The 60,981-nt window shown below is 44.0% G+C and overlaps 3 protein-coding genes across 5 annotated transcripts; 1 reads left to right on the forward strand and 2 right to left on the reverse strand.

Annotated features, from left to right (window-relative positions):
• Positions 1-7,831: 7,831 nt before the first annotated feature.
• On the forward strand, positions 7,832-30,766 carry rrbp1a (ribosome binding protein 1a). 3 transcript variants are annotated; one of them, XM_029251448.1, is made up of 29 exons: positions 7,832-8,008; positions 11,758-12,747; positions 16,721-16,872; positions 18,648-18,770; positions 19,289-19,441; positions 19,861-19,979; positions 20,607-20,760; positions 21,789-21,927; positions 22,274-22,455; positions 23,275-23,309; positions 23,399-23,489; positions 24,613-24,650; positions 24,752-24,842; positions 25,098-25,138; positions 25,267-25,357; positions 25,572-25,612; positions 25,737-25,827; positions 26,125-26,214; positions 26,595-26,684; positions 26,802-26,891; positions 27,022-27,114; positions 27,212-27,283; positions 27,392-27,487; positions 27,613-27,696; positions 27,884-27,970; positions 28,691-28,774; positions 29,191-29,289; positions 29,627-29,770; positions 30,297-30,766. In XM_029251448.1, the coding sequence occupies exons 2-29, from the start codon at positions 11,787-11,789 to the stop codon at positions 30,333-30,335; spliced, it is 3,570 nt and encodes a 1,189-aa protein (XP_029107281.1). In that variant the 5' UTR covers positions 7,832-8,008; positions 11,758-11,786; the 3' UTR covers positions 30,336-30,766. The 3 variants fall into 3 exon arrangements, with proteins under 3 accessions (XP_029107281.1, XP_029107282.1, XP_029107283.1); XM_029251449.1 differs by having other exon boundaries at positions 25,101-25,138; XM_029251450.1 differs by having other exon boundaries at positions 22,274-22,437.
• A 531-nt stretch (positions 30,767-31,297) lies between these two features.
• Positions 31,298-46,143, reverse strand: LOC108927097 (calpain-2 catalytic subunit-like). Its single transcript, XM_018740140.2, has 21 exons — positions 45,787-46,143; positions 43,371-43,440; positions 40,287-40,405; positions 39,944-40,077; positions 39,187-39,355; positions 38,865-38,948; positions 38,473-38,558; positions 38,310-38,384; positions 37,810-37,970; positions 37,119-37,288; positions 37,024-37,035; positions 36,402-36,613; positions 36,131-36,167; positions 35,781-35,846; positions 35,625-35,682; positions 35,446-35,510; positions 34,746-34,814; positions 34,586-34,664; positions 33,068-33,184; positions 32,909-32,967; positions 31,298-32,777 (listed from the first exon to the last, which is right to left on the reverse strand). The coding sequence occupies exons 1-21, from the start codon at positions 46,021-46,023 to the stop codon at positions 32,754-32,756; spliced, it is 2,103 nt and encodes a 700-aa protein (XP_018595656.2). The 5' UTR covers positions 46,024-46,143; the 3' UTR covers positions 31,298-32,753.
• Positions 46,144-48,149: 2,006 nt separating this feature from the next.
• On the reverse strand, positions 48,150-55,783 carry LOC108927098 (calpain-2 catalytic subunit-like). Its single transcript, XM_018740141.2, has 21 exons — positions 55,502-55,783; positions 54,474-54,543; positions 54,083-54,201; positions 53,756-53,889; positions 53,463-53,631; positions 53,175-53,258; positions 52,759-52,844; positions 52,596-52,670; positions 52,147-52,307; positions 51,813-51,982; positions 51,713-51,724; positions 51,067-51,278; positions 50,806-50,842; positions 50,526-50,591; positions 50,375-50,432; positions 50,226-50,290; positions 50,015-50,083; positions 49,852-49,930; positions 49,034-49,150; positions 48,758-48,816; positions 48,150-48,656 (listed from the first exon to the last, which is right to left on the reverse strand). Exons 1-21 carry the CDS (start codon positions 55,736-55,738, stop codon positions 48,633-48,635), a joined length of 2,103 nt encoding a protein of 700 aa, XP_018595657.2. The 5' UTR covers positions 55,739-55,783; the 3' UTR covers positions 48,150-48,632.
• Positions 55,784-60,981: the final 5,198 nt, after the last annotated feature.

The raw sequence follows: 60,981 nt of genomic DNA on the forward strand, positions 1-60,981 counted from the left end.
CGCTGAATTATTAACGCAGATAGAAGTAAAACGCAGGTCATTGTCAGTGTTCATTGCACCTTTGAACAGACTGATTTTCCATTTAAACGTATTGGCACCCTCCAACTTTTAATTGTACTGACATCCCGCGTGCTAATGTTCAATAGAAATTTGCGGTGGTGCAGCATGCTTGTCCGGGTCCCGCTCTCTGGCAGGTCTGGGGTTCGAGTCCCGCTTGGGGTGCCTTGCAATGGACTGGCATCCTGTCCTGGGTGTGACCCTCTAGCTTTGCGCCCTGTGTTGCCAGGCTAGGCTCCAGTTCGACGTGACCCCGCTTAGGACAAGCGGTTTCAGACGGACAGGGTAAGTACCTTGAGGAAGGGAACTACAGCAGGAGGTGGGAATGTCCTCGGATCTCTACCCAAGTCTGACGGCAGCACCTCTAACCGCTACGCCACCTGCTGCTTGGGGCAACCTTTTGATCAAATGTCCAGATCTTTAACCGCTACACTTTGGCTTCCCCAGCACCCTGTTTTGTTGCGCAGAAAGCGCTTTCCAAGCTGGGTTTTAGAAGACTCCTCCAGCTCCTGGGCCCTGTGTGGAGCCACCACTGCTGGCGTCTCGGGGGGAAAGCGGGCCAATGTCTTGCGCTTCAAAGAGGAGATCCGTCAGAGCATGTCTTCTGTCGCGGAGGGGGGGTGGGGCGCTCCAGATCGTGGGTGAGCTCCCCCTCCGGTGAATATGCGACTTCAAACGCTCGCTGGCGGAGGCACCTACCCGCGCTGTCGGGCTGCAGATAAACATACAGAATGACACACGGATTTATTGTTCTGCCGTCAATAAACACACACACAGAGTAAATCACTTTAAAACACTTAAAAAAAAGCTGAAATAATCATTTAACTGGATTATAATATATTTTTAATATTTTCTCATTATTTTAGAGTGTCGTATCATCTGTTATTTTTAGTTGCACTGATTTGTATTTGTCTGTATGATTGTTACTGTGGAATTTTTTAACTTGCCTACATAGTGATGACAGATAATAATTGTGGACTCCTTTAGGTTAGGGGTGTCCAAGGGCGACAGTCGTTACTATGAACTGGTCCAAGAGCCACATGCGTATAAAAAAAAAAATCATAATAAAGGGTGTACTGATTCTTAAATGTATAAAAAAAAAAAAATTATTGTATATTATTTAGGTTCAGCATGTATTCATCTGTCTGGGTCTATGTATTGTCATGCAAATTTCTACAATATTTGGTAGGTGTGGGGTATATTAATAATTTTACCCCTGTTCTTGGGGACTGTATTGTGTGAAACAGTGTGCCGCATGTTGGACACCTCGACTGAGAGTCTCACAGCCCCCTTTACACATAAATTAATTTCACACGACTGATTTCAGTCACTCGTTTTGAGGGTTTGTGTGTTCTGCTGGTTTATATTCCGTCAGACACGATTGCTGGTTTTCACGTCTCAAATTATGCCTATGCAGTGCGGTTTAGATTTTTGTTTATTTATTTTTTTCCCCCTTTGAAGCCTGTGATCTGTATCTGTCATTTTAATAAGCGCACGAGAATAGCATGTCTTTGATGTGTTTATGATTTGTTTTTCCAGTTTGTCCTATTGTTCGTCTCATTGTGTTTGGCATCAAGTTGCGATCTGAATAAATTTAGTGAAGTTTGGGGAAGAAAAGGGAGGCAGATGATAGTGTAGTGGTTAGAGCTGCTGCCTTTGGACGCAAAGCTTGCAGGTTTGAATCCCGTCTCTGTGAGTAGAGTATTTATCCTGAATGGTTCCATTCAAAATTACCCAGCTGCATAAATGAGTAAATAACTGTATGTTGCTTTGGAGAAAAGTGTTAAGACTAAATGAGTAAATACAAACTGTGGAATGATAACCTCATTCAATTCATAGACCCTAATTGACAGTGATGTGGAAATGCAGCATGTTGGGAGACACACCCCTTTCTCTAAGGGGACTCCAGGTGAAGAGATTTGGAAAGAAAAGTGTGCAGAGACAACAACTGTAGCGATGATGTGAGAAAGGCAGTTGACCGGTTCTCCTGGAGATCAGCCGAAGGGTGACGATCTGATGGATCAAGCTCCGTCACGCGTGTAGGTGCCAACCCAGACTAGCAAGCCCTGTCCTCAGGGAGTGATCCTCCACCCCTCTGGATCTGACCTATTGTTACGTATTCCAGGACTTTCTGAAATTCTCTGCGACAATGTGCTGCTGTGCGTCACAGAGCAAAGAAATGGGGCTGCAACAAGTGGAGCAGGACAGGACTCCTACAGTTTGGAACTCGTACAACTTCTGAAATGTTCTCACTTATCAAGTGAGATACAGAGTCAAATGGAACAAGCGCCCTCGAACTTTGCGCACGCCCTCCTGCCTGATCTAGATGGCCCGATTTCCGCATGCGGATGCCTTGCGTTTCTCGGTGCGTCCCGGCTTTTCTCCCATCATTCCAGTGGCCCTGCTGTTCCTGTGATTCACGCCGACTCCCAGGGGAGGTACTAATGATTTGATTGAGCCAAGAGCTTCCCGGATCAGGGCTTCCTCTTGCCAAGTCCTGTTTGCACAGGGATGGGGAGCGAATGTCAAGGATGCGACCGGAGTAGGCGCTCAGAGCACCGAGAGGGGCAAGGAACTTTGGCCCGGAGCCACATCAAACACAGCGGGGCCTTCCTCTCTCTGCTGGCAACACTTGTCAAGTCCGACACAGTAGCACGGGTACCAGCCGTCCCAGAGGGCCTTCCCGCAGCTTTTTAAATGTTAGCATTAGCATGCTCTGTTCTTCATTTAGGGGCCACATTTCACGTGTTGTCATTCTAGCCTCGAGTTACCCAGAGCTCCTCGTTTATTTCAGTTATGTCATTTTTTTCTTTCGATAAAAATTCAAACATTGAAATATTCCTTCTGAGAATCCTGTTTGGGTTGCACTTTCCTCTGGCTTCTTATTTTTTCTGATAGAAATGATTGTGCTCTTGATCTTATTTGCATGAACATCCTGGCTACTCATTTTCTTCACCTTTCCATTGGCTAAAATTTCACGCAAAGCAACCCGCATTTCCATGCTCAGCCTTTAGTTGGCAGCAAAATGCACTGAAACAGAACAGGAGCGAGGAACCGCCTGAGTTCAACTCCCTCCCACTGTGTTTTCAGCTCGCGTCTGGTGTTACTGAGTGTTGATGAACAGCAAGATGACAAATGTTGTACATGTTTGATGGAGGAACTGGTCAACAGACTGCACTGAATAGGAGCTTGTGGAGAGAAGTTATTTTTATTTTCAGTCATTTTAGTTTTAACAAAGCTCAAAGGAAATACACACACACACACACACACACACACACACACACACACATCATCTGAAACTGCTTGTCCCATACAGGGTTGCGGGAAGCCAGAGCCTAACCTGGCAACATAGGATGTAAGGCTGGAGGGGACGCACCCAGGACGGGACGCCAGTCCATCACAAGGCACCCCAAGCGGGACTCGAATCCCAGACCCACTGGAGAGCAGGACCCGGTCCAACCCACTGCACCACCATGCCCCCCCGCAAAGGAAATACCATTCTTAAAATGAAAAGTCATATAAAGTATTTTATGTTAGCTATAGCCGTGACTTTTAACAGAATCTTAATTGTAAATAATTTCAGGGACGTCTGAATTGTATTATGTTTTTGCTAATTCTAAAGAAAATGACAAGAAGCTGAGGAACACTGAACAACTTTGTGTGATGAACTCGTCACCAGTTAGAAGGTTGAGACAATCTGCTTCTATTTTCAGTCATTTTAAATGGGTTTTAATTACAATCTAATGTAAATTTAGTGTTGCACTGTGACAGACTGGCATGCCGTGCAGGGTTCTCCTGTCTCATGCCCTACAATTCCAGCTCCAGACCATCACAGCCCTGGTTTGGGCAAACGTTTATTAATAACTGATGAAGGGATGGATGGAAATCTTAGAAAATATTTAAAGATATATATATTACAACTTCATCTGAGGTTTTTACAGTCTAACCCGTGGATAAAAGGAGGCATGTTGGTATGTCACTTTTACTCATTTTGACTTGGTGATATGAGTGACATTGGAGTTACAAACAAATCGAGTTACACACTTCCAGTCCCACTTGTGTCTGTGAGTTGAGGAGCTTATAACCTCCATTCTCAACAGACCTCATACTCATACGTACTTCAGACACACCAGCCACCAAACACTTCTTTATCACTTAATCTGTCTTTATTTGTAAAGATAATGCATGCATATATGTATTTGTGTATTTGCTGTAGCCTAAATTCTCTGTAATGCACAAGACACCCCTTGACAAACGTTTTTCCACTGAGATGTACTGCGTTAGATGCTGATCACAGCATTTTAAGAGCGCTTTATTTCTCAAAGCTGGAGTATCTGCATTTGAGAGGCTTTTGCTGCAGGTCATGGCTGCTTCCTGTCATATGAACCGAGGACCCAGGGTGCACATGGTCTGGGTTTCACACGTAGTGTCTTCACGGAGTTCTCAGTGCAGTCGCCACCGCCGTGCTGACAACACCTACCCGCCAACCCCATCGAGGAGCCATCGGCGAGGCCCTACACACTGTGTGCTCTGACAAGCACGCAGCGGTTTGCCCCACCAAAATCTTACATTTCTGTTCTCTTTCAGCTTCCTGGGTCACATTCGCCGACCTGTAATCTGACACCTGCTCACTTTATCCATCGCAAAGGCTATTGTGTGGCGTTCCTGGACCATTGTTCGGAAGTGAAACGCACATCCTCAACCAGCCCAGATACTGCACTTTCCAACACACTTCTAAGTGGCGCTTAGTCACTTTACCGTGTTCCCTGAGAGAGTATGAGTGACTGTCATACATTAAAATATGCAGCACTGACCTACAAAATAAGATTGTGTGGATGTGCGCGTGTGTGCGTTTGCGTGTCTGTGCTGATGATGTTATCATGTCCTGTAGTTTCACTTTACTATCAAACTTCAGAGGAAGGTCTTTCAGTGATGTTTTTATGCAAGGATTGGCGTGTGATTGACTGTTTAAGGTCCTAGTGGGGCGTTTTACTGTGTTTCAGCAATCAAGATGCACTAAGGCCCCTCAGACACATATGGTAAGAGCTCCCGTCTCCAACTCCTGTCCCCAACCCATGGTAAAACTCCACTCCAGCCCGTCCTCTGTTAGCTGTAAGCGCTGTTTGATGGTACTGTCAATACTGTTTCACTCAAACCTCTCCCACCAATGTGCTGCGAATCCCACCATCTGTGACAGAATCCCACAGAGGTGCGACCTCTGCGCGCGGTTCCTGGATAATTATTAAGTAATTAAGCGCTTGGCTTAATTATACCCCTGGGAAATATTTTATAAGGCCTGTCAGGGTGTTTAATTAATGACCAATTTTTTTAATCAAATTGAATTTATAAACCACAGAGCACAACTCAGAATCAATTAGAAATAAATTAATTATCAGCACGGCTTCCTACAGATACTTATGCTCTTTATATAGAAACGTTTTGCCTCTTGCTTACTAGATAATTTTAAAAGACAGACAGTATAAATATTGTCCGAAGGCTTGTTTGAATTTCGGACCTGATAACGTAGCTGGAGCACACTAGACGAGTGCACTACCTACATACTACACACGCTGTTTTCTCTGAACTGACCAGAGATTGTAGAATTAAGAAGGCTTATATATGTAAAAATGTATACTGAATTATTGCTAATAACAGTGAAAGAAATTGTACTTTATTTTATGTATTATATGCTGAATTCCTTGGAATTATGATCCAAATTATGCTAAAACCTAAAATATAGAGTACACTTTTTTATTAATGGAATGTTACAAATATTTATAAGATGTATTCTTCTCTGCATTAAATTTAGTTTTACTTTTTTGTCATTGTAAATATGTTATGATGATGATCATGACAATGACAATTATAATTGTCAGCTACACTCTGCTGACTCCTTCGAAGAGCATTACCATGCTAAACATTAAACAATTATTTCCCTATTAATAGAGCAGAATATTTATTTATTTATAAATTTTTACTATTATTTTTTTAAATTGAGGTTGTCGTTTTCAAAAACTAAAATCTTAATGAATGAATTAAAAACTGCGCGCTTTCAGATTAACAGTTAGGCAAACAACTGCGTCTGCAACGTTAATGTCCAAATATGTTTTAATCCATCGTTAACCGATAAGCCAAGCGTACAGCCAGATGTGGCAATGAAGAGAGAGGTGTGGTACCATTTTCTCTTTTTTCCACACATTTTCTTCTTACCATCAGGGGTGCCTTGTGGCCCTGGCACGAGTCTAAGGATTGTTATGAGGGGGGAAATCAGGCAGCCAGACAGGAAGGTGTCACCGATGGAGGCCAGACAGCAGCAGAGGCCACGCGGACCACCCACACCTAGTGCTCCGGAGCTGTCGGTCACCGAGCTGCCATGTGCTCATTGGCCCAGGGCTACTGAATCATGCCAGAAGAGGCGGGGATCTGCCCTTTCGTTTAGTAAAACATGATTGCATGGGGAGCAAGACAACTTTTCTAAGGTCCAGCTACTAAATGGCCTTAATGAATGGACGCTGCTCGGCTGGCTCGGCTGGCTCGGCTTCCCGGGGCCCCCGACAAAGTGGCGCACAAAACAAATTCTTTTGACTTCGGGTGTTTTGGGAGCTTGCCTGGCACAAGAAAAAGGGAATAGCCGAAAACACCCCTCCTCCCTTGACAGGTCCTTTGTTAGCGGGGCTTCCTCTAAAAGACTAAGGGGGGGTGTTTACATTAGCCTTAATCCACTCTTGATTGAATTCCCAGGCTCTGACCAAGCAGATAAAATGCTGTCCTGTCGCAGACACAGACCAAACAACTGGCACGCTCTTTCGCTGCTGCTCCGTCCCCCCTGGGGCAAGGCGGGCAACCTGCACTCTCTCCAGCCACTGTCCCCCTGTTCCTGCCTCTTTTAATAAGCTGGTGCTCTGGACTTGTCCACAGACAGTGATGTTGCTGCACTGGTGGCAGAGATTCATACGGAACAGTCCTCTTTGGCTATAGGCTTTCAGTCCGATTCCTTACAAATAAGCCAAGCATGTAAATAAACTGTTTGCCCCGTATGGACAAATACTCCGTAATAATAATAATAATAATAATAATAGAACTTGAAAAGATCTTATGCTTTGAAACTTTTTGTATTTGACATTCTGCGATAGTTATATTTCATCAGTTTCCCAAATAGTTTTAGTTCCTTGCGGTTAAAAATCTGCACCCTAAACTTCAGGTTAAACCATTGCACTAACTGCCACTCCTGGTTTACAAAAGGGAAGCATTATTTAATGTTGTCTGTTGCAAAAGTAGAAGATGACACGTTTCAGTGGAAAAAAAGCCATATTTCTACAAAAAAACATGTTCTCATTTTTACAACAATCTGCCTAATCCAAACTAAAAATTAAAATGAAGGACAAAATGAACTGTGTCACTGCCTGTCACCCTGGAAGTACATCCATCTGGTGCAAATACTGTGTTCGGTGTGGATCCTGTAGAAATAACTGATTTGCATCACTTTAAATGTGAGATACAGTACTTCAAGGCTTTAAAAACACTCTCTTATCTGAAAAAAGTATTGTCCAAATACATCTGTAGTTTTTTCGGCACACAATATCAATAGTAGAACTACAAATACCAGGTGCAGAAAAATCGGCTCTCTCTGCTGTTTCCGCGTCATACAGAATTCTCACAATCTGGTTGGTTGTTTAGTGCTGATTGATCACGATTACAGCCAATCAAACATGTCGTATACGATTGGTACCTGAGCCGTGGACCGGCTTTCTGCCAGCTCACTGAAAGTGCCACGACTCCACAGACTCCTGCTACTCCGAGACACTGAGAACGAAGCCTGAGGAAAGAAGACTGTTTTTTTTTTTCCCGTCTGTGAAAAGAAAGAAGGAAAATAATTACGAAGGTTTAAAAAGACTTCTTGCAGTATTTGTAACCTACTTTTCGAAGCGTAAAAACCTCTCTCCAGACAGTAGTAAGGTGAGGTCCAGCGAGCAGATTTTCATGGTATTGTTCAGTAGATCATCAATATGTGACCCCTTCGGTTAGCTAACTGAGAAATCTGCGCTTTGAATGTCTAACTTATCAAATTATCCATTTGTCCGCTTGTTTTGCACCAAAATACATACGTGGGATGCTAGTAGGGTCATATTTAATTTATGCCTGGTTGGTGGTCCGATTTTGGCAGCTGTACGGTGAGTTCGAATCATATAGACTCAGATGTGTTTGTGTGGGTATTACATTTTTTAAAAAAAAAAATTGTATGGGTGGAAACGTGACTTTATGCCGGATGAACACAATACCGAATACGTGGAATGTGTGGAAATGTATCTCATTGGTTGAAATGTTGTCGATTCAGACTCCTAAAATTACTCCAAAGATTGAAAGAAAGACTTATTTTTTACCATTTCCGAACCTGTTTAGTCAGGTTAACACGCAGAGAGAAGGTAGAGTTACGAGCTGGTTAAGTTCACAGTGGTCACTTTGGCCAGTAGTGGTTTGACTTCATCTTTCACTTAGTTGTCTTCTGGTTAACTCTGCGGTCACTGCAGAGCCAGAGTAATTCACTTTTTTTTTTTTTAATTTTTTTTTTTTAATACCAGGACTAGGAGTCAGCAGCTAACTGCTCATTTGTAGACTTGGTTCTGGTCAAAAGTGTTCACTTTGTTCATTAGGTATCTTCATGTACAGTGGTCACTTTTTTTGTCTTAATGATCCCTGTTAACTGGCTTGATGTCTTCATCTAGATCGGCTCGACACTTCTTCGTCAGTGAGTAGTTCAGTTCATGTTCCCTTGTTCACTCGGTTTCTTCATCCTGGTTAGCGATGTGTTCACGTTGCGTTAGAGTGTAGTTGTCTTCACGCTGGTTTAATATGAAATATTAAGTACGAAATGTCCCCTGAGCCCGTGTTACCAGTCACTTCCCACCACAGACGGTCAGTTGAGCCTCTCCACGAATCGTCCCTGTTGGACTGCAAGAAGATCTGACTAACTTCGAGTTTTCCGGAAATTATCGATAAAACCGGTAAACTCGAGGCATTTACGTACTTTTTGTAACTCTACAGATAATTAGTTTCCAGCGTTATGTTGTTATGGTGTTTTATGTGACAGTAAGATGCACGGGGCCTCAGTCAGTGGGACAGCACAGCCCTCACAGCTCCGTCTACGTGTGCAAAATACGACTTCGGCACCGCGCTCTCGCTCGCTGTCTGTTAGCGCCTGTCTTACGTGTCCTTCGCCCACCCCCTCGTGTCTTTATTCAGTCGAGTGTGTTTTGAATGTGTGTTTCGCCTTTTTTTTTTTTCTTTTTTTTCTCTTCTCCGTCCTCTGCCTCGCTTCCCCGCACACCAGTTGTTGCCGAAGTGCTGCGCTCTTTCCCCGAAGGTCACGGTGTGACTGTGGCGGCGCGTGGCTTTGGATGCCTGTCCTGCGCCTCGCGCCAGTGGATGGATTCCCGGTTTCCTCTCCCCGCGCGAGCGGAATTGAGCGGCGCGTGGCGGCGCTCTGCGGGCCGGCGCGTCACATCGTCGCGCGCCGTTACGTTCACTGGCGCCCTTTGTAATATCTTTGCCCGCTGTCCTGCCGTTCGTGGTGTTTTACGCTCACTACACACCTCTCGTCAGCCTGCAGTTCTGGAACTCGGAGACTAAACCATTCAGGCTTGATTTTTGTTGATAGTGGTGACTTCTAATTTTCATGAAACTGGTCCTTTGCGGTTTACTGAAATTCGTTAGATTCACACACAGAAAAGATCTTAAATCCTGTTTTTTCCTGTTGCCGTCATCAGCGTTGTCATAAGCTCCAAAAAAAAACAAGCCTAGTTCATTTATCTTCATGTTTATACATCGTTAGAATTTCTAACTAATTGCTATATGGGTCAACAGGTAGCATAGTATAGTATTCGGCCCTATTGCCTTGCAGTATGAAGGCTCTTGGTTTGAATCCCACCTCCTCCTGCAGTGCCCTGGTCAAGAAAGGTGCTTATCCGGAAATGATAAAGTAAAAATACCCTGCTGTAGAAGTGGGTAAATAGGAACGTTGCTTATCTAAGCTTGGACAAAGATGTTGGTTACATAAAGGTTAATAAGGCTTGAAAGATTTAAGTGGTAATTTTTTCAGATGTTTTAACTTTTCAGCTCCAGCTCGGACGAAACCAAGGCAGAGCAACAGCCCGTGAGTAGGAGGAAAGCTCTCGGAGTCGGCTCTTGGTCAAGAACGATTCCTGAAAGCATCATTTTGGTTTGTGAAGAATATTTTGAGAATGACTAGCCGGCATTCTCTTTGCTCTCTGTCAAAAGCAGACATTTTTCCCCTTTCTTCAGCATGATATCAGATTCCGGCGCAAAAGGCTTTTAAAGTCGCGATGTGCGCAGATTGATGGTGTCAATGAGCAGAGGAAATGTGAACTCCTTTCTTTTGCAGGTAGACCTCCCCAGTTATTAGGTGGCTGTGTTATTCGTGGCATTTTGCTCATCTGTACAGCTGGAGGTGTAAGAATCCATTCAGGCGAAATACCTGTCCCCCTGAGGGAATGCAACCCACCAGTTCCTTAAACACTTCTCTCCTGTGTGTGGGGTGGCCCTTGACCTGCTCATAGAAAAGAAATACATGCATGACATGCAAAGATAAGTTCATTTGTATATGTGCTGTACAGAAATAGAGGGGAGTTGGAGGCAGACTGTGTATTATTAGTATTATTTAATTAACTTTTGTCTGAGGCAGCTTACTGTAGTGGAAAGATTTCTTTTTACTGCAAGCTGATAGCTTGAACCACTATGCCATCTGCTGTATGCATATGTATGCATTTATTGGAGGTGCAAGAATATTACAAATGTTTTTTCATTATGCAAAAAAAGACAGTGTTGTATTTAATGGATGAAAGGAACTTCATGAGGAGGCAGAGAGGTACGAGTCATCTGCATTTTCCTCAGATATGCGTTTTAATGTTGTCGGTTGAGGCTACGCTCATCTCAGAGTACTGAGGGTACTCCTACAACCTGAATGTAGTTACCATTCATTGTAAACCAACTGTACTGTTTGCGCATGTTGGACTGTTTTAAGCATGAGTTAGTGCAACAAATATAAAATGTCTTGCTGATATTTGCATACCTTGTTGCAGAAGGAAGCCATGTGGAATAGGGTGGGTAGAAGATTTCAAGTGCTTTATTGCACTTTGTACCAGACACAGTAGCTCTGTTGATAAGATGGCAGTTACAACAGACTTGTGTGTTTCCAGCACAGCAGTCTAGTCTTTCTTCAGGAAAATCAAAACCTTAATTCTCTTATCTCTAAGGATGGAGTGCATTGTTTTCTGAAGGAAGTTGTATTTTGTGGCTGTATGGTATGCCCAGTCTGGAGGTGGTGTGCAGAAATTACTCTTGTGATTTTTTTTTTTTTTTTTTTTTTTTTTTTTTTTTCTCCCTCCCCCTCCTTTTTTTTGGGGGGGGCTGTTTGAAATTCCTAGAAATTGGTGCTGGAACAACAATGTTTAAAATGGTAGCTAAACTCTTAAAGTTGAGTTGTGGCTGTTCCAACCAAAATTCTTGGAATGTTAGGGAATTGAACTTGTTGCAAATTACTGTATTTGCTGATCTTCATCTGGATGAACTTAAGGTTTGAGGAAATGATGCATATCCAGATAAGCTCAGTAGATTCTTCCTTGGTGCTGAGCGGTTATTGAACTGTGTTCCTGCCTCTAATTTGGTCCATGCTTTTGTCCCTACAGGCTTGACAGAAAGGTCATCGAGCAGCTATGGACATCTACGACCCTCAGACTCTTGGCATCGTGGTCTTTAGTGGCTTCATGGTGATTTCGGCCATTGGGATCGCTCTGGTGTCCACCTTCTCCATGAAGGAAACTTCCTATGAAGAGGCACTGGCCAAACAGCGCAAGGAGCTTAGCAGGGCCCAGCTGCAGCGCTCTGAGAAGAAGAAGAAGGACAAGCCATCAGAAAAGAGGAGCCGTGCCAAAAAGAAGGAAGAGAAGGCCAACGGCAAGCTGCCCGAGCAGGAGCGGATTCCGGATGCTGGAGAGATGGGTACAGACTTGGAGCCTGACCCCACTCTCAATTCTGCTGCTGCGGTTACCCCCGTCAATGAACCTTCGGTTGTTGCTGCTGTCCCTGCCTCTGTCATTGCTGCTCCTACTCCTGCTCCCACCCCTGCTCTTGTCCCCACTCAAGCCCCTCAACTTGTTGCTGTGGAGGCACCACCTGCTCCTTCACCAAAGGACAGGAAAAAAAAGGAAAAGAAAGTGGCCAAGGGGGAGGCTGCCTCCATTCAGTCCTCCACTGCCCCTACCCAGTCTTCTGCTGTTGCTGTTGCCCCCACTCAGCCTGCAGCGCCACCTTCCAAGCCTGCAGCGCCACCTTCCAAGCCTGCAGCGCCACCTTCCAAGCCTGCAGCGCCACCCTCAAAGCCACCCTCAAAGCCTGCAGCGCCACCTTCAAAGCCTGCAAAAGCCTCTTCCAAGCCTGCCACTGCTCCTTCCAAGCCTGTCACCCCAACTGTGCCAGAAGTAGTCACCAAGGAGCTGCCTGTCATGGCTGTGCCCCCAGTGGGACCCCGGGCCAGTGCCGTAGCTACTCCTGCTCCTGCTCCTACTCCTGCTCCTGCTCCTGCTCCTGCCCCTGCCAAGGTGGAAGAGTCAAAGACTGAGAAGGCTGAGGGCCCGTCCAAGAAGAAGGGAGGCTCCAAGAAGAAGGTTGAACCAGGTGAGACCCTTTGGATTGATGATTCTAGACACTTCAGATGCATGTAACTGGAAAGAAGTAATGACAACAGATGGAAAAATATGGTATTTACCATAAAGAAGCAAAACATTTATGGCTGCTTATAACCAAGGGAAAGTAGTGGAAATATTAGTAAGATCAGATTTCATAAAATAACTAGTAACCCTTTTGTCTTGAAGGGTAAGGTTACCTGGGTTATTCATTCATTTTTTTTGGTTTATGTTATGTTATATGTCAAATTAGGAGCAGTGGGTCATGCTCAGTCAAGGGAGCTTAGTGATAGAGAAATTTCTTCTCCCACGGGAGAACCTGTTCAGCTGTTCTCAGAGTGTAATAAACTGAGTAAGACCAATTCCAGCATTTTTCCAGTAAGCTCTGACCTCTAGTTAAATTTCACATGCATAGATGTTGTTGTCACTACTATACACACCAGCACTCCGACACACACACACACACACACACACACACACCTTTTCTTTGATCTGTGAGTTGCAGCAAGAGCTCAAAAGTCACCGTGGCATGTAATTGGTTTATAAGCACAGATTTTGGTGCGCAGTGGAGTGCATAGGGATGCAGTGTCTGGTGTAGATTTGCTGTCACTCTTCAGCAGGCATGGATGGAGTGGCCTGCAATTAGGCTCAAATCTTCAATCCCAGCAGTTTGCGTCGTTAAATCCTACTGGGCAGAAATAGCCAGGTACCTTAGAGCAGTACACGATTCCTGTGTTCACTCTAGGTAATTCCATGTTAATCTACATGCAGATATTTTCCTGAGGCTCTGGTCTTTGATTAGCTTCCAGAAATGGCACAAACGCAATATATAATGGCATGCAAAGGAACTGAAAAGCTTTCCAGTGCTTTTGTCAAACCCTTGCCCGCAGACTGGCACACAAGGGTGGTAGATGTAGTGCCTTTTACCACATTCCCATGGAAAACATGCAAGTTTTTCCTCCTCCTCATCACTAGTTGTGTGTATGGGTGGAATGTAGAGGAACTCTGAAACTGAAGCTTGCTTTTTATTTAGCATAGAGAGACTACCTATTTTGGCTTGGCGTTGGTCCCCTCTGGATGCCTCCACCCTCATGGCTCTGGACCTAGGCAACATGCTTCTCGCCATGTAGCCTACTTTCTGCGTTTATGTATGTGTGGTCTTAACCAGAAACCAAGTATAGATTGCTTAATGACAGGGTGGGCTTGTCTGATAGAAAAGGTGGCTGCATTATTGGTGGTCAGATCAGCAGAAAAGATGACGATATAGGTAGACAAGGGAGTAAATGACAATACTGTGCAGCTACTGCTGTTTCCTCATAATCTAGGAGGAGTCAGTGGCAGGGGGTTAGGGCTAATTCTTTACCTGACCAGGGCAGGTCTCTTTCGAGTAAACTTATCTGTTTCTTTTTTAATTAAATGAGTTTCACAGGCGGTTTGCCCGAATTCAAAACAAGGCACAAGATAACTCTTCTGCCTTGAGTTTTACACACCTTTGAGTATGGCAAACATACCAGCGCTGTAATTGTTTTTTTGTGCATTTATTCTGTGGGGTCTGGAATGTGTATGACTTACTTCTGCATAACTGAGTATGTCATTGTGCTTCCCTGGGCATGAGGATTGTGTGTAAGCATCACTGCATCTACAGTCTTCTCCAGCAGTGCCAGTATGGGACTTCGCGGTCAGAGAACAGTCAGTCCTTTACACCTCAGTGTTTGGTCAAAAGCTTCACGATTTTTTTTACTTACTATTAGGGTCCTGGTTGCATGTATCCCTGTTCATCATGGTTAGACTTAGCCAGCAATCAGTTCATTAATTGAAATTGTTTAGGTTAATAATTCTGTCATCTAGCTTTTGCAGGTATGAATAGCTTGACAGGGCCACTTTCCATTCAACCTCTTAATTTTGCAGGCATGAACCAGTTAATGTTCTTTGTCCAAAGGATGATCTAATTGTTTGGCTGGGTGCTGAAAAACTTGGTGTTTGTCTGACCCTTGTGAAGCACGGTTCCCACCCTCACATTGGCTTATGTCAGAAATCAAAATGCCCTATTTTTTTTTTTTTAAGATCAGCAGGGGGCCCTGTCAGAAGATGTCTTTAAAGAAATTACCAAGTACAAGTTAAGGCTGTAAGTGGTTGGACATTCCATCAAGCTGATTTGATCTTCCACCAGTGGGTAGAACATCTGGTGGCCTTCTAAAGCTGTGAAGGGTAAAACTTTTGTGAGATTTTTTTCCCCCATACTCTTCCACAAGCTTTCCTTGTGCTACTGTAGTCTCCTTGGGGAAGGTGAATAATTTTTCCATGAAAAAGATGTTAAAAATCCCAAAATGGCTGAGTTTCCCAAAAATGGAACCATGGAATGCATTGTACAAGCAATGGTTCAAGTCTGGCTGTTACTATAATTAAATTAAAAGCATAATTTTAAGGATTGCTTTTTTAAAAAACCAAAACCGCTTCCAGCAATAGCCAGGCAATAAGACGACATCTTATACCGCTTCTGGTGTTGTGCTGACATGCTGGATAATTCACTTAAAGAAACTGGTATTTTGGCTGCATTCTGAGCTTTGCTTTCCTTTTAGACTTTTATGTTTAAGCACCTCTTAAGTGGGAAAATGGCATTTATAACTATTTTAGCAATTTTTTGAAGGGAAGGTTGCATACTAGCTGACAGTTGGCTTGGCGGTGTCTGCATAGTCAAGGATGTGGCACCCTACCCAGATGTCTGAAAGCTCTTGCAAGAGACGACATGCAGCCAGGGGTGTCGGTGCTCCTCCCGATCAAAAGGTGCCTTTGGGCAGTCCCCTGCAGCTTGTTCCCTGGCCCTATCCACCACCCCATGGAGCTGGGCCCATCCAGCTGCAGCCGCATTCGAGCATCGTGAGGTGTTATGTCAGGGCAGTCTGCCGAAGAGAGAGAGAGAGACACTTGCATGGTCTTCCCTCATTGCCACACTGACAGAAAGCCAAGCATACTGCTAACACCCTGTGGTATAGGTATGTCCTTCTACCAATTTTGTCACCTCGAGTTTTCTTGGGATGTTTGACACCAGAGTACAGTAGATAGGCTGTCAGAAAGGATTATAGGGGTGTGTGTGTGTGTCCCCTTCCACATCCTGTTTGCCTCCACGCTTGAGCACGTACTGCAACTGAAAATCTTGCGGTCCGGGGTGGTAGGTAACATAGTGGTTCCAGCTTTGCAGTAGTAAAAGCTGGGTTTGTGTTCTCCTCACAGTTCAGTTCTCGTGATCAGTGTGCTTGCCCTGAATTGATACTGAAAATTTCTTGCCTGTATAAATGAGTGAATTATTGTAAGTAGCATATATAAATCTTACATTGTAAGTTGCCTTGGGAAAAGCCAGTTAAAATGAATTCATAATGTTCATTTACAGTAATAGTGCTATAAAACCTCATTTCTATCAGTAGTAATTAGTACATCACATTATTTTAAATTTCCCCCTGAACTGAGCTCTTTGTTTGTGGAGTGTTTCATCGTTTGGGTCTGTTGGATACTGAAAGCACTGTACTCCTTGAAAACAGCGAGCAGAGTGGAAGCTGGAGTTGCACACCAGGCCATGTTCTCCTACCCTGCAGGCAACAAATGGTGCCACCCAATTCAAACAACCTGCTTGCAGCAGGGGACAGTGGCATCTCAGTGCATGATGCTGGGGCCAGCTGGGGCCATTCTGCCCTAGCCCCAGTCTCAAGGACCATGGCACGGGGAAGCTGGGGGCTTGTTGGATGGATGTGTTTGTGTGCATCTGGTTAGAGGGATAGGGACTTTAATGCAGCTGATTATCAGCTTTCTGATCTTTTGTTTATGATCCTTAGATTTTAACATTTGGGATTATAGTTTGCTCCTTGCCTGTATAATCAAATTGTATTGCAATCTTGTACAGAGCTCTGTGTCACTCTGAGTGGAGTGCTTTATTAAAAAAAATAAAATAAATTGAACTTTTGCTTGTGCAGTCCCAGCTGACCCTGCAGAGGCCCCTCTCCAGCTGCCCTACAAGACCTTGGTGTCTACGCTCCGCTGCATGACATTCAGTGAAAATGAGGCACAGCGGCTCATCGAGATCCTCTCTGACAAGGCAGGCATCGTGCACGGCACCTGGCACACGGTAAAACCCTCCCCTCCACCATCTTCTTCAGCCTCACTGTACTGTTCATCCTGACATATATCTGTGGAAGGACCAGATGTACAAAAGATTTCTTTTTAAAATTATGGCCTTTGACAGATACGCAGACATGGGTTATGTGATTTTTCTCAGGCTAATGCCAGTTCACTTCGCTGGTCATTTTCGCTCTTGATCGTATAAACAAAGTTCCTCCAGAATAATCTCTCTGGCGCTTGTCTTTAAGGCTGCATGGGGATATGCATTGTCACTGTGACTGAGTCCATTCACCTGGTTGCTTGCTGGCCTCTTCTCCCCCACCCCAAATTTTCCAAGGATTAGTCTTTTTCCAGAGAATCTAATCTGTACATGATGTGTCCAAAGTATGGTAACCTCAGTCTCCTCATTGGTACTTTCAGTGAGACGAGTTTTCATTTGACTTAACATGCCTCATCTCTTCAAGCACCATAATTTAAAGAAGCTGATAACAATAGGTCTTCCTGTTGTGTTTTCTTTTTAAGTTAAACTTTCACATCTCTGTGGTGTTATGAAAAATCCCATTGCTGATTTGGTGATACATCCACTTCTGACTTATAAACTTGAGATAATAAACTCTCCTATCAGCACATTCTGTTCAGAACTGCACACTGGTATATGGAAAGTTTATTAGATATACTGTTAAATGAGAGAATACTGTTTTTATAGTGTTGTCACAAGGCCTCAGTAACTCTCTACCTCTGCAGCCTTCTTTCATTAGTGAACTCTGGATAACACATGACAATATTGGATGACTGTGTGATGTGAGATCATCGGTGTATCTTGACCACAGAAACATTTGTTTGCTGAACTTGCCTTCACTGTGGCTCAGTGAAATATGAGCAACGTCCATCTTTTTAACATGTCCCTCAGTCACCTCTTTATGCCATTTTGTTGATTGGCTGCAAATTGAACTTGTAAACAGAGCATTAACCTTTGTTCTTTCATGACAACAAGTTCAGTATGTTGCTGTAAACAGTGCCCAGTTGATTGGGGTATTCACCTAATCTTGTTGACATTTTCTTTACATTTATGTTCTGATTATTTTAACAGATAATAAAATCTTAAATGATGTCAGAGACTGCATCAATGCAGGAAATGTTTAATTGCCCTGTAGTTGAACAGCCTATAGAAAGGAGTATAATTTCTGCTTAAGGTCATGTTTGATAAATACTCCTTTGTGCCTTGGGTTGGTAATTGCCTACTAATTTTCAGTGTGAATGTCATTGTGGTTTGTGGGTCAATTAAATTAACCCCCTTTTTAATAAAGAAATGCCCCGGAAATGTTGAAACGTATCCAGAGAATTAACGCTAATATCTTTGTGATGTCTCCCTAACAACCATAGGAAGTGTCCCTAGCATGGTCAGCTTAGTGTCTTCCCAACCTTGAGCAAGAAGCGGCTTTGGTGAAGAAATATATTGCAGTTTCTGTTTATGAAGGTTTTCTTGGATTGCAGACATGATTAAAGAATTGTGGGAAATATCTGCTCTCTATTGCACATGTCCAATATTTGAAGTTTGTGGTGTAATTCATCATTAGGCATTTGCTTCCCAAAAGTAATGTTATGTAAGTGGATGTGTCCAAGAGTGTTCCCCACCCAAGTCAGGCTCTGAGACTTTGGGTACTGGCTTAGAGTTGGTCTAGCTTTCTTGCGGAAGGTATCACAAGGTCTCATTAGTCTTTGCTGGAAGTATTGTTGGTCTGGAATGGCAGTTTTTGACTGTTATGATCTGTGTACATCCAGGCGACCCAGAAGGGAGACCCTGTGGCAGCACTGAAGAAGCAGTTGGAGGAGAAGGAGAAGCAGTTGTCCGCTGAGCAGGAGGATGTCACTGCTGCTAAGAACCGCATGCGGGAGCTCTCAAAGGTAAGCTCACAACCCCACATCAGCCCTCTCAGCTTTGCTGGCTATTCAAGGGACCAAACCAAGTAGAGTGTGGGTTTCTAGGTAGAACTATGGTACCCTTCATTGAGGTGCCTCCTTTCAGCTGGCCACATGGAGATCTTTCTGGACTGTGCTGTTGTAGTACACACAGACAGTTTGGAGGCAGGCGCTTCTGCCAGCCCAATGATTAATTCCAATGAATCATGTGTTACCTAGCACACTGTGAGGCACCTGCTCGTGTGATAGTGCTAGACACACACTCTTAAAGTACTCTTCTGTTAGTTTGTTATATGTGACAGAAATGTGGGATTGTTCATATCAGGAGATGGTCTCTGAGGTACAGTATTATGTCCTGAATATTACATTCTGTAATATGGGTGTCCAGCCCTGGCATTGCTTAGCTAGGACTAAAGCCATTTTTGTGAGGTTGTTCTGAATGGTCTCAGTGAGGCTCTCTCCCTCTCCTTTGTCAAATGTCCACCCTCTTGCTCTACTTGTAGGAGCTGTCGGCAGAGAAATCAAAACTGGCAAACGTGGAGACACGGCTGAGCTCCCAGTTGAGTTCCCGGGAGCAGGAGATAAAGGCTTTCCAAGCCCGCATGCAGGCCAGCTACCAGGATCACGTGGCTGAGACCCAGAAGCTCAATGCTAAGGTGTGCAGTCGTGATGGTGGGGATTGGGTGGTGTTGGAGTATGGCACCAGGACAGAGGCAAGTGAGTTGGTTGAAGGATAGGTTGGTTTAAGCCAATTGATACTTCACGGTGGAGTTCTCTCTGGATGAAAGGCTGCACAAGAGACTTGAGTTACACTTGAACCAATGACTGAATACCTCTGTTTCACTGGGTTTTCACCAAATCACAACATCAGTGATTAAGTATCTCAGTGAAAAGGTACATTTTGATTTAAAATGATGCTATTGTTACTCAGTGAATCCCTTTTCTGCTGTCAGAAGTCATTCCAGATGTCCTGGTAGTTCATGTTAAAGTGGATTGCTCAAGGCATGCAAGGTCCAAGTATCAGAAGACATCAAATATAAATGCCTCAACCCAACCCAATGCTCTGCCCCCACAGATCCAGAGCCTGCAGGATCAGCTGGAGAAGGGCCCCAATGCACAGCTGGCCCGTCTGCAACAGGAGAACTCCATTCTACGAGATGCCCTCAACCAGGCTACCAGCCAGACAGAGAGCAAGTGAGTGTCTGCTGATGCTGGGCTGGGGGGGGTGTACTGTCTGCAGATCTGAGAGCAGCTCTCCTGAAGAGTTTTCCTCCAGATATCCCCAAGGAAGCCTCCCCCTCATGGTGCTGCTATTTATGGAAGCGCTGTTCCATGCTCTAGTCAGTAATTCCGTTCCGTTCCTCCTCTGATTCATTCGTCGTTCTCCTTTCTATGTTTGATCCTCAGGGATTTGCATTCTTCTTCAGCAGCTCACTTCCAAAGCAAAGTCTGAAAGCTCTTCAGCATTGCAATACACTGCTTACCTCCTTGTTCCTTGGTTGCTTTCTATGCCTAACAAGGAGGTTTGTTGTCCTAGGCATTTCAAGTGTGTATTACAACCACTTCCCTGTCACAAGTTTGCGTTATGATCTGTCATCACCAAGCTGCCAGTTCCTTACTTTTAAAGGAGCTGTAGCTCACGCACATGGGCACCGTGATGGTGTGTGTCTTTACTCAAAGGGCTTTGTCATTTGTGTAAAATAGCCAATGGTTGAAGTCAGGAAGCCGCCTCTTTTGGAAGAGATCAAAGCCAGGTTCCCCCCCTGCCATTTAACTTTATCACCTTCATCTTTCTCCTTCTTTCCCTCTCTGCATTTGCAGACAGAATGCAGAGCTTGCCAAGCTAAGACAGGAATGTGCCAAGCTGAGCAAAGAGCTGGGGGACAAGAGCGATGCCCAGCTGGCGGATGAGCAGCAGCGCAAGGCCCTGGAGGCCAAGGTGGCAACTGTTGAGAAGCAGTTGGCCCAGGTGCAGGTGAGTTTGAGGAAGAGCTCAATCTAGTCCACAAAACAGACTTGGGGAAGGATTAGAGAGAGGTTTCTAGTTTCCCTCATTGAGTCCCAACCCGATGCCAACTCTGGTCGGGAATTCACTCTAGGAGTCTTCCAAGTCGCCCGCCACCTTGGCTGCAGTTTACGTTAGAGATTTGAGTCAAAATTTTTGTAAATGAGCTAAACCCGTTTCAAAGTCTACAGGACTGGAACAAGCAAGTTGCCCCCTCCCTACTGCCCCAGTTGTTCTCCTGTACAACAGGCACTTTCACACTGTGTGGGAACATTCAGTACGGCTAATTATTGTTGTGTAATTATATGACTCTGAACATGATGGCATGTCATGCCGTTGGGCTCCAACAGTGCAAGCGCACAGGTCCTCTAGCCGACTTACCATGCGTGCACATTGGAATGCGGAGCTTGAATGTGTAAATGCATACCAGCCAACTGCCTTGCGTGACACGATTTATTTTAGTTGTAGGTCTGAATGGATGGTATTTTCTGCAGTCAAGAGTTCAATCGTTAACTAGGTGTTTGGCAGTGTTACATCATTTTCTAATTCTTTTCTGCTACAATCTGCGATTATTAAATCTGTATTTTTAAGAGGCTTTTATGCAGCAACATGTTAAAGCATGCTAACTGGAGGTCGTTAAGTTCTTCAAAGGTGGGCTGACTTTTCCATGGCTCCTGAAGAAGACATTGTTGTATAGCAGATAAAATGGCAGGAAAAGGGCTGAAAGACAATGATTTCTGGTAGCTGTTTGGCAGCTGGGAGGAGGGTTTAGTGTTGTGGCTGGAATCTCCCAGCCTTCAAGGGCTGTAAGGTGTGCTCCTTTTCAGCTAATCTGTTCTTTTCATGTCTAAAATTAGAATTTTAATTTCTTTGCATTACATGATGTATTGATCTAAACTGGTGTCTAGTTCAGATGTGGCTCTAAGGAGTGAGGCTTTCATTGGCTGTGGCTGTTATGGTGCAAGAGAGCAATTGTCCTTTGTGGATGTCCCTTACAGGCCACCCAGGCAGAAGGTGAGCGTGCTTTGCAGCGAAGGCTGGAGGAGGTGAGTGAGGAGCTCAGGAGGAGTCAGAGCAGCACCAGTAGCCTGCAGGTGGAGCTGGAGAAGGCTCGCAAGGAGGCAGTTGCCCTGGCTGGTCAGTGTCTCACCTGCCCCTGCACCATGACATCTTCATGCTGTGCTCCTTGGTCTTATAGCTTTGTTTGCTGACCTCATTGTTGGTTGTCTGGTTGTGCTTGGAATGTAGTCGGAGGTTTTTGCTGTTTTGTTTGGACCCTCTCCGGAACGCTTCTCTATTGATGCTCTACTTCGTTTTGGGATGGAGATGCTTGGCCCTGGACCATTACAATTTAACCAGGGAGTCACAAACTGACAAGTGCTTTGGTCCACTGAAGAGCTCCTCTGCATTGACCTGCTCAAGCATCCATTCATTCAACTTGACTTGGCACAGATTTACCTACTCCCACTCACCTGTCTCTCAGAGGTGCAGGCACGTTCAGCCAGAACGCAGGCAGAGCTGGAGGAGAAGAAGGGGGAAGCAGAGAGCCTGCGGGCACGGCTGGCTCAGGAAGAGGTGGAGCAGACCCGACTGCGGGAGCGAATCTCCTCCATTGAGGCCCTGCTGGAGGCAGGGCGAAGTCAGCAGGTACAGGAAGACAAGGTGGTGAGTGTTGTGTGGGAACAAAGTGTTCCAGTTCACCCAGCAGAGTTAGAAGTGTGCTTCCTACTGGGTCTTGTGGGGCTCAATCAGTAAACCTTCAACAAACACCTTCAATGTGATGTATGTACAGCTGTATGGGTGTATGTGTGTTTGTTTTAATACAGAAGCGGAATGTTCTGCAAAAACAACGTTTTGTATAGGAAAGGTATTTATTGAAGAAGGTGCCATTTTAGCCGGGACGGTGGCACAGCTGGTAGCACTGGTGCTTTGTAGCACTTGGGCTGCGGGTTCGAATCTGAATCTGTCTTTAATGGGTTTCCTTCACGTGCTCTGGTTTCCTGTCACAGTTCAGACATGTTTCAGGTGATGTGGGACCTCTAAATTAGCATTACTATCTATATTGTGAGTGAATGAACATGTGAATGTCCTGTGATCCAGGTTGTAACCTGCCTTGCACTCTGTGCTTCCAGGCTAGGCTCCGGACCACCATGACTGAATTAGACAATTTATTCTTCATCAGAAACTAATTAAAAACAGCCTTTGAACTCTAAAGGAAGAATAAAAAAATTAATGCTGTACTTAAAGGTTTTTAAAAAGATCCTGAACTCCTCAATGACTTCCCACCATACTTAGTTTTTGCTAACTCAAGTTTAATCTCAGTTGTAGGAAGCACGTTCACATCTAGCCTCAGGTTGTTGCATCTCATCCCACTTCACTGCTGTCCTTTGCTGACAGGTGTTTCTGAACTTTCGCAGAATCCCAAATCACTTAGCTGTATAAAACCCGAAGTTCCATTTACATTTCTTTATTTATTTTTGTCAGATCACTGCAGCCAAGATGGAGGAAGTACAGAAGAGGTATGAATTGTAATCTGTTCTGTTTGATTCCCTTGAGTCGTGTGCTTTTTTTCCCCTTTTAAAAAAGAAAAAAAAAAACCTTGTTTCAGCTTGAAGGAGAAAGAACACCAGGTGGCTTCACTCCAGGACGATCTGGAGCGGCTGAAGGGGGAGTTGGTAGAGGCGAGAAATGTGACTTTGGTGAGTCTGAACTCAAGCTCTCTGCATGTTGTTTCACTTCCTAACATCGGTTTCAGTGCGGACTCTGAAGTATGGTCAGTGCAAGGAGATTTTCTTGGGTTTATTCAACTGGCACAAAATTTCTAATCTTTTGAGCCTTGTTAGGATCTTAAAGCTTTTCTTAATATAATAGCTCCTCGCTTCAAGTGCATATAGTGCCAAAATTCTAACTCTATACGTAAACCCAAATAAAAGATTATTAGAGATGGTTATTTACTGGTTAAGTTCTGTAAAGATCACTATAACAGAATGCGTTGTAAAACTTTTTAACTTCAAAACATTAAAATTCAGACTAAATTACTGAAATTCATCATCGCCACAACTCCCGGTTCAAATCTGATTACTCAAATAAGCATGTCCAATGTTTGTCATCTTAGTCACACACACATTGTCTGAAGCCGCTTGTCCTCAACCGGGGTCACAGTGAACCAGACCCTAACCCGGCAACACGGGGTGCAAGGCTGGAAGGGGAGGGGACACACCCAGGATGGGCCGCCAGTCCATCGAAAGGCACCCCAAGCAGGCTTCGAACCCCAGACCCACTAGAGAGCAGGCACCGGCCAAACTCGCTGTGCCACTGCGCCCCCCTCGTCTTGTTCAACCTTCTTTAAACAATCAATAAAAACGTACAAAAAACTGAAATAATATGGATGCACCTTGAATTTTTAGATTAGATTCTTGAAAATACTGGCTGTAGGTTTTTTAGACACTCTAAGATTAAGGTACTTTTAAATGAGTAAAATTAGATATTCACCTCCACCCACTCCTTTTTAATGCTGATTGTTGACCTTTTCTCCCCATAAACATGGTTTTATTCCTAATCTTGTCAGTGATCACCATCGCTCAGGAACACCAAACACCAGTTCTGAATACTGGAATAACTGGCTGTCAATGTAAATATGAGTCGCTTTCACTCTACAGCAAATAGAAATTAAAAAATTGATAAAATGCAACTAAAATTAGTGTATGAAAATTTGTCACTCGAATGCTGGTAAAATTAGGAGCAGGTATACTACTGGCTTGGTTCTGATCAGAGACCTTGGTGTTTTTATTTATTTTTTCTTTCTTCCCCCCCAAAACACAGCCAGACAACACAGCAGAGTTGGAGCTGCTAAATAAGTGGTATGTTTGGAGTCTTTCTGTGTAATAAAACTGGACTTCTTTGTGTGTTCAGAATTTATTTATTTATTTTTTTTTGCTTAAATGATCGCTGGTCTTTTCAGCCTAAAGGAGAAGGAAAACAAAGTTGCTACGCTAGAACAGGAGGTACTGCAGCTGCAGAAGGAGCTGGACCAAGTTAGAAACACAAATGCTGTAAGATTTTACTTACTCCTCATTGAAAGGCTGTTTGCTCACCTGGACGTGTTGTGTGACACTATTAAATCTGTGCCTGCACATTCAGTCCTCGCTCATGATCCAGCCATTTGTTTTGCTGCCTTCACTGATGATGGAGATGCTTAGTAATTACATTTGGTGTACACACTCCAAAGGTCACACTATGTTATGCATATGGTCTTTTTTTCTTTAAACCCATACAAATACCTTCCTAACAGACTGGTTTTCTTTTAGCAGCTTGAAAACACAACCAAAATGGAATGTCTACAGAACAGGTACTTTATTTTCCCCCCCCTTTTCTCTCTCTACAGGATTCTGTAAGTGTCAAGATGGATGTCAGATTCTACATTTTTTTGCAAATATCTCCTTGAAATTCCTTTTTGTGAATGTCCACTATTTCTAGCCTGAAAGAGAGAGATGGACAGGTGATCTTGCTGGAAAGAGAGCTGCAGCAGCTTCGAGAGGAAGTGGTACAAATGAAGACCACCAATGCTGTGAGTCTGTTGTCCTTTTGTGTTTCCATTTAGAGAGCATAGGTATAAGGGCTATGATGTTGACAACCCATTTGCAGCCTGACCAAGTGAAAATTGCTGGTAATTCATCAAGGAGTCAGAGGTGGCACTTCATAGGGACCAGTTGTTACAGCTGATCACATTTGTGTACTCATGTAGCTAACCTGCTTTATGATGGTTCCGTTTTTCATGTTAGCAAGATGACGACAGAGCCCAGATGGAGCAGTTACAGAGCAGGTATTTTAGAAGCTCTCATTTTCCATTTGTCTGATCATGAGTGCATTCACTCACAGATATGAAAATGGGATTATTTAAATGATGTTGAAGCATTACTACATTCTGTTCCTGACTATGTTTCCAGCTTAATGGATAAAGAGGCTGAGGTCACATCACTTGATGCAGAACTTCAGCAGCTCAAGAAAGAAATGGAGCAAGTGAGGAATAGGAGTAAAGTAAGTCCTGCCCCTCTTCCACAACTAATGCTCACCATTGGTCACTCCTGCACCTTATTCTCCAATGAGAACTTGATGTCATGAGTGGGGTTGATGTGCGACTGGAAAAACCACAGTGATTATTCGAGGGTGTAGACCTTTTATGACACTCTTCTCTACAGTCTTTCTGATCTTTGACTGAATAACCCTTTTTATATGCTGAAGTAGTAGTCTTGAAGTAGTCTTGGGAGTTTTCATAGAGTGTAATCTGTGTGTAAAGTGTGCCCTCTTGTGACTGACAGTGGTGTCTGTCTGTAGGGCACAGAGCAGCAGTTAAGCACCTTTGAGACAGAAGCAAAGTTGGCTTTTCAGAGCCTCTTCCCACACATTGCTGTAGGAACAGAACAGGTACATGTGCCTGTTTTCCTACTACTCCATTTTCCCCAGCAGCTGGTCAAGACAAGCATTCATCTTTCATTATCTGACTGATAATTTTGTCTAAGGTGACTTAGGTCTGATTTGTATACTATGCTACCTCCTTAGAGGAAAATTACTCAGCTGTATCAATTTGGTCAATAACTTGATCAAGGGTGATACCCTTGGTAAAAGCTCTATTACTCTTCCTTCTAGCACATATTCTAAAGTAGCAAAACTGTAAAAAAATGACATGCTCTGTTTATCATAATGTCTGAGTAGTTGCCTAGCCCCATACTTTGAAATGGTCATTTTACTTGCAGCAAAAAGCTCCATTTATTTTACTTACCTTCTTAATGTGTTTTCCACTTCAGACAGAGTGGTTGAAAGAATTTACACAGAAAGCACAGGAAACTCTGCAGAGCCCAGCAGTACAGCAAGATGCACAGCAAACGGGTTCCTCAGTAAGTGACTTGTCATAGAACCTCACTGATCACCTTCAGATACTATGCTGAGTGTACGATTAATTGGTTTTCCTTTTGTGTACATAATTAAAATGACAAATTGGATATCTGCCCCAGGAGCTGGTGGAGAAGCTCAGCGAAGTGGAGGAGTCTAGGAACACACTACAGGCTGAGTGTGACCAGTACCGGACTGTTCTTGCCGAGACTGTAAGCATGCTGACAGCACTGTAGCTTCACTTGGCCATCAGGTGTTGGGTTGGAATGGACACAGGTGCTAAAGTGTGCAATTTTGTGTGTGTGTGTGTGTGTGTGTGTGTGTGTGTGTGTGTGTGTGTAGGAGGGCATGCTGAAACACCTGCAGAAGAGTGTGGAGGAGGAGGAACAAGTGTGGAGGGCCAAAATAGCTGAGTCGGAAAAGCAGCTCAGCAAGGTGACTACATCATTCCTTTGAGTCCCCTTTCAACACACCCACGTCATAAGCGTGGTGGGGAATGGGTCTCAGTGACTGAACATGTCCCTGTCTGCAGGCTTTGGAGCAGGTGCAGACCATGGAGGCTGCAGCAGAGCAGATGAGAGTAGAAAACCAAAGCATGCACCAGGTCAGTTCTAATGAAATTAACCTTTTTTTAAGGGGGGGGGGGAATCACTGGTTTAGTTTTTACCTGATGGGGATAGCAATTCTTAGTGAATGTTTTTACATTCCATAGTTAAGGGAACAGGTGATGCTTTTGGAAGCACAGCTGGAAAAGCAGCTTGAATCGGCCTCATCAGAAACTCAGGGCTACTCTGAAGAGATGATGCAGGTAAGCAGGATGTGTGTGGAGCAGATGGCAGGAGTTGAGCTATGTTCACTCTACCCCCTCATTAAGTATTTTGGGATGAGCAGTGTATGCCTGGCATTACTATTGATTTGTCCTCCTGTGCGAAGCTGAAGCAGTTGCTGTCCGAGACCCAAGTTCAGCTGGAAGCGGCACACTCCGAGGCGCAGAAGCAGAGTGCAGAATTGTTGCTGGTGAGTGGCTTTACTGCATTCTTACTGAGTTGGTATCCAAACGTTGTCTTGTCGTACAATGTTGGGTTTTCATGTCTGAGATTTACTTGGCAGGTCTCAAGGCAGTCTATTTGTATATTGTCAGCTGGGGTGGGAGGGAATGTGATGTAGGTGGGGCCCTGTGCTGAGTAGTAGCTTCCCATTGCAGGTCAGGCAACACCTTAGCGAGATGGAGCGGGTGCGGCATTCAGCTGAGGCCCATGGGCCACAGAACGGGCAGCTGGAGCCCGCCCAGGTCAGGGCATGCAGCCGTGGGAGAACTGTGCAAGGAGAGCCAGGATACACTGGACACATCCCAAGGGTTGGGTTTAATCCCTGGAGGGTACAAGTTGGTCTGCTCTGCTTTAATCTTAAAGCAAAGCAGCTAGTGAGCTCCAGTCCTTACAGTCTCCATGATTTTTCCTAATAGTAATTACCATGAGGAAGGAAAGGACCAGAATGACAAGTGGTACAAATGGCATCCCTTGGAGAGACCCACCCCCAATTTGAGAGGGATCATACAATGTGTCCAGTGTGTCCCTTACTGCTCACCTGCATCTCTTGCATGGATAACATTTACTAGCAATCGTTCTCTGCTCTTAACCTCCTGATTGCTGTCTCACCTTTGCAGCATGTTCTCCGACTACTGCCACCCACTAACACATTTAATTTTATTGCTCACATTTTAATTGTTTTTGCTTCTTGAACAGCCTCAAATGCATCCTCAGGTCCCTTGCATGAGGATTGCAGTGCCTCTGGTGTGGAATGAGAGCAGCAACCTGCCAATCCAGTGCTGATATCATCTTCTGATGCATGAATGAAACAGTGACCTCGCTGAGGCTTGCCGGCCGAGCCTGCCCTCTGTCACCAATCGGCCTGGCGAACGCAACTAATATACCGATTTGGCTTTTTCTTCTGCCAGTCCCAGAGCACCTTGTCTTTGTACTCACATGTGACCTCTGTGGCTCTTTTGCAGGTCCAGTCCAAGCTGGAGCAGGTTGAGCAGAAGGCGGAGGGCGAGAGGGCTCTGCGGCAACATCTTACGGAGGAGTTTGAGCAGGTAATTCTGGGTGATGGACCATCGCCACCCCTCCCCCTGCAATTCCGCCCATTCCCCCCGAGCCCTGTGCCGTGTGGCATAGCTGCAAGAGCGCACAAGCTTCAGCTTGATCTGGGTCCTGAGCTGAGTCAATGACCAAGTACTGTAAAACTGGTCCAACCAGTGGAGTTCTGGTGGAGATGGGAACTAAAAGCACCTTGTTCTCATACTTCTCCTATTTAGGTTTTATACAGTGATCATTAGCGGCATAACATTCACAATCATGACTTAACAAGGCTTTATCACTTCAGCCATTTGGCCTCTTGCTCTAGTACTTCCTCCTGCACTCTACTGATTGCTGTGTGGTTGCAAGATTCTGCACATTCAGCCAAACTTTGGCATGCATGTGTGTGACCCATTGTCCTCTGTCTCTCCAGGCCCAGAGGTGTGTCATAGACCTGCAGGCCCAGCTGGACCTCCTGAGGGCTGCTGGAGATGTATCTGCCCCAGACACAGAGGATGTGACACAGCTGAAGGTATGCAGTCATCCATGTCCCTTCAAGGGTCTGCCTCTCTCCAGTGTGGAAGGATCAGATATTCCACAGCTGCTTTGCTCTTAGCTGGAGCTCAGCATTGGGAAATTTCCTGTTTTTTGCAGCCCAGTGGTTTCTCAGGATGACTCCCAAAGTGAACGCCATCTGTCTTTATTCACTATCTGTTTCCGAGTCTGAGCTGCTCCTTTTACATTTGCTGTTCATGCCTTTCTCTACAATTCCCCACTAAAGCAAAACCATCCTTCACCTGAACGGGGAGGCATCTGGGAGCGTGGTACCCTCAGGTGACCATGTTTATTTGCCCTCCTCATGTGAACAGGAACGGCTGGAGAAGGAGAAGAAGCTCTCCAAGGACCTGGGCCAGGCAGCCACCAAGCTGCAGCAGCTCCTCAAGGCCACCCAGGAGCAGCTCACCAGAGAGAAGGACACAGTGAGGAAACTGCAGGACCAGCTTCAGGAAAAGGTACCACAAATCCCAATCGCACGTCAGCAACACGGAAAATTGAGAGAGAAAATGTGTGCCTTGTGTAAACAGTTCCACACTGTGTGTGTCCACAATGAACCTCCTGTCCTGAAGGCACGCAGCACTAAGGGCAGCGTGGCGCTGCCTCCCCTCCTGCTCAGTGTAAATACCAGAAAGGATCCTGCTCAAGTGTCACGGTGCACACACATGTTATGTTCTTCCTGTCGGTCTTGTACCTAGAGCTCCTGCTGTGAGTTTGTTCACTGTGCAGGAAAACACCATTTCTACAACGGGAAGGGAAGAGAGGGGGTTGTAGGCTCTCAATACTGGTGTAGGAGAACAGTTTGCACAGTCACTTCTTGCCTGGTTGCATTTAGAAAAAGCATGCTTAATGTTCTGCGCATTGCCCACCATGTTTCAAAGAATACCTAAAACTGATAATACAGGATGTAGGAAAGTTGAGATTAGCGTTTGTTTTTAAGATGAATCCCTTTTCATCTGACCTTTATCAATCTTTCTACTCCAGGATGGAACTGAAGAACTAAAGGAAGGGACTTCAGTTTGAAACCCACCGAAGAGTAACTACACAATTTGCCAAAATGCCTTAAAATTTACAATAGTTATGCATTCCTGAATATATTCTTTGTACTGTAGTTTTAAATTAGATTCTTTAAGGAAAAAAAGGTGAGATGAACATTTCATTGTGGGTGGGTTCGGGAGGGGTTGGTCGTGAATGGAGTAGCTCTCCATACCTTTCTGGTATGTCAATGTACATTCCATCAAGGGAGTTCTGCTTGCGTCAGAACCTTGATCCGATCTGCCTTACATTCACACAACGCCCCATGGCTCAGTGTTAACGAAAAGGGAAGTCGTGTGTACGTTATAACGTGCATCAACCAGTGCAATTTTTTTTACATGTTTTGTCAAAAATAGGAAAATTATGGTACAAGATGCAATACATGTAATGCCTTTTGCTCTCAGCAGCAGATGCCCAAGTCAAACATGTGAATTTCATAAAGAATAAACTACAATGTAGCTAAGCTTGATTCAGATTTATTTATTTATTTATTTATTTATTTATTTTATTTATTTATTTATTTATTTTGTTTTAGATACTTAACTCATTTGTGGACACATCTTGCTATAAGATACTGGCACTCAAATGACTTATATGTATAATTGATATATGGATCTGCTTTGTCACTTGAGCAGTTCAGGGTCACAGTGGCTCAAAACCAATCCTGGAACATTAGTTTACCAGGCAGTGTAAACCCTGAATGCGTCTCCCTGTCATTCACAAGGACACACTACAGGCAATTTCATCACCAGTCCATCAGGAACTTTTTTTTTTTTTTTTTTTACTGTGGGAGGGAACCCACAAGGAGAACATAGAAGCTCCACTTCCACTGAGCTGGTTTTGAGCTAGCAGACCTGGAGCTGTAAGGTGACAGCACTACCTACTCTACCACTGTAAATGTTTTTTGGGAAGAGAATACCAATATATCATACAATGGAAGTCAGGTGGACGGTTTCTTTTACAATGCAAACTTGCAGACATAATTCCTCAGAGTATCAGTGACACTACAGCTCTAATATCAAATGGGGGGGGCTGCATGTTTTGGCAAGGTTGACATTTATTTCTTCAAGAGATTTTCTACAGCAGTTAGACATTTGATTTGTGCTATTTATATACAGTAGCCTAAACTACATCCTGACCGGTTTGACCAAGGTACTGGTAAGTTATCAGAAGGAGTGATTAAATAAGGGCAAAACAAATATGAACCACTCAGAGATGCTCTGCCATCTTACTGTCCATCTTACTTTTGTTTAGGATTTTGCTTTGTAGGTGTGGGGTTTCTTCTCAAAGTAGATTTGTACAGTACATCCTTACACAATGTTACATCTTTATTTCCTTCTTTAATTCCATCTTCAGCAGTTAAGTCAAAGCATTTAGGGTCATTAATGCTTTTCCTGTTTCCTTTCTGTAATGATGAGCAGTTTACATTTCTCACTTAATCTGCCTCGACCTCATGTTCCTTCTAGATTAAAGCATGCAGTGGTTAGAACTGCTGCCTTGCACTGGGAGGTGGCAGATTTGAATCCCTCTATTTCCTACAGGATTGCTAAGCAAGGTACTCCTCTCACATTGCTCTAGTAATAGTTACTCAGCTGTATAAATGTACAAATCACTTTTAGTAACTTTAGAGGAAATGGTCAGCTAAATAAATGAATATGCTTCAGATATCTGATGATAGGGGCCTGGGAACTACAGCTGGCCCCAGACTGTTGCAGCATACACATACAATCTGAATTTTTAACAATCAAAGGCCTTTCCAGCTTTGTTACCGTAATGCCATGTTGCTCACATGGCTGGCATACACCATTGGTTACTGCTGTCATGGTGGGGACACACAGTTGCACTAGTGGAGAATGGAGAATTTGGCAGGGCCCATGCTTCTGCATGTGTACAATGGAAACCGTTCCTTCCACATGGCTGAACTGAAACAGAAAATTACGTATCGGAAACGAGTGGCTTTTATTTGCATAGGTGACTATTACGGCCAACTCAACTGCTACAGGGTAAAACAGTGTGAATGTGTGGGGAGTTTAAAGCACATTTAAGGGAAAAACTATGCAGAAAATGCCCTCACCAATGAAATTTTTTTTCATAATTAAATATCTGATATGATGAAAAACAAATTGAAGGTCTTGTAGATGAAATTGAATATTCAGTTTAAAAAAAGCTTTTTTCCCCACTTTCAGTCAGAGCTTCGTCTCAAAGGTAAACATGCTATGAAAAGCTAGGTGAAATTAATTTCAGGAAAGAAAAATGTCACTTTCGGCCAACATAATTTCACATCATCTCCATACTGAAGAGATGAGGCTGAAGAAATATGACGCTGAAAATCAGAGCATGAAAACTTGTTTGATATCTTTTCTAGAAAGTCGTCAGCTCAGCTGGAGAGCGATGATCTTCAGAGCTTTAATGAAGAGTCAGGCAGAACCACTGCGGAGAAGCATAGGCATGACCATCTGGTAAACTGTACGTGGCCTTTCTCTCATTCTCACACACACACACACACACACAGAGCACCACAATAATAAAGATGCAATATGCAGTCAACCTGTAGACCTCACCTGCAACAAATCCAGCTCAATTTTCCCAGATTCATTGCTTCTCAGAGTGTTGAACATTTCTGCCAAGGACCAAATAAAAAAGGACGTTATTCATAAAGGCATTCAAGATACTGGGTGAGCACTGAAAAAAGCCACGGGGGGTTTGAGTTGAAGACTCACTGTAGAGCATCTCTAGTCGAATCAGGCAGCTCACGTAGTTATCAAAGTTGATGGAGAAGTCTGGACTGGCGTAGCGACTCACTACAACCTGAAGCACTGCATCATTAACCTGGAATCCTGGGAAATCACACAGAGAAAAACGCAAATTTACCAACATCCAAATCAATCGGTGCAGCTATGTACTCATTACTGTCATTTGAACCAATCTTTCCAGCTGACAGTGAAACCCTGAGCTCAGCGTAAAAAAATAATTACATCCTTACTTAAGGCTAAAAGACACGAAAAGCTTAAACTTGTCTTCGTGAGTTGAAATTATGATTTTAAAAGAAAACCAGCAAGTGGCAGTACTAATTGCACAAGGCTATGCTGTGTAACCCAGACCCACAATTTACTAGTGCATGATGGATAATATAATCTTTGAACATTAAATTCAAAGTCCCCAAATTATGAACAAGTTCTCGTCTGGAGTGAGATTCCACAACTGGGAAGAAGTGTCTTTTGTAGCTAAGTGAGAGAAAGGGACAGTGCGTGGTGGGAAACATTAAATAAAATTTAATGTTCAGTTTTCCATTGTTCATTGGCATTTCATTTTTTGCTTTATTACTTCCTCTTTAATTTCAGTCATGATCGTTTCACTTTTCTTGGATGCATCACCATCACTTGCATCACATTTACATGTTGGTGCTTTGGTTAGGAGGGTAAAAACAAAAAAAATTAAAGCCACATGAGACACTGTTAACAGGAAAAGAAGGAAGTCTGTCCTACCTGGGGCCCATACTCCCCACCCACGAGTTGACAAACCGCTGTAGACGCGCAATGCTTTTATGTGTGTTGCAAAGTAGTGCCCGTTTGTTATTATGAACCATTGTATATGCAGTAACTTGAATTTTTAATATAACGGGCTAAATTATGAAGTTTTCATTTGATTGTTACTTAAGGGTGACCAAAAAAAAAAAAAAAAAATCAACTTCCGGTCAGTAAGACGGTGCTTCACAAGTACAGGTTGTACATAAGTCGGACGTTCGTAACTCAGGGACTGCCTGTGTATGACATGAAATTTTTCATATTACACCTTACACAGTCACTCTGAAGTGTTTAGGACTCATTACTCTCTATCAGTTATAGTGTAAGGTGTATATCAGATGAGTGGTATTTCACAGATGCCGAAAATGCCACAAATCAGTTTTAATAACCATAGCTTGTTAATTTGGCAGGTATTAACTCTGAGTCTGATTGTGGTTACTCAGAGTCACTCTGCTGTTGGAACATGTGGGACCATCCAATCTCATCTCTTATAACCTTCTTTCAGTAAAAGGCCCAAAAGTGTACTGTCATGATTGCAGCTCAGTTGTTGTTGGTGTAGGAAGAAAATCCCTCCTGATTATGCCCTTTTAACATTTTACCATAGTTCTGACTGTTGCACAGGCTTTACCATTTGACAGCATTGATCTGTGATGTTCTGCTCCTGGAAACAGGAAGCAAGAGCATTAACTGGTATTAGTGAGTGTACGTGCTGACCTGCTTGAGCAAGAGCCCCTCTCATCTCGTGTGTGCTCATGGTTCCGGAATTGTCCAAGTCAACGTTCTCAAAGATTTTCTGACGGGGAGACAGACAGTGATTGTTTAGCAGAACTGAGATACATTAAAGAGAAGAGAACATCCTCCATGTGTACCTTACCAGGTACTTCTGGATCTTCAGCCAGAGAACGTGAAATTCCATGAGGCTCAGTCTGGGATTTCCATCCTTCTGGAAATGTAAGTCAAGGCGGTATCAGCTGCGGAACCTTAACCACATTGTTTTTTTTTTTTTTTTTTTTAACAATACGTACTTACAGTTTGCAGTCCATACTCCATACCGAACTTTACCATAGTATTGCACTCTGTTAGATACCGTTTACTATATCTGGTTCTAAAACTGCTACACAGTTCATCTTCAGTATTTTGGACTTTTTCAGGAGGATGGAAATGACAATTTTTCCTAGAGTTTTACCTCTTAAATGCCTATGTAAATTTATGCTTTAGTGCCATAATAGACTTTACTGTCTCCTTAACTTAGGAACACACCTGGGACCAGAAGTATGTACATATATAAAGTTTGTTTGTAAATACAGTTACTTTTACAGCTGTAAAAATCTCTAAAAGATTTACAATGCATAAATCCTTCAATTTATTTACTGTTGAGGCTGCAAAAAGTCTCAGATCTGTAGTAAATAAATAGTCATGCTTTTTATGTAATTTTTTTCTTTAACTGCATTGGATTAAAAGTATAACCTATGAAATGGAAATTTAAAGTACCTCATAGTAACACAATGAATTTGAGCTAAAGCATATTTTAACAAATAAAATGTAGATTTGTGTTTCCATCCAGGAAAGGATACACCCAGGAGGGAGACAATACAACGACAGGTCTCAAGACTGAAGCCTTCACTCCTGATATTGGATCCTGTAAAATCAAAGTAAATTTGTAATGGTTAAAGTCAAGAAAACATGAAAATGCACCTGTGTATGAAACTGCTTCTGAGCCTTATATATTTCTAAAAGAAAATCTATTACTTACTTTTCGACAAAACCTTGTTCAGAGCTTGGACGAGCTGAAAGACGGACACCTCTGATTCCTGTTGAGAGCATTTTGGCGTTTATGTTTTAGACTTCCCATCTGGAGACTAACTGAAGTACATGCACACAGGAGAAATCGGGATGGGAAGGTTCTTACGTTTCCAGCAATCTGCCTGAACAGGCTCTTGAACTGGGGATCGATATCCTTCTCGGAGATGTTTTGCTGAAATTGAAATTAACCCTTCGCTTTAAAACAAATTACTAGAAAATGCCGTCGGATTCGTCTTGGTCTCTGCTGCCAACAGTGGAGCAGTCAAGAACTTTCTCACGGAACACATAAAAACAAACATGCAATTGGTAATGTAAAGTTCCGTATTATTGCACAGGACTGAAGTTTATATATGAGGATCAATAAGTTTCAGGTATGTTTATTTTCACAATAACAGCTCTAAAAATTCACCTTTAACCTTGGTTGAAAGAATAAAACAAAACAGGAGTATTGCTTACCTCCTTTATTTTCACACTGAGATTTGCTGCCCTTTGACTGCAAAACAAAGAACAATGTGATGTGTTTAATGGCAGCAGGTGGCGGGGTGGTTTGAGCCGTTACTTTTGGAGCTGGAGGTTGCACGTTCAAACCCCGCCTCCTGCTGTAGCACCCCTGATCAAGGCACTAAAAAAATGACCCACCTGTATAAATGGGTAAATCATGGTAAGTCAATCACTTTGGAGGAAAGTGTGTGCTAAATGAACCCACCAGACTAGAACTCAACCTCACCTGGCGTTGGCCTCCTTCTCGGTGAAGACGCGCAGGAGGAAGCTGCCACGTTTGTGTGGCTGGAAGGTGGAAGGGATGATAACGTACTCCCCCGGGGGCAGGTGGAAGCGGTCACAGATCTCACGCGTGTTGATGAAGGTTCTGCTCATGGCAACTGCCTGCTGTTTCATCAGGATGTCCGGACCCAGGCGGATGTCAGTGCGACCCTTGTACTGATCCGAGGTAGGATCAAAAAAGCCTCACTGAACAGTGCTCCGGTCACAGTACATTCTTTACCACACACTTTAAGTGACTAGCAACATTACTTAATTTACTAACATTTACCATATATTCGGATTATTTTATTTACTTTTGCTACAGATTACTTGTAAAATATAAAATGAAATGATACCAACATAGAAAAATGATTTACTAGCGAGTAACATTCTTCACGCCAGAGAATACATCAGTGTTCAGGTCGCGGGAAGATGTACCCATATTTGAACTAGTTAAGATTATCCAAAAACATGCTGAGCTCAGGTCATGGTTACGTGTGACTCCTTGGACAATCAACAGACAGGCAAATGTGCTAACATAGTGGAGCACAGAGAGGTCGGTGACTTGACAAGGATGTTTGTCCTACCTCTGGAGGAACCTGAAAAGCAAACAGAAAAGTTAAACAGTCATCCAGAAGCTTTTCCAAATGTAGGTCTAATACACATACAGAAGGTGCCACACCTTGTAAATGGCGAAGCCGATGGTGTTGAGGTCCTCTCCGAATCTCCGGTCCTTCCGCCCGTCCTTCTGCATGAGGCCAACCAGGAGGGTGCATCCGTGTTTCCCGTCCAAGGGGTCATCATCCAGATGCTCCAGCTTGATTGCATACTGAGGATTGGAGCAGAAGGTGGCTGTGGAGAATATGGAACACTGTTGTTTCCTCTCCTTGCTCAGTTCTCCACATTTAATTTCAATGAATGACTTCAGATTAATGAAGATACAAAAGATTTCACATCAGGCTCAGCACAGCCACACCGCAGGAAGCCCTGGTGCTTCATAGCTACTGGGCTGCAGGTTCAGAGTTGTGTTTGAATGTAGCTCAGTCTGTCTGCAGTTTGCATGTTCTTCCCATGTTCACCTTCATTTCCTCCAAGTCCTCCAGTTTCCTCCCACAGTCCAAAGATGTGCTTTGGGTGAACTGGTATCCCTGAATTGCTTATTGTGTGTGATTGTGTGTTTCTCACTGGTATCATGTCTAGGGTGTACCCTCCTTCAAGCCATATACTTTCAGAGGAGACTCTCGACCACAACAACCCTGCTCTGGACAAATATGGATGGATGGATAAGGGGTGCACATAGGCTAAAATGAAAAAGCTACTGGTCATTTAGAGTTAGGGATGACAGAATGTTGACACCCATGGAAAAGGTGTACCTGGGTGATTCCGGCAGCCTCCTGCAGTCGAGCCCACCCTCCACTGTCCGTTGAACTGGTAGTAGCTCCAGTAGGCCACCTCGTCACTGGTCAATGTATCTGGTGTCAGGTTACAGATCTCCAGGGTAGAGAACTGCTTAATAAAATCTGAGTAGGCCATCCTAGAAGAAAACAGGACAACCTTCATTGCCAGAAAGATCCAAGGAGAGACTCCTGGAAGGACATACAGCAGGTGCATACAGTCAACAAGGTCATGTTGTGGAAATAGTATTTGGATGGTATACAATGGTATATTTTTTTTTATTTAAAGCTGTTCAGCTGAGGGTGTTTTTTTTGGCTTATAGAATAGATTTTCAACATTTGATTCTCTTTGGTTTCTTTTGTCAAAGGTGTTGCTTAAATCTTATCATCATCTGAAGTAAGTTATTACAAAAATTGGTAATTCATAAATGAACTGAGTAGCGAACTATGTTGATCTCGGTGTTTGAACCAAGGCTCACCAAAATTCTCCATCTTCGGCAGCATTCGCCAGCTTGGCTTTCTCTTCTGGGAGGATTCGGTTCCATTCTTCGGAGCTGGCAGAGGAAGAGAAGCTGTGTGAAGCTCTGCTCCTGTGGACACCCAACAATCAGCCTTTGGGAACCACAGTATTCATGGGCTCACCTGTCGCTCCAGGGCCCGGTCCATTCCACCTCACCCCAGGGGTTCCTGAGTCGCACCAGCTCAACCGTGCTCCCTTGGTAATGTACCTAAAAAGTACAGCAGGCCTGTCTGCTCCCCAAGTATATTATGATGATATCGGCTTAATTCAACTTATTGAAAAATGTGGGTGTGGAAGTTTTTTGGATGATTTCCTGGCATGCTGTCTGTCCCATGGATTTGTACTAGATCTTTGACGATCAGAGCGCGTGGCACTTTCACACAGTGAAGAACTCAAGTACCTTGTTCAAGGGTGCTAGAGCAGGAGGCGGAATTCAAACCTCCCATGGCAGCAACTCAAACCAGTACACCACCTGCTGCTCGTTTGATGTCTAAGTGAAACATATTTATCCTACCTCTTCAGCACCAGTAAGGGAGTATGCGTGTCCTTTCACCAGCTTCAAGGCCGTCACTGCCTCTGTTTCATAGGCGCTGGTAATCTGTGAACATCACCAAGAGCTTCAAGGACAGAAATGACTTTCTGAGGTGAACCTTGAAGATTGTCAGAACTATTTAATAGCAACATCTTCATATGTCATCCAGGACAAGTTTAAATATCTTACTTTTGTGTCCATCCAACAGCCATAGATGATTGAGTGGCCATAGCTGCAGTACACCTCCTAAAGTCAGTGTACGAAGCGAAGACTGTGATGTTCAAAACGCATGATCTCCACTTACGTCAATAGAGCAACCTAAGAGTGATCCCAGCCCCAGTGCCTTCTTGATGATTTTGAAAAGGTGTGGGGGGGCTTTGTTCAGCTCGTATCCCTCAGAAATGCCACCGGTAAAATCCTCGAAACCCTCAGTGGTGGTCCCCCCAGACAGAGCTTCGTAGCAGCCGTTTAACCTGGGGAGAGAAGGAAAAGAAAGAAGAAAAAATGTCACGTGGATTAGCTAGCTTCATTGTCTCGACCAGTTGTTACTCAACCATTAAGGTACTGATCTTAAATTGCTACTTAGCAGACTTGGGGTCCAGCAGGTGCCATTATGGTTAAAGCTGTGCTCTAAAACTTGACAGACCAAAGTCTGAATCCCCCCTCCTGCTGGAGTATCCTTTATCAAAGGTACTTACGCTGAACTGATACAGTAAGAATTGTAAGAATCTGGTGTACAAAGAGGGGGGGTGTGGTGGCGCAGTGGGTTGAACCGGGTTGAACAGGGTCCTACTCTCCAGTGGGTCTGGGGTTCGAGTCCTGCTTGGGGTGGCTTATGACAGACTGGCGTCCTGTCCTGGGTGTGTCCCCTCCCACTCCAGCCTTGCACCCTGTGTTGCCAGGCTAGGCTCCGGCTCCCCGCGACCCCATAGGGGACAAGCGGTTCAGATGGTTTGTGTGGTGTACAAAGAGGTAAATTGCTGTATGTAGCTTAACATCGTAAGTTGCTTTGGAGAAGAACGTCAGATAAATTAATGTAAATGTTGTGGACAATTGCTCACTTTGCATAGGCCTTTTCCAGCAGGGCGCTCCAAAACTCAGCTCCCTCGCTTGAGTGAACAAACAGCAGCTTCCCATCCCTGGTGGGGAGCCGGTCGTCAATCACCACGTCTATCCAGTCGCCAAACTGCCAGAACTGGTGGGTGGGTTGACAGAAAAGTGTTTATGGCTTTTCTGCTGAAAAATTAGTGTGTTTACACTTTAGTTTATATATGTTAGAGCCATTAGAAATGCAATAACACCTTGAGAGCAAACAGCATCCAAAACCCAAACAGGAAATAAGTAAAGATTCTGTTTGTCGAGTCACAGTGCTTCCATGCTTTTCTAGAAACTCCTCATGCCGACCTGGAAGTGAAAGATTCCGGCGTAGTCCTGGTCGAAGTCCTGCCCAGGGGGAACTACACGCGCCAGGATCTCGTCATCCAGGGTGAGGGAGGCGATAGCCGCCAACAGCCAGCAGTCACCTGTAGGGGGCGACATAAACAACCTGTAAGGTCAGCAACTCTCTCTCACTGTTCTTTAAGGACACCTTTAATTAGAAGATCAAGGACCGTTTCCATATCACAGGCATCTCATGGGTTGGATTAAAACACTGAACCGTCGTAGTTGGGAAGCTACAGCCGAGAGCAGGGCAAATCACATTATTCCTCTATAAATGAAAGGTGTTGCAGTAGCCGTTTCAGAGGGATTGTGAGATAATGAACCCGGGCAAGATTCATCAGTGGAAAATGTAAAAGCGACTGGACTGCAGCCACCTCGAAAAGTCCTGCAGGTGGTGCTTTTTTCATGACTGTCGTTGCCAAAGTCACAAGTGGATGAGTCAGGGCTTTCCCACCACGAACAGCCAGCAATGAAAAAATAGCACAGGAAACGAAAGCATCTGCCGCTTGGCAATTTCCATCTCTCACACACACACACACACACACACACACACACACACACACACACGTTGAATGAGTGTGTATACCACCATTCTTCCTGTTAAAATTGCAGAACAGATACAGTCAGTGGTCAGTAGGAATGTTTGCTGTTGGAACACGGATCCCTGTTTAGACAATAGCTTTGGGGGAGGAGCGAGACCTACAGTGGGCCTGTCGCTGAACCATACAGCTGAAGAAGAACTGCCCGCAACCATTACCTCCGCTGATCCGAATTAGCTGAATCCAGCTGTCGGTGGTCCTGTTCTAGAGCATTCTATACAGTGTTTGCAGTGATAATGTGACTAACAGTCTGGGGCTGATCTGGCACTTTCATCTAATGCGACTTACAGCATTGAACCCTTTATGGAGGAGCTCTCCAGAAACGTCCTGCAGCAGCAGCAGGGAGTGGGACTCAAACAGGTGGCATCCAGGCTGTAAATCCCTGCCTTTACTAGCTCCTCTACCTGCTGTTGCATGAAACATTTCATTTCATGCAACATTTCATGAAACATTGTTCTGCTTTCAGATTGATCTCCGTCACGAACTAGAGCAATTATGAGATCAACTAAGCCAAATTGTGATATCTGATGAAACCCAACATCTACCAATGGGCGTTAGAGTCAATCTTCAGTCCTTCCCAACTGAATGGCTGACAGCTGATACTTTTCTTTAAAGCAGCTTACAGCGTTAAGCTCCTAAACAGCAGAGTAATTTCTACTGTGGTAATTTTAGGGTCGGTACCTCGATCTACAGTACTACAGCAGGAGGTGGGATTTGAACCCAGGTCTTTCAAATGCAAGATAGCAACTCTAAAGGCTACACCACCAAGCGTTCACAAGCCTGTTTGAGTCAAAGCACCACTGATCAAGGCTCACTGCGTAGCTCTGGGTTATAACCACATCAGATTAGGGTGTTTCTGAAATAATGTCCGTTTAACAAAGGCTACTGCTCTTTCCGTGGTGTGTGTGACTCTTTGCCTTTTATGTGTGTGTGTGCTCAGCTGATCCCCACAGCCACACGCAACCTGAATGGTTGAGACTATGGGTCTTTGGTGCTCGAGGAGCCCTGGGCTGCTCGTCTGCTCCACTCCCTCCCACCAAACAGCCCCGCTCCACCCCAGAAAGCCTCTTTCTGTCACGAGAGGTAAAATGTTCCCATACAACCATCTGAATAAACAGAAGGACAAAAGCACTTTCTGGGTGAGCTGTGACCAAAGGGTTCTGCAGACAAACTGAACCTGAATTAAATGTAAAATAAGGGCGGAAAACACAAAGTTAGATGAGTATCTCTGGACAGAAATGTCACCTTGAAATGAATAACCCTAACTAACCAGTACCCAAATGAAACCATTTCACTTTTTCTATAACTTGTTTTTCTCATAGTAATAAACAAATTTATATATATTCATTCAATTCAATTTATTTTTATAGCATGATCTTCTCATGTAAGTGACGTTTATGCCAACATTACACTACTACAAAAACTATATTAGTTATTAGGGTATATGTAAGCTAACTGGCCATGGAAGAAAGGAAACAAAAAACTCCCAACTGGAAGACAAGGGAGGAAAAAACCTCCAGGGGTCCAAGTGCCAGTGGCTGCCCACCCCTAAAAGTCTAAAAAAATACTTTTAATCTGACAGCTATTTATAACATTTCCGCAGTCACTAGACGCTAATAAACCCATAAGTTGATGTCCAGGTTCGTATATGCAGGTCTCGTCCACTACAGCACACGGTCATCACCTCCCTTCAACATGGAATCACAAAATATCCTTAGGAGTATAGTGGGAGCATAGGTAACCTTTATTATTTTTATAATTTGCGTGTCTCAACACATTTGTCTTTGCTGCCACGTCTGGGATCACGGTTTACAGTCGCTCAGCATCTGTGGAAATTTTGATCTACATCTGATTAAATATTTGTGCTCATGTTAACATTTACTACACTATATATTTACATATGCCTCACGAAGAATGACTTGGTAGTTCCTGTTTTAAGAAACCTTAAACAATGGTTGGCAAAGAGCTTGTGCCAAATGTAGAGAATCTATTGAACACACACACACATATAGATATATATGTATATGTACATACAGTATATATATATATTTTTTTAGCTTGTTCTTCTCTAGGCTCCAGAGCACTGATATTATCTATCAAGTACAAAAACAATGCTTGTTTTGAATATTGCATCCTGGTGCTATCTAGTATTACCAGCGATAAGCTTATTTTTTAGATTTTAATCGTGCTTTCCTTTAACATTCGACCAAAGAAGCATGAATCGTTAATAATCAACAGCTTAACTGAAACCTGGTAAGGTAAACCAGGTTATTTGCACAGTCCCTCCCCACCTTCTCACAGGTGAGCTGGAGCATCATGGGAAAAGTGCAGTGTATCTAGATGTTGATTTGAATGGGAAAGCAGCTGAGCCTACACAATGGAGGCTTCCTCCCACTGCTGTAATAACTCTGTTATACCGCACACTAACAGCCATGTACTCTGAACTTACCCAGCTCTCCTTGGCAGATATCTGTTCTCGTGGCTCCATTGTCAATGAAATATGGTTTTGGGCAGAGCTCCTGCGGAGATCAGATGCAGGAGGTAAGATAGTGGAAGCTGAAAAGTCACATAGATGCGCAAATGAACACTGAGCAAGTTTCAGTGCAGTAAAGTGCTATCTGGTGTGCCAGTCACTAGTTTGTCATGCATTTATCTGGTGTTTTTTTTTCCAAAGGAGCTTATTAAGCTACTTACAGTGATTTACCTATTTACTATATATAGCTGGGTAATGTTTACGGGAGCAGTTCAGGGTAAGCACCTTGATGTAGGGTACTATGCCAGGAGGTGGGATTTGAAACTGTGTCTTTTGCAACATATGCATGATGTGTGAGTTTGGACAGAATTGTCTCAATAATACTGGTTTGACATACAAACGCTAATGAGACCAACGAGATGACATCTTTGTCTTTGCAAGGAAGAAGTTCAGAGGTCCTCTGCGCTCATGAAAACCCTTTTCTTCTGCTGCATTATTGGTTTCCCTGTACCTGATGGGCTGCTGCAACCGCCCAGAGGAGTCGATGGTGGAGAAGAACTTGAGGACACTCAGAAGACATTGCATGTAATGAGGTAACATGCCAGTATCCCGAAGAAGGGCATTTAATGTTCTTCTATAGCTTTACTCTAAACAGGTTTGGTGGGCAGCATGGTGGCACAGCGAGTAGCCCTGCTGTCTCACAGCGCCTGGGTGGCATGGTTTGATCCCCACTCAGTCTGTGTGGAGTTTGCATGGTTTCCCTGTGGGTTTTCTCCGGGTGCTCTGGTTTCCTCCCACACTCCCAAGACATGCTGTTGAGGTTCCCCCATAGTGTGTGAGTGACAGAGAGAGTGTATTCCACTAATGTATGGATGAGTGACCCAGTGTAAGTAGTGTATCTAGCAGTGTAAGTCACCGTGGTGAATAAGGTGTGTGGGTGGTAACACTACACAGAGTTCATTCGGAGTCGCTTTGGAGAAAAGTGTCTGCTAATTAGATAAATGTAAATTTGGATAAGCTTCTGATCCTAAGTCAACATGTCACACATTAAAGAAACGTAAGGGCAGCTTTTACCCGGTAAATCCCCTCAAGGCACAACGTTTAAAGCGTTTAGTGTCATACAGAAGCATGTGGCATAATGGATCGCTTTGTGCTTCACAAAGCAGGTAAAACCAGGTGCGGCCTGAAGGAGAAGTAGCTCTTCCGTTCGAAATAATGAGCAGGTCACTTAAAAGCAAGAGTTTGCAAAGATAAAATCAGGCAGCCGGCTGCTGAGTTTATTCATCTGCACAACGTCTGCAGGCGATGAATTTTGCATGAGATCCACCAAAGAAAACTTGCTTTTTCCTGATGCTAAACCTGAACCTCCATCAGAAATCGTGGGAGCGGATACATTGTTCATTTGCTTGACAGGCATTGTCCTCAAGACAAGAATTTCTCAGGTTCTGAGCTCTCTGTTGTTCTCTGGTGTCACTCAGGGGTATTCTGCAATGAGGGTACATGTGCGGCCTTTTGCCCTTAAAACAGCACCCTTCCCCCCCCCTCCATCGACTAGTGGGTGAACAGGAATGCCATCTCCTTGTATCACACACAGACAACACCCTTCTGGAAAATTTCCCGGTCTTTGTGTCAGACTTTGAGTTGTAACACATCTGGCAGAGCCAGTCATTAGTCGCAGTCCAGGCCTCAGGCAGTGGGAAATTAACTTTATGGGGAAAAAGGATTTTGTGACCATACAGTGTTACAAGACTGAATAAAGGAATGCCACTCAAACTAATTCAATGAGTGCATTAAGTGCATTGTTTCCTGAATGAGGAACATCACACTGCACACAAGAGGCTTGTTTATTGCAGGAGAAGAGACGATGAGTCATTCCTCGTGAGACGGCTGGGAGAAGGGGATTATGGGTTACCACACCCTCGTATTAGAGTAGTGGGATGAGTGGGATGATTACTGCCACATCTCGCAGGCTTTCGTTGTTATCGCACTGCTGTGTGAACTATTTATAGGTATCAGAGAGAGATGCTATCCGGCCGATTAAGGAGAACATCAGCTAGTTGACGAGTATGGTATGTTCAACAGTGACATCGACTGAAAATGTGAGTTACAGTCACAGGTGGATTTGGCTCACACAGAAGGAGCTGCATTTAAAGCTCGGGGGAAAGGTGCGTTAAAGTCACGATTTCCAGCATCGCTAAAGACTAAAATGCATGAGTGCATTTTTCAGGGTTTCAGAAAAGTCACGTCAGACCCAGAAGAAGAAACTGAAAATCCAGAAGGTGCTGCTTTCCGTTCGGCCAAATTCTGCAAATTCAGCAAAGTTCTGGTGTGATGTTTCCCCACCTGCGCTAAAGCTCTTTGTGCCCCAGGTGGTTGGATGGTCCTCTCTTACCTTTGGCCTTTTCCAAACCACACCGCGAGTCTTGGGGGACAGTGGCCCCAGTTCTTTGAAGCCAAGGGACCTGCTGCTGGCGGGGAAGGCGTCATCTTCAAACAGGCGGCCCCTCTGCAGGCACTGGCTCTTCAAGGTGGCGTAGTCCTGGTTGCAGAACTTCACGGCATTCTCGTTGGTGCCCACACCTTCGGCCCGTTCATTCTGGCGGGCCAGCCTGCCTGCGACGGACGTCATCTTGCTGGCTTCTACTCCAGGGAGCTGGTGGTGCTACGTGGATGGAAGAGAGTCGCTTCGGTGGAATCTTGAGATAAAACAGCTCCGAGTCGCCGACTTGCTGCCCTTTTAACACTGGTAACAGTGGCCCCAAGTGACGCAGACTGGGAGGAGCTACAGAGAGGACAGGTGAAGCAGAACAACAAAACAGCCCAGGGGCTCTCGTCCGACACGCCCAGCTGCAGCTCGAGGCACTTACCTGTAGCGTGGAGACCACAACGTAGAGGTGACCTACAGAGCACCAGGAGGTGCTTTTCAAGCCTTTGTCCACATGACATTGTTTACTGTGCGTGTACTACGGATCCCATTTCATGTCACGCTGCTCTGGCAACCGTCGTGGGGAGTTTCGAGGAAGCAGAGACACCGCAGACAAGACTGGTTTTACACACCAGCCCACCAGACCAGAAATGTGGCCCACATGGATGACAGCAAGAGTCCAGCTGTGATTTCAGTTCCGCGCGATGTGCCGATCAGAGCGTTGCAACACTCGCGATGGCCAGAAAAATATACCGAGCTTCTCATTCTCCCACAGAGAGGCTGCAGTGGTGTCCCTCGGGCAATGTATTTCCCATTAATGGTGCTACTCCGCCTATCCCTGCATAGCTTTTACGCAGGCAAGAAGTTAAGCCACAAATCTGCGCTGTTGCTTAGCGCTGATAACGTACATGCTATGCTGCATGCAGTCAGTACCAAGAAAATGACATCAAATGGATAAATGAGGACCCTCCATGAGTCTTCATCTGTTCCTTGACCTCAGTGTTTCCCGGTTCTGATAGGAGACAAGGAAATGTAGCATTTTGCCACAGCGGGATGGGTGATGCTATCTGGGTAGCGTGCCGGGCCAGGAATTCTCCGCGCCCATAGTGGCGACCGCTACACGTAGGCTAAGTAAGCTTCTGTAGTTGAACCCTAAGACGTACACTTGATGCACATCAACTTCAGCGGTGTGGTGTGAACTTCCGTCTGAAAGCTGGAGGCAAAACGCAGAACCGTTACAATATTACCGTGTTAAAAGTCATGTCTTAGCGATTAGCAAGCGAAGCGAGCCATTCATGGGGCGCTCTGTCTCCGGGGCGTCCGGCACACAGCGACGCCCTTTGATCGCCCGTGTCCCGGGGTCATTCACACAGTTCGTCGCCGTAAAGACGCATGTCTGAGTCTGTATGAAAGAATTGCGTGGGCCCAGCCGGGCTCTGGCTCCTCCGGTCAGCTGACAGGTGAGGGCGGGTTTCTGAACATCACAACCAGCCCGAAAGCTTCACGCGCAAAGAGGATTTACATGAACGACGGGTCTTTCTCCATCTGAGACCCAGACATTGAGAAAGCCAGTTTTTTTTTTTTTTTTTTGTTACTGTGTGTGGAACAATAGATAAAACCTCAAACTTTCCTGGAAGCGAAACAAAGCGTTGTGTGTCCTGGTAACCCTTCTTCAGCAAACGTTTACTGGTCACGCCTACAAATTGTTGCTTAACTCTATATGTTTTTCAAGCCATAGGTGGTTTGTCTTTGCGCACTGTGAATTATGGTTGCACAAAGGAGCTGCCTATTGCACAGGGCAGTGGATTTCTTTTTTTTTTTTTGATCTACAGGCTTTCAGGTGTCTTGACATTTGTAGCGTTAAGAAACATGGCTTAGGGTGGTGAGGTGCATTATGGGACGCTTCAGGTGTTGTTGCTGATGACAATAGACCAGGGCCATAATTCCATTTCTCCTGCTTTGAAATGTCTCCACATTAGATCTTTTTTTTTTCTCTCATTTGAATTCAGCATGGAAAACGTGCTCTTAAAGTCTGTGAACAAGTTTCTCACCGTGAGAAAAGGCATTTCGATCACCTGGAGTTGCTACAGCTATTGTACCAGGGCATCACTTGCTTTGTTGTATTCTTTTATCTCTCCAGTTCCATATGAAATATATATGCATACTGTTTATTAGTCAGTTTACGAACGTATAACACGTTTTCATATGTAAAAAGACACAAATGATCATGAGTCAAGAAATGTGTCACACATTCCCTCTCACTGGTGTATTCGGTTTATTCTTTCAAGGCAAATAAGGTAACAATGTGACAGAATAGAACAAATGCAGGACAGTATATTAAAGCAAGATTTTAATTCCTGGTAATTTATACAATAGAATATTTTATATTTTTAGATTTTTTTGTTAAATTTTGGTATTTTCAGATTGCACTGATTAAAATTGTACTTGATGACAGGTAATTTGAGAAATTCCCTGCAGAGATTAACAATGTACCATCCTAACCAACTGTAATGAAGTTAGGTTGCATTGGATGTATTAGAAGTAATTAAAATTAGTGTTGTACTGTAACAGTCATTATGAAATAATGGAAGAGAAAATGTGATACTTCAAGCAGATCTGTTTGTATGATGCGCCGCATGAAAAAAATACTTAAATTAAATTTAAAATAATAGAATTAAATAAAATACAGCATAAATTATAAGAGAGTGTAGTGTTGTAGGATCGAATTTAATTTGCTCTTTAGCACATTCCTCCACATTTTATAGTGTTCCGAAGAAGTGAAAATGCCGAGGGAGACTGATGGTCTTCGGGGATTAATGGAGAGCCAGGCAAAACCACTGTAAAAAAGGACAAACGCTCATCTTTTAGTTCAACCTTTACACAACCTGCAACGCGATGAACGCATACAAAAGGCCGGACGGTCCAGCTGTAGCCCAACCTTCAGCATGTCCAGCTCTATCTTGCCGGTTTTCTTTCCGTCGAGAGCGGTAAACATTTCTGAAAAAGATAACGAACAATAAACGCGTGCATGATGTGGTGAAGCAGTTACATTTCACATGAGACAGCTGAAAAGTGTTTATTTTATCATGTGTGGAAAATGCCCAGACTTGGATATGGACTGTGTTTAAACATGATGTATTTGACCTGGTAATCTCTTCATGAGAAAAGCACTAAAAACAGCGATGCAGTAGTGGGCGGAGAAAAAGAGACTCACTGTACAGCATCTCCAGTCGAATCAGGCAGCTCACAAAGCTGTCAAAGTTGATGGAGAAATCCGGACCGGCATAGCGACTCACTATGGCCTGAAGCACTGCGTTGTTCACCTGGAATCCTGGTAAATAATACCACGGTAAGGTACACGGGTTGATCAATTGCATCCCTTTAATGGTATTACCACTAATAAAAAATGCTGCAGTCCCTATGATCTACAGTTACCACTGCTAATGTTAGTATAGTACTACTATACGTTTTTTTATTCAGCAGATGCTTTTCTCCAAAGCGACTTCCAATCAACTCTATGTAGTGTTACTATCAGCCCACACACCTTAGTCACCAAGGTGACTTACACCGCTAGATACACTACTTACACTGGGTCACTCATCCATACGTCAGTGGAACACACACACTATGGGTGAACCTCAACAGCATGTCTTTGGACTGTGGGAGGAAACCAGAGCACCCAGGGAAAACCCACACTAAGGGAGAACATGCAAGCTCCACGTGGACTGAGTGAGGATCGAACCCACATCCTCTTGCACCACCCAGGTGGTGTGAGACAACGGCGCTACTTGCCGTGGCACCGTGCCGCCCTCGCTAGAGAGCACTTTGGGTGAGAAATTTGCATCAGAACCCAACTACAGGTCAAAGCGAGTCTAATGTAAATGTTTAGTCTAAATGTAAGTTTTCCATCCTTGTCCAGTCCACGGTAAGTGTCCACATTGTTATTCAGACTTTTTTTTGCAGAAGATTATCTACCCTGTACTGTATACTACTGCTGTTCTTATTACTAGTGGTGTTAGACTCTCTTTTTACCTGCTTTGGCTAGAGCCTCTCTCATCTCATGGGTGCTCATGGTGCCAGAATTATCCGTATCAACACTTTGGAAGACTTCCTGATTGAAGAACAGACATCCATAATGGAAATTAATATTGATACATATAAATGAAAGAACAGAGTGTTATAAAGGGTACTTTACCAGGTACTTTTGGATCTTCTGCCAGAGAACATGCAATTCCTCGAGGTTCAGCTTGCCATTTCCGTCTTTCTGAATGTACGTAGTTAAGGCTGGATGATCTGCTTTCCACTTTTCCTACATTGCAGTAACAAGTCTTAAGGTCAAATGTACATTTAATTGTGGGGTACAAAATGTTTGTCACACGTATTATGTATATTTTCAGAAAGGATACATCCAAAAGACTGACGATATCACGACAGGTGTTAAGACTAAAACCAGCTGTTTTAATCTTGGATCCTGGAAAAAAATTGCAATTCTATTAGCCAAGATAACAAAAAGGAAAGGAAAACATTAACATTTTAAAAGGCAAAATGGTCTTACTTCTGGACAGAATATTGTTCAGAACTTGAATAAGCTGGAAAACGGACACCTCTGATTTCTGCAATGGGATTTACTGCATCATTAGAAAACTTTTATCCCAAGACTAATTGTCAAAAAAACTGTAGGGAATGAGAGGACTGGCAGTACTTACATTTCCAGCTGTCTGGTTGAAAAGGGTCTTAAAATCAGGATCAGTGTGGCTTTGAAGAAGCTTTGGCTGAAAAATACACTTAAATGACCTGTTGGGAAAATCATCTACGAGATGAATAATGCTCGTACTAGAAATGTATATATCTGCCAATGAGAAAAGTTCACCTGGATTCACAAAAAAGCTCTTGCACGTCTTTCATAGAGTAGGACCCTATATATGCGATGGGTGTGACGTTGACCATAAGAAGATTTCTGTAGCCAAACAGAATAAAATGTCTTACCTCCTTTACATTCACGCTGATGGTCGCTGCCACTTGACTGCAATTCAAAGGAATCTGATTCAATTTACTTCACAGCACAGTATGCACCTTGACATCATTTTTGTTTTATTCAACAGTCTGTAAAATTGGAACCTTTACTTGCTATGACGCTTTCGAGCCGCGTCCCCTGCTTTACACTAAAGGCCACTTGTTTTATGTCGCTTCACTTTTGTGATTGTTTTATTTCAGTTCAATTCTATTATATTTCTGTTCTGTTCCCACCTGGCAATCGCCTGCTTCTCAGTGAAGACACGCAGAAGGAAGCTCCCCTGCATGTTTGCATCAAAGGTGGAGGGGATGATGATGTACTCCCCCGGGGGCAGGTGGAAGCGGGTGCAGGCCTCACGAGCATTGATGAAGGATCCATTTCTGGCCACAGGACTGTTGCGCAGCAGAACCTCCTGACCCAGGTGGACATCGGTACGACCCTTAAACTGATCAAGAGAAAGAAGACAGAAGGTACGTTCAGGAGGGCATTCAGCATACCTACTGGTTCAGTACTGGACTGTAATCATAATTACTTATTCTGTATAGAAGTAGAGAGGGGGAAAAACACAGCTGGTGCCTGAATTATAAATTTAACAGGGACCGAGAGTTGATTTGCTTCTCAAGCCAACAGGGAGGCAGATGGTGGCGTAGTGGTTGGAGCCCCTACCTTTGCACCCAATAGTTGCTGGTTTGAGTTTCGTCCCCAGCTGTAATACCATTGAGCAAGGTATTTACCTTAAATTTGATCAGTGAAATGCCAGGGGGAACATGGTTTTACTCATAAACTAGTTACCCCCAGGACTCCTTGGACATTAGACATGTCACCTCTGTGTCACACAAGCAAATGTGTGGCAGTTTTGAGCTTCCTGAGTTGACATACCTCAGGAGGGACCTGGGAAACACAAAACCAAGATTTTCAACAGTCATTCTCAAAGTTTCAGCTGTCTTCAGTGAGCGCCACGCCCTCCAGAGCCGCTCACCTTGAATATGGTAAAGCCGATGTAATTCAGCTCTATTCCGAGCTTCTTTTGCTTCCGCCCATCCTTCTGCATGAGGCCAACCAGGAGGGTGCATCTGTCTTCTCCATCAAAGGGGTCATCGTCCACATCCTCGAGCTTGATGGCGTACTGAGGGTTGGAGCAGAAGGTGGCTGTGGAAGAGACGGAACTGCGTTTTTGGAGGCTGTTTCATTAGGTGAAATCAGCAACTCATTGCTGGGGATAGAAAGAATATTAATTCTGTTTTTTAAAGAATTTTAGTATTTGGTGACGTCAGAACGCTTCTAGCTAGCACAACATGGAGAAGAAGGTTCACCTGGGAAATTCAGACAGCCTCCTGCAGTCGAGCCCACCTTCCACTGCCCGCTGAACTGGTAGTGGTTCCAGTAGCTCAGCTTGTCACTAGTCAGTGTGTCTGGGGTCAGGTTGCAAATCTCCAGGGTGGCAAAACTCTGTAGAAAATCTGAAAAAGCCATCCTGGAAGAAAACAGTGAACCCCAACAGCACATGAGGGTCACAAGGAGAATTTTCTTTTCTGGGTGATAGAAATTTATAAGCAGCAAAATGTGAATTTGGTCTGTTTTGGTTTCTTTCTTCAATGGAGCTCTCTTTGCTAGACTCCCTCTCACTTTAGTGGAGGGAATACCTACTGTGGTACTACTTAAGTAAGAGCTACAGTAAGTCAGATGTGAGTGGCAGAGAATTAACCAAACATTTTCTAGCTCTTCAAAAAGCACACCTGGACCAGAATTTGGAAGGACTCACCAAAATTCTCCATCTTCGGCAACATTCACCAGCTTGGCTTTCTCTTCTGGGAGGATTCGGTTCCATTCTCCCGAGCTGGCAGAGAAAGAGAAGCTGTGTGAAGCTCTGCTCCTGTGGACACCCAACAATCAGCCTTTGGAAACCACAGTATTCATGGGCTCACCTGTCGCTCCAGGGCCCGGTCCATTCCACGTTACCCCAGGGGTTCCTGAGTCGCACCAGCTCAACCGTTTTCCCTTGGTAATGCACCTGATGGGTACATTAAACACCTTATAAATAACCACATTCAGTTTTTATCTCTTCCATACCCACGGTCACAACCCCACTATGATCAACAGTTTCACTGAGAATCTTTTATCACAGCATAACAATCTCAGCAGACTTGATGGTTTAGCAGCACCATCCAATTCTTTTTTATCCAGAACATCTTGCAAAGATCACAACTTTTTTCCAAGTAAGGGAACTGTACCACTAGAAATGTCATTTTATTGATGCTAATTCATGCTGAACTTTGAGGCTGTATTCACCAGCAGCCATGTTTAGCCCGGAAACTTCCACATAGGTATCGTGGTATCATACCTCCTCTGCAGCAGTGAGGGAGTATGCATGTCCTTTCACCAGCTTCAAAGGCGTTATTGCCTCTCTTTCATTGGAACTTCTAGCCTGCACAAACATACCGGTGAAAGGTTCAAGAAAAACCAGTGTAACAGAAGTGAATTTTGTGAAATGCACAACAGGAAGAACCTCTGTGATATGATATTACATGTCAATATGTTTTTACTGTAGCTCTGCAGCTCTTCAACTCCATCTAAATGCTAGGCCAGAGAGTTAGTATATTAAAAAGTGATTATTTTGACTTTCTCTTACTTCAATAGCGCAGGCCAAGAGTGATCCCAGCTGCAGCGCCCTCTGGATAACTTTGAAGAGGTACGATGGAGCATTTTTCAGCTCGTATTTCTCCGATATTCCACCGGTGAAATCCTCAAAACCCTCAGTGGCCGATCCCCCAGACAGAGCCTCATAACAGCCATTCAACCTGAAGAAAGAGAAGGAGAACAAAGGGCCCAAAATCCTCATTTTGCCCAAATTATTCTATCATCGAATTACACGAAGTGCGGCGGCTGAGGTGGTTCTCAGTGGAGCCATTAGTTCCTACTTACTTGGCATAGGCCTTTTCCAGCAGGGCGCTCCAGAACTCAGAGCCTTGACTCGAATGAACAAATACCAGTTTCCCATTTCTCGTCGGCAGCTTGTCATCGATCACCACATCGATCCAATCCCCAAACTGCCAGAACTAGTCGGTGGAACAACAAAGCGGTTGTAGGCCTTGAGACCAAGGATGGCCTTTTGCAGGCTTTGTAGGATAACACACGTACTGCAGTTCTCCATTAATCACAGAGATCTAAATGGAAGCTGTAGATCTTAAAATTGTACATTACATCCTGTTAGACTGCCAATTCTGGTACCGTGAAATGAAGTATACCAACCTGGAAATGGAAGATTCCAGCATAGTTTTCCTGGAAACTCTGCCCAGGTGGGACAACGCGAGCCAAGATTTCCTGGTCCAGAGTCAGGGAAGCGATGGCAGCCATCAGCCAGCAGTCACCTATAGGGTACAAAACCCTAGATGAGGGTACCCGTCTCTTGTTCTCTAGGCCGCTTGCGTCATGGGAGAATATGGTGCAATGGAAGAAATGTTGGACTACTGTAATGCCATAATCCAGGTCTTTCCAGCTCAGTTCTATCTTGTCATAGTTTTGTCTGACAATGGCATACTCCACAAAATATTACTGGAAGTAATAGAGCAGGCAGAATGAAGCATGTTTACTGGAGTGTGTTGCCACCCTATATTTAATTTCACTTAATCTTAGAACTTACCCAGCTGTCCTTGGCAGATATCTGTCCTGGTGGCTCCATTATCAATGAAACATGGGTTCTTGCACAGCTCCTGCCGAGATCAGAAGTAAGAGGTAAGTGAAATTGCATCGTGTCGGAAATGTAGAAGAGCGTGAAACATAAGTATGTAGAAGCGCTCGTAAAACATACATTACTGTGGGATTAATCAGATTGTCCCTTTCGGCCTCCAGCATGGAATACGTGAACCACAGCCACCTAATGTATCCTCATTGTCAGGGTTACCAGCTGCGTTTGCTTAATATGTGTTAGTGCGTTCATGTCTCGGGTGCATTTCAGTTCATCCAGAAAAGAGGGCTTCCCGTTTCTACGTTAAATGAAGAGGACACAAGTCTCTGCGTCTCGGTGAGCTACTCAAAGGCTCCACGCAAGGTAGCGCTTCTTTTTCACATTCAAAGCGAATTTCCATTTGGGCATTTGGCAGATGCTTGTTGTAAAGTTCAGGGTATGCATAATAACAAATAAACGTAATGCAAAGCACTGTAACCTCACGGGGGTTTTGCTCTGGTATCTCCAGTAAGGGCTGGAAAACCAAGCAGCCAACTGAAGGCTGAATTTTATATAACTTTATTCAAGACTTCATGCAACTCATACGTTTATACAAATGGACACTACCTGCCTCAACACCTGTGAGATCTGGCAGCAGCAACCTTCCCGTCATGGGTTCGTGTCTTTAATAAAAATGCCACCTGTTGCCAACATAATGAGTATTTATTTTACATCATTTGAGTATTTTAAATGATTATTTATTTTACTTCATTTCCATATTTAGATGACCCATTTGCACTCCCAGACAAATATAATTTATACCTTTTTGTGTTCAAATGGGACTTATAGATTTGAAATTTACCCTCATGTTGGAGTTACTTCAATTTTATGGACTTCTAATTGGACCAGTCTGATGGGAGAAATGGGCAGAAAAGAAGCTTCACTCACACCCCTCCATTGGAGGTGCGGCGGTGTTGGAGGTGCGGAAGACACTCATCCCCTACCTTTGGCCTTTTCCAGACCACACCTTGAGTCTCGCTGGAGTTAGGGCCCAGGATGTTGAATCCCAGGGAGCTGCTCCCTGCAGGAAAAGTGTCGTCTTCAAACAGACGGCCTTTCTGCAGGCACTGGGTCTTCAGGGTGGAATAGTCCTGGTTGCAGAACTTCACGGCATTCTTGTTGGTGCCCATGCCTTCGGCCCGTTCGTTCTGGCGGGCCAGCTTGCCTGCGATGGACGTCATCCTGCTGGATCGGTCTTCTTTGGAAAAGGCTCACGGTGTTGCGATGCTGAGATGGAACAGTTCCTCGCTACTCACCTGTTGCCTCTTTTAAGGCTGGTACCAGTGATACTAGCCTGGGAGGAGCTACCTGAGGATAGGTGCAGCAGGATATCGTTAAAATCCCTATTGGCACACAACGGACACATCTGGTTTGATGCAGTGGCTTCATGACTAGATGTGCAGATGACTCACACACAACAGAAGACAATAAGGTACCTAACCTGCATGTCACCTACAAGGGTAACACATATTGCAGAATCTGCTGCTGACGTTTCTATCATGTTACTCAATAACAACAGAAAATTTCAGCTGCGGAAATGACATTTCTACAGTAGGTATAATTGCTATATGACTGCGGGGATATTCACATATTGCAGAATCTGCTGTTGACGTTTCTATCGTGTTACTCAAGAACAACAGAGAATTTCAGCTGTGGAAATTACATTTCTACATTATATCTAATTGCTATATGAAGCAAGTTTAAGGAATATTCCACTGGCAGGATGAAGAAGCTCCTTGTTCTTTTGTCTCTATGATAAAGTTAGCGGTTATGGATACTGATAAGACAACGTGTTGCCCTTGTGGGTGACATGCAGGTAGTACTGGTACCTTACAGTTCCTCTGCTCTAGGTTTGAATAAGGTTTCAAATTAGTCTGTGTGGAGTTTGCATATTGTCCCCATGTCTCTGCGGGTTTCCTCCAGGTGCGGCAGTTGCAGCTCAGCAATAGCAGAGTGCCCTGGGGCTGAGAAAAGACGGCATGGTGCAAGAAGTTCCACTTTTTTGCTCTGAGCACAGCTTCACGTGCAAAGAGGGCTTCACATAGAAGATACAGGAATATAGATAGTTACTAAGTTTATAAATGGTTTAAGAAATAAAAAATCAAATTAGTTTGCGGTAAATATGACGTAACTGTTTTGTGTTTTTAATCATTTTTAAAGATAAATATCAAATGTAAATAACATTGAAATTAAATGTAAATAACATTGTAAGTCGCTTTGGAGAAAAGGGTCAGCTAAATGAATAAATGTAAATAAGGAAAACAATATATAAATCAAATGATTTATTCTTTATATTTCCTATCGCGCAGAAGATTCAAGGTTTGATTTGCTGGTAATTTAAAAGATACCGAGTAATTACACTTGGTTAATTATATTAAAATTAGATTTGATAACATGCAAAGGGTGGCATTTCAAGGTGCGTAAAGCTGTCAAAGTTGATGGCGACTCACTATGACCTGAAGCGCTGTGTTCTTCACCTGGAATCCTGGTAAATAAGATTACCTACCCTGTACTGTATACTACTATTGTTCTTATTACTAGTTGTGTTACTCTCTTTTTACCTGTGCTTTGAGTCCTACCTATCTGACAGATCCTATCAAGTGGTCTGGCGGAGCTCCCATTCAACTCCTCTACCTCTCTCAACCCGTGTCCCGCAGGGCTCGGTACTGGGTCCTCTTCTCTTCTCGATCTACACCTCCTCCCTCGGCCCGGTCGTAGCCTCCCATGGATTCAAATACCACTGCTATGCTGATGATACCCAGCTCTTCCTCTCCTTTCCACCTGGTACGTCAGACATCTCCGCACGCATTGCTGCCTCCCTGTCGGACATCTCTGCATGGATGTTTGATCACCACCTCCAGCTCAACCTCTCCAAAACAGAGATTCTTGACCTCCCAGCTGGCCTGTCCTCCTGTCATGATCTATCGATCAAACTGGACAACTCACTCATTTCGCCTACCTCCTCGGCTAAGAGTCTGGGAGTGACGATTGACACTAGTCTGTCTTTCTCTCGGTACATCAAAGCCACAACCCAGACCTGCAGATACATCCTGTATAATATTCGTGGGATCCATCCCTACCTCACAACTGACTCTGCCCAACTACTTGTCCAGGCCATGGTGACATCCCGTCTGGACTACTGCAACTCTCTCATGTGTGGCCTTCCTGCTACTGCCACCTGCAGCTGATACAGAACACTGCTGCACAAATTGTGTTTGACTTGCCAAAGCGTCCCCATGTATCTCCCCTACTTATTTCTCTGCACTGGCTTCCTATAGCTGCACGGATCAAATTCAAGACCCTGCTTATTGCCTACAAATGCATCAGTGGAACTGCTCCCAGCTATTTACAAGACTTGATCAACCGCTACACCCCAACCAGACCGCTTCGCTTGTCTACTTCTGCTTGCTTGGTGGTCCCGCGCACGAAAAGTAAAGCACGGAGGTTCTCGGTTCAGGCTCCGTTGTGGTGGAATAACCTCCCCGTCTCACTCAGAACTGCTGAAACTCTGTCTGCATTCATGATGGGTCTGAAAACTCACCTTTTGCGGGCTCACTCCGCCCAAGATCTCTCAAGCTTATGGTATGGTGCAAATGTTCATGCACCGTAACTTTATGATCGTGCCCAGATAAGCCTTTATGCAGCCACTACTCCTGTGTTGAATGTAAATGTTTGTGTACCTTTGAAAAAAATGTAGGAAGGTGATCAGGATTCATCTATCCTGCATTTTGTACACCTACTCGTGTGATAAACATCGGTGCATAAAGTGGAAACAAACTCAGTGTACTTAAGAATCACGTCTGCAACTGTCTCTCTTTCTCCTAATGTAATGAACACACTGTATTTTCTATGAGATGTACGTCGCTTTGGAGAAAAGTGTCTGCTAAATGAATACATGTAAATGTACCTGCTTTGGTCTTTTGCCTGGTGCCAGGGTTATCTGTATCAACACTCTGGAAGACTTTCCTGATTGAAGAACAGACATTCATAATGGAAATTAATTCTGATACATATAAATGAAAGAACGGGGTGTTATAAAGGGTACTTTACCAGGTGCTTTTGGACCTTCTGCCAGAGAAAATGAAATTCCATGTGGTCCAGCTTGTCATTTCCGTCTTTCTGAATATATATAGTTAAGGCTGGATGATCTGCTTTCCACTTTTACATCATTGCAGTAATAAATCTATAGTCAAATGTACATTTAAAAGTGGATTTATGCTATTTCAACTGTACTGAGTAACATCACAACATTGGTAGTATGACTCCCAAGTTTGCTTCAGACAAGTCACATAAATCAGTAATAAAAATGTTTGGGGGAGTCATTGCTCAACAAAGCAGAAGAGATGATGAAAAACGTATTCACATTCAGGAACATCTATGATGCCTGTGGAGAAGCATTTCTCTTTAGGAAAAAGGCCATCATTTTAATGTTTTGGTGTTGAGCTGCCATCATGTGATGGTCACGATGGGCCTTTCATGGAAACATCACAGCGGGTTGCCTTCTGACAATGAATTCCACATGTTTCATGGCAGAGCTGTGAAACTGTGAACAACGGCTGGCATTCGTTGCAGTTGGGCGATTTAATTTCCGTTAAAATGCAAACAAAAAGAGCGTTGCAACAAACGTTCCTTAAAATTTAGGCGCATGCATTATCTTCTGGCGCAAACATATCCTTATACACATAAATCCAGCTTCTTTCCTCAGATGTAACATAGGAAAGTATTTATGATGCATGCATACCAATGCTTGTCTGACATTTAAAGCATTCTGACCTGAAAGTGATTTTAGAAGAGTTTGTAACAGTGTAATTTAAATACATACCTTGATACAATTACATACCTGAGCATAAGATAAGCAAAAGAAACTATAACTGAACAGAACATGCCCAGAAACTGAGATTTCTTTTGAAATCAATTTCTTCACCTGCCTCATAATTCATTTCAAGAGTAGCAGGTGGTGTAAATCAATACTCAGTGTGGTCATCTTACAAGCAGAAGGTCCAAGGTTTGAACCCCTGCTTACACTGCAGTGTCCTTAATCGAAACACTTATCCTAAATTAGTACAGCAAAAATTACCCGCTGCATAAATTGTTACAAGTAGCGTAGTGTCCAAAGTTCACGTTGTAAGAAGTCACGTTGGATAAAGGCATCAGCTAAATAAGCGCAATCGTGAACCTGTAGCTCGCTTTTCCTGCTTTTAGCGACATCTAGCGGGGAGAAATATTATTGGGTTGAGGATTACTGGACTGGAGTGACCCCTTGTGGTTGGAATTAAAATCACACAGACACACACACACACTTGTCCCATACGGGGTCACAGGGAACCAGAGCCTACCCGGTAACACAGGGCGTAAGGGGACACACCCAGGACAGGACACCAGTCCGCCACAAGGCACCCCAAGCGGGACTCAAACCCCAGACCCACCGGAGAGGAGGACTGTAGTCCAACCCACTGCGCCACCGCACCCCCTTGTCAAATTAAAATCAATTTTCAACTATTTTAAAACGCAAGCGTCATGAAAATTTTGCAAGTATCAAACGTCCAGTATTTGAGCAAATATAAACGATGCACTGAGCTTCCCACAGAGACATTCTGTGCAGTGTAAAGGATTCGCAAATAGCTAATGAGATTGGAGGGGGGGTGCGGTGGCACAGTAGGTTGGACCAGGTGCTGCTCTCTGGTGGGTCTGGGGTTCGAGTCCCACTTGGGGTGCCTTGCGATGGACTGGCGTCCCGCCCTGGGTGTGTCCCCTCCCCCTCCAGCCCTATGTTCTGAGTTGCCGGGTTAGGCTCTGGCTCCCTGCAACCCGGTATGGGACAAGCGGGTCAGAAAGTGTGTGTGTAATCAGATTGGGGGTTAAATCTGCCCAGATTCATAAAGCAAGATTTAGAATCAGAATGAGCTTTATTGCCAAGTATGTTCACACATACAAGGAATTTGTCTTGGTGACAGAAACTTCCACAGCACAGACAGAATGACAGTGACAAGACACAGATGACAAGATAGAATATCATGTGAATAAAGGATAAAAAATATAGAAAAAATATAAAGTACTCAATATACAAAAAAAGTCACTAGACATTATATGTATGTATAGGAATGTTCTATGCAAATGTAAGGGAATGTGAGTAAGAGATATGATGTGATAAATAGATATAATTATACATATAAATAGCACTGTGTATTGCACTGGTTTACTGTCTAGGGGGGATTTAGCTGTTCATGAGGTAGATGGCTTGGGGAAAGAAACTATTCTTGTGTCTGGCTGTCCTGGTGCTCAGTGCTCTGTAGCGCCGGCCAGATGGCAAAGGTTCGAAGAGGAAGTGGCCTGGATGCGAGGGGTCTAGAATGATTTTGCTAGCACTTTTGCTGACTCTGGACAAGTGCAGTTCTTGGAGAGCTGGGGGGGCGTGTGCCGATGA

Source organism: Scleropages formosus, chromosome 4 (assembly GCF_900964775.1).
Source record: "Scleropages formosus chromosome 4, fSclFor1.1, whole genome shotgun sequence".
NCBI classification, from domain to species: Eukaryota; Metazoa; Chordata; class Actinopteri; order Osteoglossiformes; family Osteoglossidae; genus Scleropages; species Scleropages formosus.

Bases quoted from the DNA above. Each gene is read 5' to 3' on its own strand.
- rrbp1a (XM_029251448.1), top strand. From the start codon at position 11,787: ATGGACATCTACGACCCTCAGACTCTTGGCATCGTGGTCTTTAGTGGC. The intron at 12,748-16,720 runs GTGAGACCCTTT...TTGCTTGTGCAG, and splicing joins CAAGAAGAAGGTTGAACCAG to TCCCAGCTGACCCTGCAGAG. The intron at 22,456-23,274 runs GTGAGTGTTGTG...TATTTTTGTCAG, and splicing joins AGGTACAGGAAGACAAGGTG to ATCACTGCAGCCAAGATGGA.
- LOC108927097 (XM_018740140.2), bottom strand. From the start codon at position 46,023: ATGACGTCCGTCGCAGGCAGGCTGGCCCGCCAGAATGAACGGGCCGAA. The intron at 38,385-38,472 runs GTGAGCCCATGA...TTCCTCTGCCAG, and splicing joins ACCGGGCCCTGGAGCGACAG to CTCCGAAGAATGGAACCGAA. The intron at 34,815-35,445 runs GTATCCTTTCCT...TTACATTTCCAG, and splicing joins GTATTGTCTCCCTCCTGGGT to AAGGATGGAAATCCCAGACT.
- LOC108927098 (XM_018740141.2), bottom strand. From the start codon at position 55,738: ATGACGTCCATCGCAGGCAAGCTGGCCCGCCAGAACGAACGGGCCGAA. The intron at 54,544-55,501 runs GTAGGGGATGAG...TGATCTCGGCAG, and splicing joins TGGTCTGGAAAAGGCCAAAG to GAGCTGTGCAAGAACCCATG. The intron at 52,671-52,758 runs GTGAGCCCATGA...TTTCTCTGCCAG, and splicing joins ACCGGGCCCTGGAGCGACAG to CTCGGGAGAATGGAACCGAA.